This window comes from Lissotriton helveticus, chromosome 10, assembly GCF_964261635.1.
Source record: "Lissotriton helveticus chromosome 10, aLisHel1.1, whole genome shotgun sequence".
Lineage (NCBI taxonomy): Eukaryota > Metazoa > Chordata > Amphibia > Caudata > Salamandridae > Lissotriton > Lissotriton helveticus.
The window spans coordinates 214,963,558-215,035,646 of NC_136071.1; positions in this window are offsets into that span (position 1 = coordinate 214,963,558).

Here is a 72,089-nt window from a genome sequence, read left to right on the forward strand (position 1 = left end):
TCATCACTGTCTCATCCGAATCTGTTCCAAATTTGGGTGCATCTTTAATCCACAACAACATATGTATGTGAGGAGCACCTCTCGCTTGATACTCCTTTCTACAAAAGAAATCCAAAACCTCTCCAAGGGGGGGATTTTTTTTGTTGGTAATAAAAGACATCATAGCTTCAAATCTATGATTGAAATATCTGCATACATTCACTGGATCCAAAGAACACAGTTCTCCAGGTGTTTTGAATTCTATATTTTGTATATTAGCATTGGCCTCTCGTAGAAATTGAAGTAAGTCCTCCCATGCATACTCGGCACAGCTAAGAGTGAGGAACCATGTAGGAGTTCCTAAGTTTCTTAGCATACATTTCAATTCCCCATGGCGACGGTACCAATACTCATTTGTACCACGCTGACATGCCATGAGATTGATTAGATGAGATTCTAAAATATTATCTTGCAGATTCACTTTCTCCATAAAGTCTCTTGCCGAAACATTTTGTAGATGTGCTCCACTTTTCAGAATATGGTTTACTGCATAAGAAAGCCCAGACAAGTCACTTTCATACAGTAGATGAAACAAATAGGGAATGCATTGACGAAACCTTGCATCTTCAGCATATAATCTTACAGTTCGATATTCAGATGCAGGAATTTGAAGTGGTCGATCGTCATATCGTCCACCTCGACCTGTTGGAAATAGCTGTGGAAAACAACGAGCTTCCAAACTTTCTTCCCATACACTAATGGGACTTCCTTTTGCTGTTTTCATTTGAAACAATTCAATTGCATTCCCCATTACTTCTTTGGAATGCAAAGGATGAACAGTATAATGTTCATATATTTCTTCACTTCTAGACACATCAACTTTTTCAATTTGGCCACCTGAACAATCACTGTCTTCATCTGTAGCTGTTTCCTCTGCTACAACACATACATCTTTGTAGTACTCATTGTTTTTAACTAAATACAACGTTGCCTTTTTGACTTTCCTAACATCCACTAAATCTTGCCAGATTTTTTTACTTTTTGTTGGAACCCCATTAACTAGAATAACTAAAGGTTCCTCTTCTACTTTTTCTATACCAATTGTATCAATATTTATTTTCAAATCTAGGGGCAAATAAACAACTCTTCCCTTTAATCCTCTCTGCAAATCTGTAGGAGGCAATTTCCCTATCTTAGACTCCATGCGAACAATTGCCTGAAAAGGATGGACACATTGAATCAAAATAGACTCATATGTATTTAAATCCATCAATTCACGGGGAATGTCTATCAACTCCAGATTATTATGAACAGCTCTAGCAGGCATTCTGTTTTGATTTAATTTGTCATAACAATATTTACAAATACGCTGATCAGAACTCAAATCAAAATAATTCTCCACCCACAAATAAGTTGCTAAATCTTTCCACTCATAATTATCCATCTTTTCACTTTTTGCATATAAATCAACTAACCTAGTCTGAATCTTATAATGAGTCCGTCGACAACACACACAAGTAAAATTCGGCCTTTCACTTGATTTCACCTTAAACCTGGTAATTTCCTTCTCAAACTTTTCTGTATTTAAAATCTGTACATTGTCTTCCACATTACCTTGAATTGCTGTCTCAATTTCTACACTGTCCTCTTGCTCACGAAAATAACAAATCTCAATTTCTTCACAAATCTTCTTCACATCTAATTCTGTTCCATGCAAAAGAGCACTGTTTAATTGTTTAAGCTTAAGTGCTGGACTTTTTGCATAATACAACATTCTCACTAATTTCCTCATTTTGGTATGATGCACTGCTAACATCCTAAAATGATGAAAAACACTCTGACAGACTTTTCTAGAAAGACAAGCTAGTGAATGGCCTTGCAAACCTGTGATTCCTCTCACTCTGCAAGGATCTAAGTCTTGCAACAACTTCACTTTCTGCTTTATACTTTTTTTACTATATGTACGTAAGAAATTACAAAACAAATCAATTGATTCCTGTCGCACACTACAAATACTACTACACTTCCAAGTGTACACTGGACCCTTAGTACGTCTCCCTAAAACTCCATCAGATAACACCTCTTCTGGTTCTCTAGGCACAAGTTTCTCTTTTTCAATCGGACAACCGTCTTTCACTTCATACGCTCGACCACTGGTGTCAACTGCATGCACTAAATCATTCTCCTGGAAGTAACTCTCCTCATTAAAAAATGGCTCACAACTTGAACTGTGCATCCATTCTCCAGAAAAAACTTTACAAAAATTAGTCCGATTAATTACTCTTTTCCATCTACTGTTTGATTTGAAAACATCAATTGTCTTGTTAAGTGTCCTAATTCTATTGATTATTAAAATAAATAATTTTTTCTTAACTTCAAAAGCCTGATCAACAATCTTCTCTACACTTTTCTTTTTCTTATAAAAAGCAGCTCTCTGTTTACCTTTTAAAATATTTTTTAACAAATTTAAAACCACTCTATTGCGAAACATTCGTCTACGAATGTCTCTAAACTGATTCTGCCTTCTATTCCTATACATATTATTCTCTCCTGCTCCAGTTTTAGGATTCTTTGAAGTTCTCTCCTTCCTTTTCAATTTTACTATCTCATTTTCTTTTTCTACATGGTGTCCATCATTTTTTCTGGATGTACATATGTTCCGTAAAAAAGACTTAGTTGTCTTACCAGGAGCTTTGTTCCTGTTTTTTGAAGTATCTGTTGTGGAAGAATGCTGTAATTCCGTTGCTGTTTTTGATTTTTCCCGGTTACGTTGTTTCTTTGTCCTTTCCTTTGTGGGCATCTTTGCTTTTTCTTCAAATAACGATTTCAATCTGTGTTAAAGAAAAACAGTAGCACATTATAGACCACTATTACCAAACAACAAAGCAATGACAAAAAGCAAACGATCAATACAGGGTTTCAGATCAGGTGAGGATTCTCCAGTGGTGCACAAAAGGTGAGGCCTGTATTGAAAAATATAGTGGAAGACAGCTCTGTCCACAACTACAAAGAAGATCAGACCTATGTCTAGCTCCACTGCACTCTTATACACAGGCTTCACCACCTATGCTTCCCAAGAAAATATTGAGTTATATAGTTATATAGAATTGTATTTTATAAAATTGTGAAGCTCCATGAGAAAGCGTTTGCCTCAGTCTTATTCCTGTTGTGAGGCAGGTGCAAGATTTTGCCTCAGTCTTATCCCTGCTGTGAGGCAGATGATTGTAAATAGGATCTGTGCTGTGTTTCCTAAATGTGATGTCAAAAACGATTTTGGAGAAAATGAATGGTTTTTACATTTTTGATTATAATGTGGCGCGGAGGTTTAAAAAGTGACGCATCTACCTACATGCATCAATTTTTAAATATGGAGCAAAAAGGTACTTGTTTGGGTTTTCCTGGGGAGCGTAGGTGGTGAAGCTTGTGTCTAAGAGTGCAGTAGACTAGGCTTCCTGAAGCATGTCCCTGTCTGAATTCTTAGAGACAGGTGTCAATTTGACTCTTTACAATAACGTTACCTCTGTTTTAAATCAGTGTAGGAAGCATATTGAGTTTGTTTGCATGCAGGAATTGTATTTTGTAAAATTGTGACGCTCCATGACAAAGCACTTGCCTCAGTCTTATTCCTGTTGTGAGGCAGGTGCAAGATTTTGCCTCAGTCTTATCCCTGCTGTGAGGCAGATGATTGTAAATAGGATCTGTGCTGTGTTTCCTTAATGTGATATCAAAAACAAATTTAGGGAAAATAAATGTTTTTTACATTTTTGAGTATAATGTGGCGCAGAGGTTTAAAAAGTGACGCATCTACCTACATGCGTCAATTTTTAAATATGGGGCAAAAAGGTACTTGTTTGGGTTTTCCTGGGGAGCGTAGGTGGTGAGGCTTGTGTCTAAGAGTGCAGTGGACTAGACTTCATGAAGCCTATCTCTGCTGCATTCTTAGACACAGGTATCAATTAGACTCTTTACAATGATGTTACCTGTGTTTTAACTCAGTGTACGAAACATATTGAGTTTGTTTGCATAGAGTAATTATATTTTGTAAAATTGTGAAGCTCCATGTGAAAGCATTTGCCTCAGTCTTATTCCTGTTGTGAGGCAGGTGCAATATTTTGCCCCAGTCTTATCCCTGCTGTGAGGCAGATGATTGTAAATAGGATCTGTGCTGTGTTTCCTAAATGTGATGTCAAAAACGATTTTGGGGAAAATAAATTGTTTTTACATTTTTGAGTATAATGTGGCGCAAAGGTTTAAAAAATGACGCATACTTGCGTCAATTTTTAAATATGTGGCAAAAAGGTACTTGTTTGGGCTTTCCTGGGGAGCGTAGGTGGTGAGGCTTGTGTCTAAGAGTGCAGTGGACTAGGCTTCATGACGCCTATCTCTGCTGCATTCTTAGACACAGGTATCAATTTGACTCTTTACAATGATGTTACCTGTGTTTTAACTCAGTGTAGGAAACATATTGAGTTTGTTTGCATAGAGTAATTATATTTTGTAAAATTGTGAAGCTCCATGTGAAAGCTTTTGCCTCAGTCTTATTCCTGTTGTGAGACAGGTGCAATATTTTGCCTCAAAACACCTGTGTCTAAGAATGCAGCAGAGATAGGCTTCATGAAGCCTAGTCCACTGCACTCTTAGACACAAGCCTCACCACCTACGCTCCCCAGGAAAACCCAAACAAGTACCTTTTTGCTCCATATTTAAAAATTGATCCATGTAGGTAGATGCGTCACTTTTTAAACCTCTGCGCCACATTATAATCAAAAATGTAAAAACCATTCATTTTCTCCAAAATCGTTTTTGACATCACATTTTGAAAACACAGCACAGATCCTATTTACAATCATCTGCCTCACAGCAGGGATAAGACTGAGGCAAAATCTTGCACCTGCCTCACAACTGGGATAAGACTGAGGCAAACACTTTCTCAAGGAGCTTCACAATTTTACAAAATACAATTCCTCTATGCAAACAAACTCAATATGCTTCCTACACTGATTTAAAACACAGCTAACATCATTGTAACGAGTCAAATTGACAACTGTGTCTAAGAATGCAGACAGGGATATGCTTCATGAAGCCTAGTCCACTGCACACTTAGATACAAGCCTCACCACCTAGGCTCCCCAGGAAAGCCCAAACATGTACCTTTTTTCCCCATATTTAAAAAGTGACACATGTATGCGTCATTTTTTAAACCTTTGCGCCACATTATACTCAAAAATGTAAAATCCATTTATGTTCCCCAAAGCGTTTTTGACATCACATTTAGGAAACACAGCACAGATCATATTTACAACCATCTGCCTCACAGCAGGGATAAGACTGAGGCAAAATCTTGCACCTGCCTCACAACAGGAATAAGACTGAAGCAAACGCTTTCACATGAAGCTTCACAATTTTACAAAATACAATTCCTCTATGCAAACAAACTCAATATGCTTCCTACACTGAGTTAACACAGGTAACATCATTGTAAAGAGTCAAATGTATTTCTATTAAACATGCACACATTCTTTATTCCTTTTAAAAAATGTAAAAACTATTTATTTTCCCCAAAATCGTTTTTTACATCACATTTACAAAACACAGCACAGGTCCTATGTAGAAGCATTCCATGTCACGACTAAAACTTAACAATTTTACAAAGTACAATTAACGCTTTCACATGAAGCTTCACAATTTTACAAAATACAATTCCTCTATGCAAACAAACTCAATATGCTTCCTACGCTGAGTTAACACAGGTAACATAATTGTAAAGAGTCAAATGTAATTCTATTAAAAATGCACACATTCTTTACTCCATTTAAAAAATGTAAAAACTATTTATTTTCCCCAAAATCGTTTTTTACATCACATTTACAAAACACAGCACAGGTCCTATGTAGAAGCATTCCATGTCACGACTAAAACTTCACAATTTTACAAAATACAATTACTCTATTCAGTAAAAACTTTTTACCAAGCATTATCAAAAAGCATGACACAAACCAACATTAAAAAACCACAATTTGCTTCCAAATCTTCTCCATAGAGTATACAAGTCTCTATGTATATTAAATGAATCATAACTCACCTTTACAAATATTTTAGGAGATTCAGAACAGTGTCAGATACACACACCAATATTACTTTAGCAGAGCAAAAGGTATGTTCTCCAGACACTGCAAACCGTAAAGGCACAGAAAACCTCTAATTCTACAGACATATTGCTCATGGTAACCAATCAAATCTCTTCCCTCTGTATTTTCAAACCAACACCCTTCCCCCCCTCAGCCCTTTCTACCTGTTACCATAGCAACTCCCTCCCCACTGACCTGCCAGGGTTAAAAGTTTATTCTACAATGTTGCAAATCACCTCTGCAAGGATGTTTGACCTGCAAATACACCAGCTTATCTGGTGTAAGGTTTCTTTAAATAACTTTTTTTTAACCATTCAAATTACTTCTTACACAGAACACAACCATGCACCCTAACTTTCAGTTTTCACCTATCTCATTCTACCAATCATTGCTTGTGATTCAAGAGCACTGAAACTCCACAGGTTTTTTTTTGCAAACTCCTATTATTCCAACTGCCATTTCTTTTCCACACTTCATCTAACTGCACCAGAATCTCCTCTGACCATGTATTCTGTCTGGATTATTGGACATAGCTATATCCACTGGGCTCAAAGGTATGCTAGTACCAGAAATTTACACAACCTTGATTTATCAAACGTGAACATAAAATGGATTGGCCACAGAGGATTAAAATGTCACCAATTGATTCCATTGGTGAAAACCTTTTTGCATTTGCTACACCCTGACCTGTTAATTGTGCACTGTGGAGGAAATGACTTGGGCTCTTTGACTGGGGTAGGTCTGGAAATGCTTTTAAAGGACACCTTTGATCATTTGATGGCACTTTTTCCACAAACTGCCTTGGTATATTCCAATATATGCCAAAGACAGAAATGGAAGTGGTCCAATCAATGTTGTCCACAATTTGAGAAAGCACGGAAACATGTGAATAAATCTGTTTCTGCTTACATGAGAGACTATGGAATGGGTTCAATATACAATAATAACTTACATTACAACATGGCAGATATCTACAGGGGAGATGGTGTGCACTTTTCTGATGAGGGGAATAGAATATTCCTCCTGAATTTAAGACTGTGCATTGGTACCTACCTGTAGGTACCTAAATCAGCCACAGAACCCAAAAGCCATTTTCAGGGCTACCCTATCTCTGATCACTCCAAATGATTATCTTTTTTTAACTATTTTCACTATTTTTCACCATAGTACGCTCCCTGGTACGCTCCCCGGTGCGCGTACCGGGCGCACCCCGCGAAAAATTATTATTTTTTTTGTTTCTTTTTGCCTATTTGGGCCTCCTAAGACCCCCTCACAAAACATAGAGGGTCAAGGAGTGCCTACGATGCCCCCTTATACCCATTTCCAATGTTGTTTGTCCTCCATTTTCTGTCTCAAATCTACCAAAACACAAAATGGAGGACTCCCGTAGCGCTGCCGGTACGCGTACCGGAGCGCATACCGGGAAGCGCTCCCCTAAAAAATTTCGAAAGTTAATTTACCTAAAAATCACTGGAGACACTTTCACCAAATATAGCATAGCTCATACTACATACCAGTCCCTACCATTTTCCCAAATAAAGTGGAATTCCATTGAGCCATTTGGCCTGTAGCCCTGTCTAAATATCCTGAGGTAAATTACATAACAAAAACACATCTGAAGTGTTAGAATTGACAACCAATTAAAATGTTACTTTCATTTTCTATTTTTTTTCCTGACATTTGATTGGTTATGTACATGAATATAAATGAAAAATGAGAGGGAAACACGGCCATTTTGACTACAACTACCTGAGGTACATCTTGAAAGGATTTTCGCATTTTGTCTTCTTCACCTCTCTGTAAAGTAAGTTGATAATTTGTAAGGGGCACTTTAAGTTATTTTTTAAAAACATTTTCTGATAGTTATTTACTGTCCCTCTGCTATAGTTATAGATAGAGATAGGCTCCTCTGTTATATTTATAAATTGACTTAGGCTTCTCTGCTATAATTATGAATTTACTTACGCTTCTTCACAGGCACATTTTAATATTTCTACTTCCTGCCTGTTACCATACATTGCCCAAAGTTAACTTCACTATTAAAAAATCAAAACTACCTGTCTGAACTTAAACCCAACAGTGCCATATTTCTATAGATTTTTTTTAATGCAAATTTCAGCACAAAAATGGAAGGAGAACAGAACATTTCCTTTGAAATTGTCCTAGAGATGAACAATGAGGAAATCATTGAACCCATTGACTTGGAATTCATGGATGAATCACGGGACCATGAACTTCTACAATGTGTAGAATCTGTGGATTTGTTAATTCAATATGAGGACGTTTCTGACAGTCAAATGTTGGAAGTTATGTTCAGTCAAAAAGAAGACATTTCGGACGGTCAAATGTTAGACGTTCTATTAAATTTTGAAAAAGAATCAGAAAAATAAATTTATATTTAATAATCAAAAATTGTTCGAGACATTATTCATTATTATATGTAATTCATAAACTAGTACCAAATTGATTATAATATAAACTCAGACTTATAGTATACTGTGCAACGCATTTCTGTTACATAATAATTTTGCTCATAGTTACTTCCTTTCTCCCACTATATTATCTCCAATGTGTATTTGACATCTCTTTTTCATCTCCTGCCTCCATGTTGTTTCTGCTTCCCTGACAGACTATGGTATAGATTCCATATACCACAATAACTTCTGTAACAACATGCAAATTATCTACAGAGGAGACGGTGTACATTGACTTTAAGACTCAGCATTGGTACCTACATGTTGGTACTTAAAACACCCAAACAACACAACAACTCTATTCAGAGATACCCTACCTCTAAGCACTTTAAATTATTATTTTAGTGTTTCACTTAGTTTTCCCCATGTGTAGACGTGGGGGAGGTGTGTGTGGGGGATGTGCGGGGGGTGTCTGTGAGGTGTGTATGTGTGTGTGTGTGTGTGTGTCTAGGGGGATGAGGTGTATAGGTGTGTGGGGTATATGGATGTGGGTGGGGATATGGGTATGTAAGGTGTGTGTGTGGGTGTGACTGTGTGGGGTGTTTGAGTGTAGGTGGGAGTGTGGGTGTGTGAGGTGTGTGTGGGGTGTGTGGGTGTGGGAGGTATATGTGTAGGATGTGTATGTATGTGTGAGATGTGTAGATGTGTCTGTGAGTTGTCTCTGTGTGTGTGGGGGGGAGATGTGTGTGTGGGATGTGTGGGGTGTGTCTGTGAGATATTTGTGTGTATGTGCATGTGTGTGTGTGTGTGGTGGAAGGGGGGTGAGGTGTGTGTTTGAGTGTGGGTGTGTGGGATGTGGGTGTGGGTGTGGATATGTAAGGTGTCGATGTGGGGGTGTGGGGTGTTTCAGTGTGGGTGGAAGTGTGCGTGTGTGAACTGTGTGTGGGGAGAAATTATTATTTTAGTATTTCTCTTAGTTTTCCCCATGTGTAGACGTGGGGGAGGTGTGTGTGAGGGATGTGCGGGGGGTGTCTGTGAGGTGTGTATGTGTGTGTGTGTGTGTCTAGGGGGGATGAGGTGTCTAGGTGTGTGGGGTATATGGATGTGGGTGGGGATATTGGTATGTAAGGTGTGTGTGTGGTTGTGAGTGTGTGGGGTGTTTGAGTGTAGGTGGGAGTGTGGGTGTGTGAGGTGTGTGTGGGGTGTGTGTGGGTGTGGGAGGTATGTGTGTAGGATGTGTATGTATGTATGAGATGTGTGAATGTGTCTGTGAGTTGTCTCTGTGTGTGTGGGGGGAGATGTGTGTGTGGGATGTGTGGGGTGTGTCTGTGAGATATTTGTGTGTATGTGCATGTGTGTGTGTGTGGTGGAAGGGGGTGAGGTGTGTGTTTGAGTGTGGGTGTGTGGGATGTGGGTGTGGATGTGTAAGGTGTCAATGTGGGGGTGTGGGGTGTTTGACTGTGGGTGGAAGTGTGCATGTGTGAAGTGTGTGTGGGGAGTGTGTGGGTGTGTGGGTGTGGGGTTGTGTGCATGTGGGTGTGTGTGGGACACACTTGTAGGTACCTAAAACAGCCACAGAACCCAAAAGCTCTTTTCAGAGCTACCCTACCTGTAATCACTCAAAATGATTATTTTACACTATTATTTTCTCTATTTTTCACCTAGGTACGCTCCCTGGTACGCTCCCCGGTCCGCGTACCGGGCGCTCCCCCGCGAAAATCGAAAAAAAAAATGTTTTTGTCCCACGGGACCCTTTTATGGCCCCCACATCAAACCTAGGGGGTCAGGGGGGGTGTACCCTGCCCCCTTTTGCTCATTTCCCCCTTTGATTTTTGCCACCTCTTGTATCTCAATCCTACCGAGACACAAGATGGCGGCCGCTGCTGACTGTTTCGAATGTTTACAGACACCCGAGAACCAATCAGCTTGCCGTGCGCAAGTCGCGTGGCGCGCCCGGAGCGCTCCCCGGTACGTGTACCGGGGCGCGCTTACAGATATATATATTTTTTTAAACCTAAATTACTCAAAATCCACTGGAGCACATATCTTGAGACATAGCAAAGGCACATCGGGCTACCAGTCCCTACAATTTTGCCAAGTTTGGTGCAAATTCATTCAGCCGTTCGAGCTAAAACTGCGACAGACCGCCCTATGGAAATTAACATGGGGAAAACACGTTTGGGACCCCCCTTTTATCTCAGCCCCCGCTTGACGAATCCCCCCCAAACTTTCAGGAAAGGAGCGGAGAGCCGCGAGGCAAAGTTGCTGAAAAATTGCTCAACCGGCCATAAAGTTATTCCAAATAGAATGTTGCGATTTCCCTATGGAAATCGATCCTAACTATATATACCTACTGGCGACCGCCAGTTGGTAATATATATATATATATATATATCTCACCAAAAAATGAATATTGTCTGCACACGTCCAATTGCTTCTTTAAGGGGTTTTATTCAAGAGACTCAAGGAGCCCCATTCACCTACGCATTTCGACCGCAGGTCTTGATCACAGTGTTTACCACTAGTCCATTTTCTCTTTTCATTTTTATAGTGTAACTCCCAATCAACTCATAATGAAGCATCCTGGGAGATGTAGTTTTACAACCAAATTGACACAAATTAAAAGTTCTTACATTGCAGAAACATTCATATTATCTTTCTGTTAATGATACTTTCTCTTAAAACTGTAAAGGAAAAGTAGAAAAATCATAGAAGGTTTATATACAAGAGTCGGTTCTAAAAGGAAAATTGTTTTTCCTAAACAACACAATGTTGCTTGGACCGTCACATAGTGCATTATATTTCAAAAGGTTAGCTATATAATGTCACTGAGGAACGTATTGGTGGTAAATATATATATATATATATATATATATTCACGCTCCAAGGTTGTCCACCATGTGAGTAGCACGCGAGCAGCAGCTTTATTTATGTGTAGGTGAGGACGGGGATCCGCTTGTAGACGCCGCTCCGTAATGGATCTGCCCGACGTGTTTCGAAGCTCCATCTGCTTCTCTTCAGGGGCTTTCACGGAAGCGGTGTGCGCACCCGCTACACTTCTCCAATAATATAACTCGCCCATCGATGGGAGGCTCCAGTGAGACTTCTGGGAAGTGTAGTACGGAAAGCACACAATCAAGTCCTGTATGGACTCCACAAGTGGGCCCATCCTCGATTCCATGTACGGCTGCTACTTCACTGCCGTGACCCCCACGTTAACGGGGTGGTGCATACTCTGCGGCTGGACTGCCGCATATAGATTCACGCTCCAAGGTTGTCCACCATGTGAGTAGCACGCGAGCAGCAGCTTTATTTATGTGTAGGTGAGGACGGGGATCCGCTTGTAGACGCCGCTCCGTAATGGATCTGCCCGACGCGTTTCGAAGCTCCATCTGCTTCTCTTCAGGGGCTTTAACGGAAGCGGTGTGCGCACCCGCTACACTTCTCCAATAATATAACTCGCCCATCGATGGGAGGCTCCAGTGAGACTTCTGGGAAGTGTAGTACGGAAAGCACACAATCAAGTCCTGTATGGACTCCACAAGTGGGCCCATCCTCGATTCCATGTACGGCTGCTACTTCACTGCCGTGACCCCCACGTTAACGGGGTGGTGCATACTCTGCGGCTGGACTGCCGCATATAGATTCACGCTCCAAGGTTGTCCACCATGTGAGTAGCACGCGAGCAGCAGCTTTATTTATGTGTAGGTGAGGACGGGGATCCGCTTGTAGACGCCGCTCCGTAATGGATCTGCCCGACGCGTTTCGAAGCTCCATCTGCTTCTCTTCAGGGGCTTTAACGGAAGCGGTGTGCGCACCCGCTACACTTCTCCAAGCTTCGAAACGCGTCGGGCAGATCCATTACGGAGCGGCGTCTACAAGCGGATCCCCGTCCTCACCTACACATAAATAAAGCTGCTGCTCGCGTGCTACTCACATGGTGGACAACCTTGGAGCGTGAATATATATTACCTACTGGCGGTCGCCAGTAGGTATATATAGTTAGGATTTTTTCTCTATGGGTTTTTTGAAAATTCTATGTCTAATAACTTTGGCGTTTGTGGACGGAATTGGCTGAAAGTTTCAGGAAAATGGCACATTTCGTTTCTGAGCAGCCCCTGAAAATTTTGGGGGGGTTCGTCAAGGGGGGGCCGAGAAAAAAGGGGGGTCCCAAAACGCGTTTTTCCCATGTTAATTTCCATAGGGCGGTTGGCCTCACTTTTAGCCCGAACGGCTGAATGGATTTGCACGAAACTTGGCAAAATTGTAGGGACTGGTAGCCCGATGTGCCTTTTGTAGGTCTCAATATATGTGCTTTAGTGGATTTTGAGAAATTAATGTTCAAAAAAAGATATATATCTGTAACAGCGGACTGGGCAGCGCTCCGCTACGCGTACTTTTCGCGCAACGGAGCTTTGTGAAGCGAAGCTGATTGGTTCTCCGGCGTCTGTCAACATTCCAAACAGTCCGTAGCGGCCGCCATCTTGTCTCTCGGTAGGATCGAGAGACAAGAGGAGGCCAAAGCGAAGGGGCAAATGACCATAAGGGGGCATAGTACATTGTCGCTCACCCCCTAGGTTTGATGTGGAGGTTTTAAAAGGGCCCCGCGGGGCAAAAAAAAATAAAAATAATAATAATCGAACAGCTGAATGGATTTGCACGAAACTTGGCAAAATTGTAGGGACTGGTAGCCCGATGTGCCTTTGCTAGATCTCAATATATGTGCTCCAGTGGATTTTGAGAAATTAACGTTCAAAAAAAGGTATATATCTGTAACAGCGCACCGCTTCGCGTACTTTTCGCGTTACGGAGCTTTGCGAAGCGAAGCTGATTGGCTCTCCGGTGTCTGTAAACATTCCAAACAGTCCGTAGCGGCCGCCATCTTGTCTCTCGGTAGGATCGAACAGCTGAATGGATTTGCACGAAACTTGGAAAAATTGTAGGGACTGGTAGCCCGATGTGCCTTTGCTAGGTCTCAATATATGTGCTTCAGTGCATTTTGAGAAATTAACGTTCAGAAACAAGATATATATCTGTAACAGCGCTCCGCTTCGCGGAGATAAAATTATATGTGTATTACCTAGCTGTTGCTAACACCAGTTAGCGACGGCTAGTATAAGATAGCGACCATCTTGGGCCCCACTTTGCATGTGAGTGATATTTATCACTAATGACATGCAAAGTGGGCATGCCAAGATGTTAGCGACTGGAAACAGTCGCTAACATCGCTATCTCCTATTATCAACTTTTGGAAATATTCGAGATAAGGGCGAATATCTCCAAAAGCTACCACCTGCCCTGAGCAGTTCTTAGCCATGTTATCCAATGGGAGGTGGATAACATGGCTAAGAGCATTAGCTCGGTAATGCATGAATATCGCTGAGTTTTCAGCGATATTAATGCATTGCGGTCGTTTTTTATCGTATTTCCGATAAACTTTGATAATAGCAAGGTTTATCTGCGATAATTTCTGACGGTAAAAAAATCGTTGCTAAGCATCGTTAGGGATAAATATCGCTTAACTTTGGTAATATGCCCCAACGTCTGTTAACGTTCGATTCGAAGGAAATCAGGAAGTGTTGAAAAACATTGTCTGCGCCATCTTGTCTTTTTTCAAATGCCACACTTTTGTCGTGCACGGCAGCCATTTTAGATGCCTTGACCAGACCCCCTCTGTGCACGCTGTCGATCCTTAGCATGGCTCCCCACCCTCGCAAGCATCTCCCCCAGGCAGTGGTCACCCCCGCTCTCTGTCTTATGCATGGGTAATAAACCTCCCCCATCTGCGCTGCTGTTCCCTGAGAATCACACCCTGTGCCCGCCCGACACCTCCCTTTCGCCCTATTCACTACCGCACCCTCTGACACTCCTTTTCCTCTGTGTCCGATTGTCCAGGCTGGTCCTAGGGTATCAGCTAGCCCTGCAGATGTAGTTTATGGCCACAGCTGTAAAGAATCACCCCTCTTCAAAGGAGTTATAGTAGATCAAGGCCCACACTCGATGAGATCCGTCACAGCAGAAGCGTTGCTATTATCTGAAAACCATCCTGTATTGTGATTGGGGAGGGGACCGAGCCTGAAGCGGAAGATTCCAGGGATGACTGTTTGTACATCAAAGTTTTTACAATTATGTGTCACATTAAAAATATATAGCACTCCGACAAAGTAGTAAGATTATAAAACTTTAATAATTTATAAATATATACAAGAAAACAAAAATAGTAATAACATATAAACATTTTTAGGGAAAAACAACGAAGTAGCGGTCGGCTGTGCGAATAGTCCCAACGCAGCACAACGTCCAGATTTCCGGCGTGGGGCGTCGCGGGGGGTGGGTCATCAGTAGCAAACTGTTGTGCGAATAGTTCCAAGGCAGCAGAACGCGCCGAAATCTAGATGACACGAAAGTGATGTCTAGTAAGTTGCCACCCAGCAAATAACGGCATGGGGCGTCGCGGGGGGTGGGTCATCAGTAGCAAACTGTTGCGCGAATAGTTCCAAGGCAGCAGAACGATGGCACCAAGGTGATGTCCAGTAAGTTGCCGCACTGGTTTTGGTATCCTACAATGCTGCTCCGAATAACGGCGTGGAGCGCCCCAGGGGAGGCGGCGTGAACGGGCCTCTCCAGGTGGAGTGTCATCTGTTGTAGTGGGGCGCCCCTTTACCGTTTCAGTTGCCATTCCGTCCGTTTTTGGTCCACTGTGTCAAAAGCCGCAATTCAGCTGAGTTGCGCCCACTCTTGCGGTGCAGCGATAGGCGGCTGTCACAGGACTCTCAAAATGGCGGCAGGCTGTTTCCTTTTTGGGCCTGGTCCACTGAAATGGCCCTGGGACACCTTGGAAATCGGACGCTTGTCTGCTAGGTCTTGGACCCCATTCTCGAAAGCGTCCCCTCCGCCTTGAGAATTCATCAAAAGTTTTGGGGGCTCCGACTCCTGCAGGCTTCTGGTGGGGAGCGGCTGCCATGATTGCTCGCGGAATGACCACGACTGAGCTACGAGATGGTGGTGCTTTCATGCTGACGCCAGCTTCAGTCTGAAACATCCAGAAACAAGGTGGGGCTTTCATCGTTTGGGAAAAAAAAAAAGTTTTCATCCTATGAAAAGTGTTGTTTTTAGGTCACATGATCATGCCTTCCATCATTAGGAAACCAAAAGTAAAATGAACCAATGAAAAGTTTTATAAACAAGTCACATGACCTGTTATGCGGCATAGGGTGTAAAATGCGGAGAAAATACATTGGCACGTGAGGCGGCGTCAATGTGGAGGCTTTAAAAGGGCCCCGCGGGGCAAAAAAACAAAAAAAAATTTTGGTTTTTTTTGCGTGGGTAGCGCCCGGTACGCGTACCGGGAAGCGGTCGGAGGAGCGTACTATGAGGAGAAAAGAAAGACAGGGTATAAACATTTTGGCAATTTTGTTATAAATGGAAGGTAGTTCTGAAAAGAACTGTTTTTTTATTCTTTTTCTTTTTTTTCTTTTTTTTAATGAATTTTCTGAACAATTTTTTGATTTTTTTTTGGATTTTTGAAAACTATTTTGTGTTTTTTTTGTGTTTTGTAAGGGGGAAATAACAAAAAAGCAGGGTTAGAACATGTCTCAACAGGAGCAAAAAAAAATAAAAAGGATTCATTGTTTTCTCATCTTGTAGCATTTATGATTTTCTCCAGCTCGGTTAATCAAAGTAATACTCTTCTCTCCATAAGCAATAGTTCCTCCACAATATATACAAACTATTTTGTAGTGTGCAAAAGGAGATTGAATATTGGGGATTATTTCTCGGCCTTCTGGTCCGGCGAATGAGCTTTGACCCCTGTTGGTGCTGGGGATGACATCTGGGGGGTTGGCAGCAAGATCCCTTACTTGTGCTTGGGAAAGATTATTAGGATGCCATCGCTCCATGTGGCGAATCATTGTATGATTGCCAAAGCTGTATTTCTTGTTGGGGTTGCCACGAGAAAGTATATTTTTGCAAATCAAACAAGACACCTGGGGTGCATTGACCTTCTTTTGTCCAGGTGGAATTTTAAAGAATTGCCATATGTAGTGGTCTTTAATATGGCTCTGCCTTGGTGTTTCTGGCAGGAACTGCCTTACTTGCTCTTCCTCCTCCTCCTCCTCTTCGTCCTCATTATCTTCCTCTCTACCAAAGTCCAGTGTTGGTGGTGGTCCTTTTGGTGGTGGTGGTGGTGGTGGTTGCTGAGAAGCACCAGCTGCAGCTATTACAGAAGCCATTGTGAAAAATAGGTCTTGCTCTCTGGAAATAGAAAGTAAGAATGAGGTAAAAAGAAGGAGGGGTTTTCATCATTTGAGAAAAAAAAATAGTTCTAAACCAATGAAAAGTGTTATTTTTAGGTCACATGACCAAGCCTAACAACATTATGAAACCAAAAGTGAAATGAACCAATGAAAAGTGTTATTAACAAGTCACATGACCTCTCACGCTTATGTTACGCGCTGCGGAACGCGCCCCGGATAGCTTCCGGGTCGCTGCGCTTCGCGCCTTGGTCCGCGCCCCGGAGCACTTCCGGGTGCGCTAACGCGGTACGTCATAAGACGCATTACGCGGTAACGCGATACGTCGCGCTTACGCGACGCGCCGCGGATCGCTTCCGGGGAGCTGCGTTTCGCGCCTCGGTCCGCGCCCAGGAGCACTTCCGGGTGCGCTAACGCGGCGCGTCATAAGACGCATTACACGACAACGTGATACGTCACGCTTCCACGACGCGTCACGATAATGATTTCTAACGTGGCAGTTGCGCTAACGGAACGTTTACCGGTTCGCGGACCGGGTCGCGGCATCACATTGAGCTAACGGGAAGCTTCTTACATCATTAGGAAACCAAAAGTGAAATGAACCAATGAAAAGTGTTATTACCAAGTCACATGACCTGCTGTGTTTACGTTACGCGCTTTGCAGGGCCTCCCGGTTTGCTTCCAGAAACCTGTGCTTTGCGACTCGGTAAGCGTACCAGTTCGCTAACGTAGCACGTCATATGACGTATCACACGACAACGCGAAACGTCATGCGGACGGGAGGCGTGATGATGTTGTTTTCTAACGCGGCAGTTGCGGTAAAGAAACGTTTATATGCTCGCGGTCTATTTAGCGGCATCAAGGTCAGCTAACGGGAAGCTTCCCGATTCGCGAAGCGGGAACGAAGAAAAAAAAATATTTAAAAAAAAAGTTATTAATAAACATATAAAATATATTTTTGGATTTAAAGAAGAATACATTTTACAGGTATAGATATTAGCTTTTAAAAAACCAATGAAATTCACTGAAAAAACCATAGGTTATAGACCATATATAGTTAGGAATTAGCATTTACAAAACCTTGAAAATTCACTGAAAAAAACATAGGTTATACACCATATATAGTTAGGAATTAGCATTTAAAAAACCTTATTTTACTCACACAAAACCATTGAAATTCCATATATAGTTAGTTGCACTAACTATATATCGCGCACCCGCAATCCACTGCTGATGATGTCACATATTACATCATTCATGACATGGTCAGTGACATCACTGATGACATCACTGATGACATCTCAAATGACATCACTGATGACATCACTGATGACATCTCATTTGACATCAATGACCACATCACTGATGATATCATTCATGTGACAATACAATGCATCTCCTCACATTTTAATATAACCTCTGTTTCACCCAGTGTTAAAAAGAGTATAATTTTTGAAACCATTGACACACCAATACTAGTTACTACATACGCACTCACTGATTGCTACGTCTACACACACCTTCACTCATTCACCCATACAATCATTCATACATACAATCACTCATCTTTACAACACTATCATATGCACTCATACACCTATACAGACACTCACAGTCTGCCACTCATCCATGGAGTTACTCACACACCTAGTCAGTCCTGTAAAGAATCAATCACACTTCCATTTTCTTGTCTATACAGTTAAACATAGAGCACCTTACATTTTCAAACATATACTAACACATACTTACTTTCTTATACAATCATTGATACAAGTACACATTGATCTGCACAGAGTCACACACCTCCCAGCCAGCCACACACACACTCAGTCTCCCATACAAATACTTGGACAATCAATCAATAACCCATATAGTTAATCATATAGCTACTGATCAACACATGCAGCAGTTTACAGAACAACAGACATAATGATGCACAAATTAAGACAGTTTAGTCACTAACCCATGCACTCAGTGAGACACATTTAATCACTCACTCATACATTCAGTCATGCACCTACTAAATCCTTCGTCCAGACACTTATACATCTACTCATTCTTCAATATGTAAAACATATTTAAACTTTACAAAAACACACAGTCACTGGATGATGTCATCAGTGATCTCATCAGTGATGTCATTTGAGATGTCATCAGTGATGTCATCAGTGATGTCACTGACCATGTCATGAATGATGTAATATGTGACATCATCAGCAGTGGATTGCGGGTGCGCGATATATAGTTAGTGCAACTAACTATATATGGAATTTCAATGGTTTTGTGTGAGTAAAATAAGGTTTTTTAAATGCTAATTCCTAACTATATATGGTGTATAACCTATGTTTTTTTCAGTGAATATATATATATATATATATATACATATATATATATATTTGGACCAACAGGCCACACATCCCTATCATTGACACATATACTGCATACACACGGCCCACAGCCACAACAAATCTCATCCAACATACTGACACAGGAGACATTTAAAAAATCAAGTATAAATTACTTGTTTTTTTGACCAGGAAAGTTACAAAACATCCATATAATACATTAAAACATATGACTTCAATCAACATCCTTCCGTCATAAAGATGTTAAGAAACCTTAAAATTCATAAATCTTGCCTATTGCAAACTTCATGAGGCATTTCATATGTAAAAAGAAACAAAATGTAACACACACAGCTGCCCGCGCCACATTACAAAAATGCAACATGTGCACACGTAGGCACATTAAAAAATTAATTCAAAGTATGGAGAAAATCAGACATTCCAAAGCTTCCCCAGTAGATCCTAATGGAGATCGGGAATGCATGACTAAATGGAATGTCTGGATCATTGTGGGGATACAAACTGTAGCTCAATTCGACATGCATGTGTCGCAAGTTATGATTTGTATGTGTCTCCCACCAGTTCATTGGCCCTTCCAACACCAAGTCACTCTGGTTCGACAGAGGTTCAGCGGAGCACACAGAGAACCAAGGCATCATAAATCACACTTTTTGCATCCTCAAGTTGTTACAGGTGTCATTATCATATGGGGACACTGACTTTTGCACTCCCTTGAAGTAATTTGCAAGATTATTGTAGCTAGTTGCATGTCATACAACATCTCACTGCAATCGGGTTAAACAAAGACCTTCATGTTGCATTACTGCCCCTCAGGTGGCATTTTTAGAAAAGCAAATAGCTGTCAGGGCCAGTGAGTACGTGTCCAACGTATGGCATCACATTTTGACTGACTTCCATGGTTGAATGTTGCATCACAGAGGTAAGACAGGTGGACCATGCCATAGTCCACACATACCATTTTGAGGCACCATTGTTGGCCATACCGTGATGCACCACGTTTCCATACATAAAACACTGAGGACCACTCTTCACATATCTAATGTAGCACCTACAAATCACACTTTTGCATCGATTATTGTATCATCTCCATGTTAATTTAAACCTACTTGAGACTTTGCTGAGCAGGGTCTGAAGACCAATCCAGGCTGTGGCCACTGTTCTCATTCCACAGCAGATTTCTTTCATATGGTATGGTCTTGTCCAATCATAACGCGATACTGAGAGAGGGTGCTAGCTGAGATCTCTTGTGTTTTAGACCTGCCAGTAGAGCTTTCTCCAGTCATGGTTCTATTGGGGGTGAATCATGGGTTGGGTGGTTACTGGCAGACAGGGCTCTAATGGGCACCGCCAGGTTAGTCACTCAAAGAGACATTGTTTCCCTTTGGAAGGCAATTAAAGCACCGTAGCTGTTTAAATGTATTTCTGGAGTGGATTCAGGGCCGGACTGGCCATAGCGGGCACCGGGCAATGCCCCGGTGCGCCGCACAGGTGGGGGCCGGTATTGGGGCCCTGGGGGGGGGGGCAAGCACATTGCCAGGGCCGCTTGTGGTTCCCAGTCCGGCCCTGAGTGGATTAGTGCACTCAACAAGAAAAACCTGTTTATGAGGCACGAGGTTGCCCTGCTAAACATGCCAAGGTCTGGGGCAAATGGCTTGGGGACTTGGGAGGAGGAGCTGAAATGCCATGACTCTGATGTTTACATAATGCTTGTTATTTATCTCTGTACTGAGTTATATATGTTACTGTCTCCACTCCTGATTGTCTTATCTGGACGGTCTCTGTGACTTATTCTTCTGCAATAAAATGAATAAAAGTTGTTTATCAAAAACATTACACCCACTTGCCTTAGTAGTATGTTCCAGGTCAAAATGTGTTATGAGCAGGTTGAGTAAAGTAAGTAATGTCTAGGACCACAAGGGACCCCTTGTGCTCTCTGGTTAGGATTTCTATTTAGAAGTGCCAGGGCGTTTAAAGTAATGGGAGGATAAATCCCTAGGATATCATATGATGGGTCTGCTAGCAACACAGACAACATTGTTCCCCAGTTCATCCCACTGTAGAGAAGAGTCCTAATAAGGGCCTAACCAGACCTTCATGACCCGCTGGTGGCACTCAAGCAGCAACATTGCAGTAAATAGTTGTGCCTAGCATTGAAACATACACATGTGCCTATGTGATGTATTGTTATGTCGTGTCTGGTATTGGAACAAGTGCCATGTGAAAATTCACAAATATTACATATCATTCAATGAGTTAAAAACACAACACACTCTATTGTACACATGTTGAATTCAGATATAGACCTACATGTGTGTGTATATGTCATTATAATAAGGGAATTTTATTTTTATGTGGCTTAGCTAAGTAAAACCATCTCAGTTGTGTGCATATACTGCTCTTCTTAAAATATGATGTGAATGACAATGTAGAAATGGAAGCTAGCATGTGTTACCGCAATCTCTCAGTTTGTCGCAGCAAACGTGTGAAAACGACACTTTTGCGAGTAAAAGTGTAGGGATGTTGGTCTCCATAGATGTCCAGGGGCCATATGTATCAAGCTAATTAGCATTCGCAAAGGCCGAAATTCTGCGAATTTCGGCCTTTGCGAATGCTAATTAGAAAAATGGTATGTATGTAACATGTTTGATGCAAAATAAGGAATCGCAAACATTGCTATTCCTTATTTTGTGATTGCACTTAAGGAATCGCAAATTTTGCGATTCCTTAAATTCAATGTATCTAAGAAAAAATATTCAAAAAATGCCCATAAGGATTCGCAAATTACCACCAACTTCTAGTTGGTGGTAAGTTGCGAATTCTTTTAAATAAGCTTTTTTCCAAAAAAACAGAGGTGCCATATGACGCTCATACATGCCCTTAGGGCATGTATGTGCGCCATATGCCCCCAAATGTCATTTTCAGGGGTGCAGCAGGGTGTTCTTGAGACACCCCTGCACCCTTGAAAAAATTCCTAATTTGCGATTAGCAATTTGCTAATCGCAAATTGCCCCTTCATTCCTATGGGCCTCCTCGCCCATAGAAATGAATGGGTAATTTGCGATTAGCAATTTGCTAATCGCAAATTAGGAATGGTAAGGAATCGCTATAAAAAAGCAATTTTGTACATACATACCGTTTTGCGAATTCTAAATAGCGATTCCTTAAAAATCGCTATTTGGAATTCGCAAAAGGGAACTATGATACATATGGCCCTAGGTGAAGTACATCCATTGTCAATTTCGCATTTGATGCACATTGGTAATGTAAACAAATAGACTGATCATCGTTTCTCTCTCTTCCTATTTCTTTTTAGCGGGTTGCCAAGAAGTGGGTTGTGAGCAGCAGGACCTATGTCAAAAGCCACCAAGGAGTAGTTTGAGACCTCCTTCAAATTTGAGATTGTGTCTATCCCGAGATGGATAAACTCAATCTCATGCTCATCTGCAGCATGAGAGCAGCATCGGGATTTGCTGAAGGGGGTTGCCTGAGACTCCATGAGGTGACGTCACGCTGACGACATCCAAGAAGAAAGAAGAAAACACGGAGGATAGCGAAACCCGGGTCAGTACATTTAAAAACTATTTATTAATATCTTTTTGGCCCCCACTGGGTTTGACTCTCAGTCCCATTTATGCCCTTCCAGTGTTGAGGGTAACCGGCCGCCACTGAAAAAGGCTCTACGCCTTAGACAGGCACCTCAAATAACCATACCAGTGTTAAAAAACAAACCATCAACGGTGCCTCTTTTTCAGTCCAAAACCATATTATGGCTCTAACTCTCAGCAAAGATTAGAACCTCAAGAATCACCTGGAATTCAGGAGGACGGTGAAGGGTTTTTCTCTTCTGAATCCACTGAAGATCATAGATCATCATCATTTCTGCAACTCACCAGCAGACAACAGAATCCTGCTGGGTGTCCTTTAAAGGAATTTGAGGGGCAAGGCAAGACATATTTAGGGGCTCCTGTATGGAGCAAATACTAAATTATATGTTAAGCTTTACCAGAGTCACACAAAAACAGTTGAAATATGACCCAAAAATGCTTAAAATCACACAACGTAGAAAGACAGAGTCACAGCTAAATGTAGGCACAGAGGGACAGAGGTTTAAATAGACAAATATGATTTTCCAGGGGGCCCATCGGAAGGTGGGGGGCCCTGGGTAATTGCCCACGCCTAAAAATGACTCTGATCCTGCTCAGATAAAGAGAGCCGACCACTAATAAATGAGCTTACATGCTAACCCATCAGCATCCATTAAAAAAAGGAAAGGAACCAAAAGCCATACATCTCTCTTCAACAATGTTACATATAGCAGAAGGAATTGGAATACGTGCAATCCCACTACAATAGATACAAATAATTGATTCCAATATGTGTAGCAAATCCTAAGCAGGACCATACTACTACTTAAATCAAATAAATAAGATACAATCAACTGAATTACAAATGTATTATTACACCATTGTATAACATATACCTTGCATGATATACATTATTTCTTATCACATTAGATTAGGCATAAACTTTGAACCTAACCCAGCAGTTCTAGCTGCCAATTTGAATACAAATCTCCACCACATAATTAATATCCACGCTTACCATATTAAACGGCAGTATTATTACGTTGCCTATATATCCAATCTGTGACAATAAAGTAACAAAAGAATCTGTACTAAAGTTATAAGGCAACTTGGTTACAAACAGCATGATCATTGCGTGCATGAAGGGCATGACAATCAGAGAACAAAGAGCATGACAACTGTTTTATCCATATTCATGACTATATTGCTGAGAGTGTAAAGAACGCTGTGAACTTGAATTCGTGGAAACTAGCATCTACATTGGGAAATTACCCACTCCATAATGCATAAATTGCATGTGATGTGAATTAAAATATATATCTCTGATATCTCTGTATGCAAACAGCACAACTAACTTTTTCTCTGTGACTAAATCAATAACACTGGGCTCTCACAAAGTTGCATGATAGACGTTCACAAATGGCTCATCGCTTTATTAGGGGTAGGACACGGTATGTAAATGCTCCTGCCACACTATACCAATATGAATGGCCAGACAAGCAGTAACATATACTTATTCAATTTAAAGTAGACTTATCAAAATGTATCATTGGTCTGGTCAGAGTGGCCAGTCTGCATGGAAACAAAGGCTGGGCAAGAGCAGTGGAGGTGTTGGCAAGAGGCAAATAGGCTGTGTTAAGACCTGAGCTCCAGTGGACTTGTCCTACCATAAAACCCTCCGCTCCATTGCAAGCATCGCATACCTGCTCAGCACAGAGCCTGGTCAGAGGGGAGGAGTTGGTATTGAAGAATGCAGCAGCAGTGAAGAGCTCAATGGAAGCTGTAACAATTGTGGGGGTGGCAGTCTGCACAGCTAGGTGTTCCCAGGAAACACTACCACAATGCAAGGTGCAGAAAGCCCCTGGTAAGCATTCTCTGCCTTTGTAGTGCAAGTTCTTCTGGTGTGGCCTCACCTTCTCTCTACACACAAGGCCAGAGCAAGTCACCAATTAGTAATTAGAGAGAGCTACAGAAGGTCAGTGTCTCAACATCTTCCTCAATATGAGATACAGCCAACTAAAACCACTCCTCTTGGCCAGACTTGCTCCTGCTTTTAGGTATTTAGATTTCGCACTTACCTTTTGCCAGGTCCTGTCTTAATCTCTTTAATTTATAAGGAGAATTCCACTGCTTCTTGCTCTCCCTCTCGCAAATTTTGAGCCATTCCACTCCATATTCAGTGAATGTGTCTTTGGGAAGAATGGGGTTCTCTCAGACTGACTCCACTCACTTGTACTTGTGTCACCCTCCTATCATTATCCAGAGGTATTTATTACTATTCCTCTGGAGTTGTTGCAGGGAGTATAAATTATCATTAGCAGTGCATTTTGGATTAAGTCGTTCACTTGGGACATTTAGCAGTGGGCCAGGAAGGGGAGTTATCTTGAACATAGACTCTAATTATACCGTTTGAAGCTTGCAATCAGTGGTGGAGTAGCAGACGGGCAGACTTAGCCTCTTGGCTGCCAGGCCCCTTGAGTCCATGAACCTTGCACATGGTGGTGTTGTACAGGTGGGCAGCACGAGCCTCTCGGCAGCCCAGCCGCTTGAGTGAGTGAAGCTTGCATCCGTTGGTGGTGTTGTATGAGAAGGTCTGCAACTGTGTACTTATAATTAAGACTATGTTTCCATAGGAAAAGCATTTTTTGGGTTTGCTTATAACCTTGGCACTTTGTGAAAATTCATCATAAAACTTTACATAAAACATTCTCATCACTTCAGTTCATTCCTGGAAAATTTCAGGGTGATCCGTCAAGCGAAGGGCGAGAAATAGGGGGAATCCCAAAAGCATTTTGCTCATTAATTTTTCCATGAAAAATTTAAATTGAACAACAATCAGCAAAACTGCTGAACAGAATTGCAACAAATTTGGCAGACAGCTAGATCTCGACCAGACAGCATGCTTTTTGAGATTTGGTGTAAAAACTCGGGTTTCAAAAACTTTGTATATTTTAAAGTGCAGAGGATTTGCCATGCCAACAGATATTGGATAAGATCTGATTGCTGCCACCAGATCAACAAAGATGTGGCAGCAGCCGTTTTAAGACTCCAGAACTCAGTCTCTTGTCCAATAAAACAGTTAAAAAAATAAAGAGGGGCAGGGTAGGGATGCGCCTGCCCCCTTGGCCTGCTGTCTCCCTTCCCCCGTCTGGGGGCCAAATACTGCTTCTTATGTTTTTAAACAGCCCGCGGGTCCACAAAGTAGGTGGAAACATTCAAGGATACTAATGAAAAGTCACTACAAAATCTAAAGTAAAGCTTTATATTATACTTAAATATCAAGATTCTAGTTTGTGTTAAAAAAAATCCTAGAAATTCACAGAAAAATCGAAGGTTAATTTGACATTATATTATTAATAACTTCTTAGTTTATGTCAAAAGCACCTTAGAAATTGACTTTAAAAAACCAAAGTTAAATGTGACTTTATAGTTAGATATAATAAGATCTAACTTCACTTTAAAAAAACACAGAAATTCCCTGAAACACAGGTCAAAGTGTTGTTACAGTTAGATACAGATAAAACCACTCCACTTACGAAAAGATTCCAAGGTGTTTTTTTAACACATTTCAGATGTGAAAGTGGGTAGTAAGTGGCACAGAATCGTGTAAAGCACAAATTACCTGAATGAGTGTGCATGTATTAGTATTAGTGTTGGTCTGAAGACAAGTGTTATTCAATGTGATACAAGTTAATTTGTGCACATTGTAACTACCAGATAGTTTTTAGACCAAACAAAACTTCAGAAAATCAAGGAAACACTTGCACATATGCAAAGAGTTGCAGAGATACATTTCAGACCTGTTTGTATATTAAATCAAGGGATCGCTCTAAAAAAGTTAAGAGAAAAAGTAAATTTTCTCTTCTCAAAAAAATGGTTACCTATACATTTCAGTGAACGAAGTGACGTTCTGTGAAAAGTATGGAGCATTAGACTTTTTGAAGAATATATACTGAGGGTCTAATTCACTTACAAACACAAGTCACAGTGTGATTGTGAGCATTATTTAATGTCATAGCAATCTCATTATCTCAGCATCACTCCCTGAAGACATCTAAGACTCATTAGAATGCCAAGCTCCTACTACATCAACAATGATGTAATTTCACATGCCATCTGGGATGTCATCAATGATGTAATTGAACATGCATGAGTGATTTAATATGTGAGGTCCTAAGCAGTGCATCGCAGGGCACAAGGTATTGTTAGCCTCTGAACTATTATTGTTGAATTTCAATGTAATTACAGGATGAAAAGTGACCTCATGAGTAACATTATCACCTTAAACTTTGTTTTTTTCAATAAGTATATACATTCTCCACTCTGCAGTTATAGTTAAGTCACATCTTTCCATCAGAAGAGCACTTTTTGTTTTACTAGTATCTTTGGTGCCATTTAACAAATTTTCACAAAACTTCCAAACGAAAATGTATCTGTCTCAGTTCGTTCCTGGAAAGTTTCCGAATGATCTGTTAGGTGAAGGCCGAGAAATAGGAGGGATCCCAAATAGGGGGGATCTCAAACCAGTCAAGAGGGGACTAAGAAAAGGGGTGAGAGTGTGGCGATAGGGAAGCAATTTCCCCAAGCACTTCCCTTAGGGACTTTTGAACAACGTTACAGAGAAAATGTCTGAACATAATTACAGCAAATTTCAGTCGTTTTCTAGAACTGAAGATTAAAAAAGTAGAGGTATATTGATAGTTGCTCGCATGGGACACCGTGGAAATCCCATGGGACAGTGAGTTAAAGAAATAAATTATTTCAATTGGTTGGCCTGTTGACCATCTTGCTCCCACAGGAGTGAAATGGTCCCATAGGAGCAAATGCTCTGGATGGGCACAACCTGAAGAAAAATGATACACCCCACGGTTACAAGACTCAGGAATTCAGTCCCCGTGTCCTGAAACTCTTTAAGACATTAAAGTATTAGGGGACAGGATAGGGGAAGTATGACCACCTAAAACTTCTGAGGGGGTCACATTTAAAATATATTTATTTTTGTTGGTGCAGCTATCCTGCAGGAGTCCCAGGGCAGTCAGCACGGACTTTGGACTCCTGTGAGTGCTCTTTGTGAACCAGCTTGAGCCCTGGATTTCCCACAGGAGTTTCAGAGGATCAGAAAAGCTATAAAAAAAAGTGGGTTGTAGATCCCAGTCAGACATCTCACGTTGGGTGGTGCATGGCCACATCAAGTAACACCTTCCTCTGCCATAAACCATAAGTATCTTCCATACAAACTACGAAAACAGTCCTGGCACTATTCCAGGGGGTGCAGAAAACTATTATTTTCACAATAACATGGCCTAATGCATTTCAGCTTTTAGCACAGCCTTGGTCAAGATTCCACAATTTATTAACAAAAACTTCAATGTAATCTCTCTTTTTGTTCAGTGAATATATATATATATATGCACACCGCTTCCGTTAAAGCCCCTGAAGAGAAGCATATGGAGCTTCGAAACGCGTCGGGCAGATCCCGTACGGAGCGGCGTCTACGAGTGGATCCCCGTCCTCACCTATACATAAACCAAGCTGCTGTTCGCGTGCTACTCAAAGGTGGACACCTTCGAGCATTGATATATATATATATATATATATATATATATTCGTATCACTAGTTCCGGTTGTAGAACCTTCGAGCTGTCACAGGCGGTCCGAGTTGGGAGACCGGATCTCCTCCATAAATTCTGCAAGTATCTTGGGTGTCCGAGTATTTTACTAAAGACTGTTGGAAAGTTGCTGTGAATAATATATATATATATATATATATATATATATATATATATATATATATATATATATATATATATATATATATATATAATCGCTTTGCTGCTGAGTTTGCCTTATTAAAAAACGTATTTGCCTTATACCGGATTCGTTTGGTCATCTGTTTCGTCCTGGGGACCTGGGGCTGCAGTCTGGCTATCGTCGTGTATATATATATATGTATATATATATATATATATATATATATATATATATATATATGCCCGGAGGAAGCCCATGGATAGAAGTGACTTCAAGGACACAGCGGGGGTGGAAAATGGAGCTCTTTATTCTTTAAAAGTTGCGCAGCGTGATGCATTTCGGCTTAACTGCCTTCCTCGGACGCTTGCTCACAAAAAAATGGTGCCTTTTCCCTCCGTGAAAATACTCCAGTGCTCCTAGTGGTAGGAGATCAGCTGACCCCGTCTGATTGGGAGCAACTGCAGTCAAGTCCGAGACTGCAGTTCCCAAAATGCAACATCATAGTAAGTCTCAGAGCGGGGTTGATGGCTGGTGTACCGAGTCAAAGGGGGCCCGTGTAGTGGCAGGCAGCATTCCCAATTGCAAAGTCAGAAGTCCCTTGGGTCCCCAACGCCCCAGCCACGTTTGCAGGGAGAACAGAAGCAGAGCTGTGGAGAGCGCTGGGTTAACCCTCTCCTCTGTGTAATTCACAGACTGCAGCCTGGCAGCAGCCCCATCTCTGACCTGTTCCCGTGGCGGTCCTGGGTGATTCAAAACCTCGAACAGAAGGAGCAGAGCAGGTTGCCAGTGACTCCCAGGACTCTTCATAGGGCGGGTCCTTGTACCGCGTTTCTGGCGTTACGCGGAGAATATGCCCGGAGGAAGCCCATGGAAAGAAGTGACTTCAAGGTCACAGCGGGGGTGGAAAAGGGAGCTCTTTATTCTTTAAAAGTTGCGCAGCATGATGCATTTCGGCTTAACTGCCTTCCTCGGACGCTTGCTCACAACAAAATGGTGCCTTTTCCCTCCGTGAAAAAACTCCGGTGCTCCAAGTGGTAGGAGATCAGCTTACCCCGCCTGATTGGGCGATACAAAAGGGGATGATGGACGGAGCGTTTGAGCAAATCAAACACTCACCCCCAGTCAACTGATCTGGGTTTAATCCATCATCATTCTTTAGCCCACTCAGCCACCCCATTTCAGACATGGCTATAGGCAAATCAGTCTGACCCTGTGCCTCCTGGGAACAGTCCAGCCCGAACTGCCAAGCCATGTCTTCCATGGACCGGAAACAAGCATCCTGGGACCGGTTTTGGATTCATAATCCTCATCAGCCAGGATATCTTGAATCCAGTGGCCAAGTGAGCAAGGGACTCACGTCTGAGCATACCCTGGCACACTTAGGGCGAACAAAGCGATACAAAAGGGGATGATGGACGGAGCGTTTGAGCAAATCAAACACTCACCCCCAGTCAACTGATCTGGGTTTAATCCATCACCATTCTTTAGCCCACTCAGCCACCCCATTTCAGACATGGCTATATGCAAATCAGTCTGACCCTGTGCCTCCTGGGAACAGTCCAGCCCGAACTGCCAAGCCATGTCTTCCATGGACCGGGAAACAAGCATCCTGGGACCGGTTTCGGATTCATAATCCTCATCAGCCAGGCTATCTTGAATCCAGTGGCCAAGTGAGCAAGGGACTCACGTCTGAGCATACCCTGCCACATTTAGGGCGAACAAAGCGATACAAAAGAGGATGATGGACGGAGCGTTTGAGCAAATCAAACACTCACCCCCAGTCAACTGATCTGGGTTTAATCCATCACCATTCTTTAGCCCACTCAGCCACCCCATTTCAGACATGGCTATATGCAAATCAGTCTGACCCTGTGCCTCCTGGGAACAGTCCAGCCCGAACTGCCAAGCCATGTCTTCCATGGACCGGAAACAAGCATCCTGGGACCGGTTTCGGATTTCATAATCCTCATCAGCCAGGGTATCTTGAATCCAGTGGCCAAGTGAGCAAGGGACTCACGTCTGAGCATACCCTGCCACACTTAGGGCGAACAAAGCAATACAAAAGGGAATGATGGACGGAGCGTTTGAGCAAATCAAACACTCACCCCCAGTCAACTGATCTGGGTTTAATCCATCACCATTCTTTAGCCCACTCAGCCACCCCATTTCAGACATGGCTATATGCAAATCAGTCAGACCCTGTGCCTCCTGGGAACAGTCCAGCCCGAACTGCCAAGCCATGTCTTCCATGGACCGTAAACAAGCATCCTGGGACCGGTTTCGGATTCATAATCCTCATCAGCCAGGCTATCTTGAATCCAGTGGCCAAGTGAGCAAGGGACTCACGTCTGAGCATACCCTGCCACACTTAGGGCGAAGAAAGCGATACAAAAGGGGATGATGGACGGAGCGTTTGAGCAAATCAAACACTCACCCCCAGTCAACTGATCTGGGTTTAATCCATCACCATTCTTTAGCCCACTCAGCCACCCCATTTCAGACATGGCTATATGCAAATCAGTCTGACCCTGTGCCTCCTGGGAACAGTCCAGCCCGAACTGCCAAGCCATGTCTTCCATGGACCGGAAACAAGCATCCTGGGACCGGTTTCGGATTCATAATCCTCATCAGCCAGGCTATCTTGAATCCAGTGGCCAAGTGAGCAAGGGACTCACGTCTGAGCATACCCTGCCACACTTAGAGCGAACAAAGCGATACAAAAGGGGATGATGGGCGGAGCGTTTGAGCAAATCAAACACTCACCCCCAGTCAACTGATCTGGGTTTAATCCATCACCATTCTTTAGCCCATTCAGCCACCCCATTTCAGACATGGCTATATGCAAATCAGTCTGACCCTGTGCCTCCTGGGAACAGTCCAGCCCGAACTGCCAAGCCATGTCTTCCATGGATCGTAAACAAGCATCCTGGGACCGGTTTCGGATTTCATAATCCTCATCAGCCAGGGTATCTTGAATCCAGTGGCCAAGTGAGCAAGGGACTCACGTCTGAGCATACCCTGCCACACTTAGGGCGAACAAAGCGATACAAAAGGGGATGATGGACGGAGCGTTTGAGCAAATCAAACACTCACCCCCAGTCAACTGATCTGGGTTTAATCCATCACCATTCTGTAGCCCACTCAGCCACCCCATTTCAGACATGGCTATATGCAAATCAGTCTGACCCTGTGCCTCCTGGGAACAGTCCAGCCCGAACTGCCAAGCCATGTCTGCCATGGACCGGAAACAAGCATCCTGGGACCGGTTTCGGATTCATAATCCTCATCAGCCAGGCTATCTTGAATCCAGTGGCCAAGTGAGCAAGGGACTCACGTCTGAGCATACCCTGCCACACTTAGGGCGAACAAAGCGATACAAAAGGGGATGATGGACGGAGCGTTTGAGCAAATCAAACACTCACCCCCAGTCAACTGATCTGGGTTTAATCCATCACCATTCTTTAGCCCACTCAGCCACCCCATTTCAGACTTGGCTATATGCAAATCAGTCTGACCCTGTGCCTCCTGGGAAACTTCCAGCCCGAACTGCCGAGCCATGTCTTCCATGGACCGGAAACAAGCATCCTGGGACCAGTTTCGGATTCATAATCCTCATCAGCCAGGCTATCTTGAATCCAGTGGCCAAGTGAGCAAGGGACTCACGTCTGAGCATACCCTGCCACACTTAGGGCGAACAAAGCGATACAAAAGGGGATGATGGACGGAGCGTTTGAGCAAATCAAACACTCACCCCAGTCAACTGATCTGGGTTTAATCCATCACCATTCTTTAGCCCACTCAGCCACCCCATTTCAGACATGGCTATATGCAAATCAGTCTGACCCTGTGCCTCCTGGGAACAGTCCAGCCCGAACTGCCAAGCCATGTCTTCCATGGACCGGAAACAAGCATCCTGGGACCGGTTTCGGATTCATAATCCTCATCAGCCAGGACATCTTGAATCCAGTGGCCAAGTGAGCAAGGGACTCACGTCTGAGCATACCCTGCCACACTTAGGGCGAACAAAGCGATACAAAAGGGGATGATGGACGGAGCGTTTGAGCAAATCAAACACTCACCCCCAGTCAACTGATCTGGGTTTAATCCATCACCATTCTTTAGCCCACTCAGCCACCCCATTTCAGACATGGCTATATGCAAATCAGTCTGACCCTGTGCCTCCTGGGAACAGTCCAGCCCGAACTGCCAAGCCATGTCTTCCATGGACCAGAAACAAGCATCCTGGGACCGGTTTCGGATTCATAATCCTCATCAGCCAGGCTATCTTGAATCCAGTGGCCAAGTGAGCAAGGGACTCACGTCTGAGCATACCCTGCCACACTTAGGGCGAACAAAGCGATACAAAAGGGGATGATGGACGGAGCGTTTGAGCAAATCAAACACTCACCCCCAGTCAACTGATCTGGGTTTAATCCATCACCATTCTTTAGCCCACCCAGTCACCCCATTTCAGACATGGCTATATGCAAATCAGTCTGACCCTGTGCCTCCTGGGAACAGTCCAGCCCGAACTGCCAAGCCATGTCTTCCATGGACCGGAAACAAGCATCCTGGGACCGGTTTCGGATTCATAATCCTCATCAGCCAGGCTATCTTGAATCCAGTGGCCAAGTGAGCAAGGGACTCACGTCTGAGCATACCCTGCCACACTTAGGGCGAACAAAGCGATACAAAAGGGGATGATGGACGGAGCGTTTGAGCAAATCAAACACTCACCCCCAGTCAACTGATCTGGGTTTAATCCATCACCATTCTTTAGCCCACTCAGCCACCCCATTTCAGACATGGTTATATGCAAATCAGTCTGACCCTGTGCCTCCTGGGAACAGTCCAGCCCGAACTGCCAAGCCATGTCTTCCATGGACCGGAAACAAGCATCCTGGGACCGGTTTCGGATTTCATAATCCTCATCAGCCAGGGTATCTTGAATCCAGTGGCCAAGTGAGCAAGGGACTCACGTCTGAGCATACCCTGCCACACTTAGGGCGAACAAAGCAATACAAAAGGGGATGATGGACGGAGCGTTTGAGCAAATCAAACACTCACCCCCAGTCAACTGATCTGGGTTTAATCCATCACCATTCTTTAGCCCACTCAGCCACCCCATTTCAGACATGGCTATATGCAAATCAGTCAGACCCTGTGCCTCCTGGGAACAGTCCAGCCCGAACTGCCAAGCCATGTCTTCCATGGACCGTAAACAAGCATCCTGGGACCGGTTTCGGATTCATAATCCTCATCAGCCATTCTATCTTGAATCCAGTGGCCAAGTGAGCAAGGGACTCACGTCTGAGCATACCCTGCCACACTTAGGGCGAAGAAAGCGATACAAAAGGGGATGATGGACGGAGCGTTTGAGCAAATCAAACACTCACCCCCAGTCAACTGATCTGGGTTTAATCCATCACCATTCTTTAGCCCACTCAGCCACCCCATTTCAGACATGGCTATATGCAAATCAGTCTGACCCTGTGCCTCCTGGGAACAGTCCAGCCCGAACTGCCAAGCCATGTCTTCCATGGACCAGAAACAAGCATCCTGGGACCGGTTTCGGATTCATAATCCTCATCAGCCAGGCTATCTTGAATCCAGTGGCCAAGTGAGCAAGGGACTCACGTCTGAGCATACCCTGCCACACTTAGGGCGAACAAAGCGATACAAAAGGGGATGATGGACGGAGCGTTTGAGCAAATCAAACACTCACCCCCAGTCAACTGATCTGGGTTTAATCCATCACCATTCTTTAGCCCACCCAGTCACCCCATTTCAGACATGGCTATATGCAAATCAGTCTGACCCTGTGCCTCCTGGGAACAGTCCAGCCCGAACTGCCAAGCCATGTCATCCATGGACCGGAAACAAGCATCCTGGGACCGGTTTCGGATTCATAATCCTCATCAGCCAGGCTATCTTGAATCCAGTGGCCAAGTGAGCAAGGGACTCACGTCTGAGCATACCCTGCCACACTTAGGGCGAACAAAGCGATACAAAAGGGGATGATGGACGGAGCGTTTGAGCAAATCAAACACTCACCCCCAGTCAACTGATCTGGGTTTAATCCATCACCATTCTTTAGCCCACTCAGCCACCCCATTTCAGACATGGTTATATGCAAATCAGTCTGACCCTGTGCCTCCTGGGAACAGTCCAGCCCGAACTGCCAAGCCATGTCTTCCATGGACCGGAAACAAGCATCCTGGGACCGGTTTCGGATTTCATAATCCTCATCAGCCAGGGTATCTTGAATCCAGTGGCCAAGTGAGCAAGGGACTCACGTCTGAGCATACCCTGCCACACTTAGGGCGAACAAAGCAATACAAAAGGGGATGATGGACGGAGCGTTTGAGCAAATCAAACACTCACCCCCAGTCAACTGATCTGGGTTTAATCCATCACCATTCTTTAGCCCACTCAGCCACCCCATTTCAGACATGGCTATATGCAAATCAGTCAGACCCTGTGCCTCCTGGGAACAGTCCAGCCCGAACTGCCAAGCCATGTCTTCCATGGACCGTAAACAAGCATCCTGGGACCGGTTTCGGATTCATAATCCTCATCAGCCATTCTATCTTGAATCCAGTGGCCAAGTGAGCAAGGGACTCACGTCTGAGCATACCCTGCCACACTTAGGGCGAAGAAAGCGATACAAAAGGGGATGATGGACGGAGCGTTTGAGCAAATCAAACACTCACCCCCAGTCAACTGATCTGGGTTTAATCCATCACCATTCTTTAGCCCACTCAGCCACCCCATTTCAGACATGGCTATATGCAAATCAGTCTGACCCTGTGCCTCCTGGGAACAGTCCAGCCCGAACTGCCAAGCCATGTCTTCCATGGACCGGAAACAAGCATCCTGGGACCGGTTTCGGATTCATAATCCTCATCAGCCAGGCTATCTTGAATCCAGTGGCCAAGTGAGCAAGGGACTCACGTCTGAGCATACCCTGCCACACTTAGGGCGAACAAAGCGATACAAAAGGGGATGATGGACGGAGCGTTTGAGCAAATCAAACACTCACCCCCAGTCAACTGATCTGGGTTTAATCCATCACCATTCTTTAGCCCATTCAGCCACCCCATTTCAGACATGGCTATATGCAAATCAGTCTGACCCTGTGCCTCCTGGGAACAGTCCAGCCCGAACTGCCAAGCCATGTCTTCCATGGACCGTAAACAAGCATCCTGGGACCGGTTTCGGATTTCATAATCCTCATCAGCCAGGGTATCTTGAATCCAGTGGCCAAGTGAGCAAGGGACTCACGTCTGAGCATACCCTGCCACACTTAGGGCGAACAAAGCGATACAAAAGGGGATGATGGACGGAGCGTTTGAGCAAATCAAACACTCACCCCCATGTCAACTGATCTGGGTTTAATCCATCACCATTCTTTAGCCCACTCAGCCACCCCATTTCAGACATGGCTATATGCAAATCAGTCTGACCCTGTGCCTCCTGGGAACAGTCCAGCCCGAACTGCCAAGCCATGTCTTCCATGGACCGTAAACAAGCATCCTGGGACCGGTTTCAGATTCATAATCCTCATCAGCCAGGCTATCTTGAATCCAGTGTCCAAGTGAGCAAGGGACTCACGTCTGAGCATACCCTGCCACACTTAGGGCGAAAAAAGCGATACAAAAGGGGATGATGGACAGATAGTTTGAGCAAATCAAATACTCACCCCCAGTCAACTGATCTGGGTTTAATCCATCACCAATCTTTAGCCCACTCAGCCACCCCATTTCAGACATGGCTATATGCAAATCAGTCTGACCCTGTGCCTCCTGGGAACAGTCCAGCCCGAACTGCCAAGCCATGTCTTCCATGGACCGGAAACAAGCATCCTGGGACCGGTTTCGGATTCATAATCCTCATCAGCCAGGCTATCTTGAATCCAGTGGGCAAGTGAGCAAGGGACTCACGTCTGAGCATACCCTGCCACACTTAGGGCGAACAAAGCGATACAAAGGGGGATGATGGACGGAGCGTTTGAGCAAATCAAACACTCACCCCCAGTCAACTGATCTGGGTTTAATCCATCACCATTCTTTAGCCCACTCAGCCACCCCATTTCAGACTTGGCTATATGCAAATCAGTCTGACCCTGTGCCTCCTGGGAAAAGTCCAGCCCGAACTGCCGAGCCATGTCTTCCATGGACCGGAAACAAGCATCCTGGGACCAGTTTCGGATTCATAATCCTCATCAGCCAGGCTATCTTGAATCCAGTGGCCAAGTGAGCAAGGGACTCACGTCTGAGCATACCCTGCCACACTTAGGGCGAACAAAGCGATACAAAAGGGGATGATGGACGGAGCGTTTGAGCAAATCAAACACTCACCCCCAGTCAACTGATCTGGGTTTAATCCATCACCATTCTTTAGCCCACTCAGCCACCCCATTTCAGACATGGCTATATGCAAATCAGTCTGACCCTGTGCCTCCTGGGAACAGTCCAGCCCGAACTGCCAAGCCATGTCTTCCATGGACCGGAAACAAGCATCCTGGGACCGGTTTCGGATTCATAATCCTCATCAGCCAGGACATCTTGAATCCAGTGGCCAAGTGAGCAAGGGACTCACGTCTGAGCATACCCTGCCACACTTAGGGCGAACAATGCGATACAAAAGGGGATGATGGACGGAGCGTTTGAGCAAATCAAACACTCACCCCCAGTCAACTGATCTGGGTTTAATCCATCACCATTCTTTAGCCCACTCAGCCACCCCATTTCAGACATGGCTATATGCAAATCAGTCTGACCCTGTGCCTCCTGGGAACAGTCCAGCCCGAACTGCCAAGCCATGTCTTCCATGGACCAGAAACAAGCATCCTGGGACCGGTTTCGGATTCATAATCCTCATCAGCCAGGCTATCTTGAATCCAGTGGCCAAGTGAGCAAGGGACTCACGTCTGAGCATACCCTGCCACACTTAGGGCGAACAAAGCGATACAAAAGGGGATGATGGACGGAGCGTTTGAGCAAATCAAACACTCACCCCCAGTCAACTGATCTGGGTTTAATCCATCACCATTCTTTAGCCCACCCAGCCACCCCATTTCAGACATGGCTATATGCAAATCAGTCTGACCCTGTGCCTCCTGGGAACAGTCCAGACCAAACTGCCAAGCCATGTCTTCCATGGACCGGAAACAAGCATCCTGGGACCGGTTTCGGATTCATAATCCTCATCAGCCAGGCTATCTTGAATCCAGTGGCCAAGTGAGCAAGGGACTCACGTCTGAGCATACCCTGCCACACTTAGGGCAAACAAAGCGATTCAAAAGGGGATGATGGACGGAGCGTTTGAGCAAATCAAACACTCACCCCCAGTCAACTGATCTGGGTTTAATCCATCACCATTCTTTAGCCCACTCAGCCACCCCATTTCAGACATGGCTATATGCAAATCAGTCTGACCCTGTGCCTCCTGGGAACAGTCCAGCCCGAACTGCCAAGCCATGTCTTCCATGGACCGGAAACAAACATCCTGGGACCGGTTTCGGATTCATAATCCTCATCAGCCAGGCTATCTTGAATCCAGTGGCCAAGTGAGCAAGGGACTCACGTCTGAGCATACCCTGCCACACTTAGGGCGAACAAAGCGATACAAAAGGGGATGATGGACGGAGCGTTTGAGCAAATCAAACACTCACCCCCAGTCAACTGATCTGGGTTTAATCCATCACCATTCTTTAGCCCACTCAGCCACCCCATTTCAGACATGGCTATATGCAAATCAGTCTGACCCTGTGCCTCCTGGGAACAGTCCAGCCCGAACTGCCAAGCCATGTCTTCCATGGACCAGAAACAAGCATCCTGGGACCGGTTTCGGATTCATAATCCTCATCAGCCAGGCTATCTTGAATCCAGTGGCCAAGTGAGCAAGGGACTCACGTCTGAGCATACCCTGCCACACCTGATTGGGAGCAGCTGCAGTCAAGTCCGAGACTGCAGTTCCCAGAATGCAACATCATAGTAAGTCTCAGAGCGGGGTTGATGGCTGGTGTACCGAGTCAAGGGGGGGCCGTGTAGTGGCAGGCAGCATTCCCAATTGCAAAGTCAGAAGTCCCTTGGGTCCCCAACGCCCCAGCCACGTTTGCAGGGAGAACAGAAGCAGAGCGTTGGAGAGCGCTGGGTTAACCCTCTCCTCCGTGTAATTCACAGACTGCAGCCTGGCAGCAGCCCCATCTCTGACCTGTTCCCGTGGCGGTACTGGGTGATTCGATACCTCTATATATATATATGTGTGTGTGTGTGTGTGTGTGTATATGTGAGTGTGTAGTGCACTGATTCCTCAGAAAACAAAAGAAGAGCACACTCCGGTATCAGCTTGCATGTGTACAATTCACTCCATAAATACAATGGAAATTAAGGAATTTCAACTTGGGAGGCCACACCGCCTTTCTCCACAACTCTGTAAACACAGCTCCTGACGTACCTCTGCTTTGAGGATGAAGTCCACTTTAGTCCGGAGGCCCTCAGGAAGCAAGGGGACCTCATCCCTCCCACCAGCAGTGTACAGAGAGGTGTGTTTCCAGAGTTAAGGAGAAAGGGGACAAGGAGAAAGGGGGCATTGGCCTCTGACCGCCTCTCAGGAATACCACTGTCTGGGGCATTCTGGAGGTAACAGGAGATCTTGTTGACCCCTAAGGACCCACAGCAGTAAAGGGAACTTCATCCCTCAACCAGGAGCGTGCCAGGTGGTGCATTTGCAGAGTAGTGGAGAAAGGTAGAGGGGCCTCCAATGAGTTGCGAGCTTTTTCTTTTTTTCTTTTTTAGGAAGAGTACCACATGACCCCCCTTCCCTGGACAATTTTGGGTCCCGGGGACACCATCCCTGTGGCCTGATATTTTAAAAATATATATATATATTATAAAACACATCTCTGGAGCCTGGCCTTTATTTTATTTTTTTAATACTTGAAAGGGAGGGGCTGAGTGGGCCCCTTCCCAGACCATTTTTGACCCCGAGGACTCAATCCCCCGGGGCATGCCCATTTAAAAATAAAATGATTTTCTCTAAAGACGGACCCCCGGGGACCCCATCCCTCGGGGCCAGGCCCTTATATTTGCCTTTTTTAAAGGAGAGGGGGCACACAGCCCCCTCCCTAAGCCTATTTAGGGCTCGAGGACCCTAGGCAGGCTTTTAAACAAAAAATGGTTGGGAGGGGGCCTGCACGGCCTCCTTCCCTGGGCCAATTTCGATCCTGGGACCCCATCCCCCGTGACCTGGCCTCTCTGTTGGGGACTGTGGGGGAGCCTCAAGGCCCCACGATTCCTGATGGCTCCCCACCTCCTGCAGGAGCCGCAACTGCTTTTGGACAGAGGGAGTGGTGATCCAGCGGCCTATAGAAAATATATCATAAACAACGCTACCCAACTTCATAACCTATAAACAAAATTCTATGCTAAATTATGGACCCATTTATAAACCTGACATATTTTGGGCCTACTGAATCAGGTGGTCAGATTAAATCTATATACACATTATCTACAAACTATATACAATTTTATACATCTGCGGAAAGAATATTGTCATTAGAATAAAACCTAACCATTTAAACGACCACCATTGGCGACGTGATCTAGCTAATAGTAACCTACTCTTCTGAATAATCAAGACCAGCTTGTTTGTCAAAAGTAAGATTTTATTTACTAAATTATGGTATATAAGTTGATAGTTTTATAAATGAATTTTATTAGCATTGAAGCAAGCATGATTGTAAAGAAACGTGAGAAAAATACAATTTAAGCAAGTGAATTATAATTAAAGTGAATATTTAAAGTTTAGCATTTCTAAAACCTAAGTCCCTAACTAAGCTAAATAGATAGAAATTAAAGTAAAGTTCTTTGAGGATTCTTACGTGCTCCACGCAATGTCCGACAGCACTTCACCCTCATCGGAAAGTCAGAAAGCAGCAGCCAGCCCATCCCTAGGGGCATGACTTTTGTATACCTTTCTACGCTAACTAAACTACGCAAAGGAAAGTTTTCAGAAATCTTCGACGTCCCATTGGCTGAGAGTGACAAGTGACATGTCACCCATATTTCAAAAGTTCCATTAGGTCACTTTTCTTAAGGACCATTGTCTTTTCTGTATGCAACCAGGAGCTTCCTAGGTTTGCAACAAATGTCTCATTGCTTCCAATTGACTTCCGCGGATGCCAAGTTAAGAGCTGACAAAAATGTTCTTTTTCGACCTTGGCCATGTCCGACAGAATGATGATAGCACGTCAGTTTTTGCTTTGTGAACGCAGCTTTTGACGAACATTTTATTTCAGAATGGGCGTCTCATGACTTTTGCAGAAGTAAAATTCAACTTTTTGTAGCTCGAGCAGACTAGGCCCAAAAGCAGGCAACTTATGCTTTCTAGTATAAAACAAACACAAGAAAAGTATTAATGTAAGAAATAATGTAGATTCTGTATCCACCCCAAGATTTACTAATTAATTAACCCACCCGATTAATCAAATGTTACCTAGCCAATGCAAACAAATAAAGCAGCGTTTATATCTACCAGTCTTCGTTAATCCATGAGACTTATATGCACCTAGAATAGTAGAAATGACATCACACAGACAAGGAAAAGCAAAACAAGCACATGCTTCTTTTATGTTTGCAGCAGTTAGTAATGACAAAAACGAAAACAATAAATTATTTTATTATTTTGCACGAACAAAAAGATGCAACAATTATGCACGTTTATGAGCACACATGTTAGTCCCCCCATGTGTAAAGTTTAATCTAAGTTGTATTAGCACGACATATCACAAATCATTAATATTATTAATCATGTTATGGAAATGTGACTTCACGAGTTTAAATAAAATTTTGTTTTCTATCTCGCTCCATCAACTCCCTCATCTGGTGATTAACAAATCACCACACCAGCACTCAAAATGTTGGTAATTTAAATTTCTAAGAAATCGATTCAAATTCATTTGTATCAGTAAACCTAAAAGTCTGTTTCTGCATAATCTTTGGAATTAGCATAACGCTCTCTATGTAACTCCTGTAATTCGATCTCCCTTTCTTCTTCTTTTCTAAGTTTATAGATTCTTTTCTTTTCTTTCAACTGTTTCTTTCTTTTATGTAACAAACAACCTATTTTGGTCAAAATAAAAATGAATACTATTATAATCAAAGGTGCCAAAATCTTGCCAAGAATTGAACTTCCGATATCATGAAACCAGTTTTTAATTGCTTGAAACCTTTTTGAAAGTTTCCCTGTAAAATCATCTTCTTCTAAAGGAATTATTTCTGAATGCATTTGTGTAATATTCTTGATATACATTTCAATATTCTTACTTTCGTCAGGTATATATGTACAACAATGTTGTACATGCAAAATGCCACAGACTCCTCCCTCTTTTGCTAGGAGTATGTCTAAAGCAAGGCGATCTTGAATTACCATGGATCTAATTGCAATAACTTCAACATTTACTAATTGAAACCCATCAGCTGTGTCAGTTGATAATCTATCAACTATAGTGGATAATTTTCTAATTCTCCCTGCATTTAAGGTTATACCAACAAAAGGTATTATTGCTTGAAAAATATCTCCCAGAACTTCAGTAAAAGTTTCTCTTTTAACTCTATTTACATAATTATGAATTTTAAACAATCCTTCTGAATCTCTGTCAACATGAAACACTTTAGGAAAAACAATTCCCACATAACAAGTTCCATACCAGTGGTCTGGAAGGTTGTAGTAGGCTTTGTCACCACAAACAAAATAAATCCCAGGAAAGATTGGATCTTTTCCACCTTTGAATCCCCAACCTCCCAAAATCTGATAAGTATCTTCACAGTTACTTGCACCTACAAAGTAATTATCAAAAAGTGTATTATCTCTTCTAATGCAAAGCTTTCCACTAACTGGTTTGTCTATGTGAATTGCAATATTTTCAAGCATTTTGCCATTTAACTTCTCATCCTCTTTCTGCCAGAAACTTGACTTAGTCTGCTTGACTAATTCATTCCTCTTATAAATTGCTCTTCTCTCCTCAACCATATTCAAAATGTTCTTTCCTTCAGCACTTAATTTGCAAGTTAGATTATTTTTATAAGCATACTCATAAGTAAGTTCGTTAGTAACAAGGAAAAATTCTCTCATTTGCTTTGCTTTCTTATGCTTATTTAAAGCATTTTCAATCTTAATATTTGCAAAAATTTCATCATAATTTGAATAATAATATTCTAAACGTCCAGTTTGATAAAATAAACTAGTTAACACACTACATGTTACAGCATAAGTGAGAGGAAGCATATTATATGTTACTCCCTCAGAAACAGAAGCAGGTAACTTAACGCAGACGTAGCAGTCTTTTGCATCCATTACCTTAACATATTCACTCAATAGTTTTGTGAAAGTATTACTTGAAAAATCACTAATTGATTTATCTTGATGAATGTTAGGCTGATGATCAATAACTTTTGCAGACGCACTATGTTTAGTTTGGCTAACCAGAGCTTTGCTTGTTATGTTAACTTTGTGTAATTCTCTATTCATCTCTAAAGGGATAATCACAGCTAAAATCAACCAGAGCAGAATTAAAATGAGCAGACACACCAGAGTCATCTTACAGCATCTTTTAAAAACAGAACACTTTGAAGTGCTCTCCTTAACATAAGGCATTTTTGGTTAATTTTAGCCTCAAAATAAAATAAAATAAATTTAAAAATTCTTTACACCCCCCTTTTTAAAATATTTTTTTTTTTTTTTTTTTTTTAAAACCCTAAACAAGATTTCTTCGACCTTATGTCATACATAAGTTTTCTTCAACTAAACAGTTTTTCTTCGACCTTGTGTCAACTAACAAATTTTCTTCAGCCTTTTGCCAATTTAATATATCTGTACTTCAATCATTGTCACTAATTTCTTGGATTTCGTTTTCTTCTTCACTACTATCATATATGTCAATAACAGGTGGAATTACTAAGTAAGTCCACTCAGGAGACTTGTATTTTTGGTTTGGTCTTACTATTCTCTTCCCTTTTCTCGATATCACTTCAATTTTTCTTCCAACTCCAACTTCTTTTCCAGGACTCTTTTGACTACTGATTTCCTCAACTTGTTCTTTTGGTTTCTTGATCAATCTGACTCTCAATCTTCCACCAGGCCAGTAGTCTGCTTTTCTCACGTACTTCTTCTTTGGTTCAGAATTATTTGATTCTGACTTCCAAGTCCTTTTCTTTCTGTTTTCACTTTCACCATCCACGTCACTTTCTTCAGTTTCGTAGTCTGAAATTTCAATTGACTCAGGAACTTCTCTATTCGGCAATTTCACTCCTTCAGGAACTTCACTTTGTCTTCCATCACTGGTACTCGGTAATTCGTCTTCCTCCTCTTCCTCAATTACCCCCAACTTCCCAGATTTCGGATTTCTGTTCCTTACTCCAGAGTTTGTTCTCTGCCTTTCGATACTCTCCTGGTCTGAAACTTCTTTTTGTTCTGCTTCTTTGTCTTCAATAGAGACAACCGAATCCTCAGTTATCTTTCCTTTTAACAGATTCTCTTCACCTTCAGAATCTATTTCAATGATTTCTAAGTCTTTTCTTGTCAAATTTCCATTCACTGGCACAGTTTCCAGATGTCGACTTCCTTGTCGATCTTCAGAATCTGGAATTATTTCACCTTCTGTTTCGCCTTCTGCTTCAGAATCAGAATCATCTGTGGTATCACTTTCAACATCAGAACTTTCAGGAGTTGGTACTGGAATAGTATGACTAGGATGAATCCAGCGTTTCAATCCTCTGCACTTTACAGCATTAGTAGTGATCAAAATTATCTGCCTAGGTTTCTGCCATCTAGGAGCTAGACAATTCCTTCTCCGATGTACTTTCGTTCTGACCCAATCGCCAGGTCTCAGATCATGTGTCAAAACCTTTTCATCTGATTGTGCTTCAGTTCCCACCTGATTAGACACAGAAGTTACCATATCAGATAACCTTTTACAGTAATCCAAAATAGCACTGTCATTTATGCTCAACAGTTTACCTACAGGTACAAAAGCTTGCCTCATAACTCTTCCCATTAAAATTTCATGAGGACTCAAACCTGTCTTTTTATCTGGTGTACTTCTTAATGACATCAAAACAAGTGGAAGAGCATCAGTCCACTTTACACCTGTTTCAAGACACATTTTTCCAATTCTGTTTTTAATTGTTCCATTAATTTGTTCAACCACTCCTGATGCCTCTGGTCTGTATGCACAGTGTATTTTCTGCTCAATGCTCAAAGCTTCGCAAATTAACTTCATCAGTTTGTTATCAAAATGGCTTTCTCCATCACTCTCAATAGTGACTGGAAAACCGTACCTTGGGATGATTTCTCTGAGCATTAGTTTTGCTACTGTAATTGAATCACAATGTCGTGTAGGGAAAGCCTCTACCCATCTTGAAAATAAGCAAACAATTACAAGCACATATTTCAAACAATTGTGTAAGGGCATTTCAATGAAATCCATTTGTAACCTGGTAAAGGGACCACCCTCTCGACCAATTATTCCTGTCCCCACCACTGATTTTCTGTTTGGATTCATTTGTTGGCATGACAAACACCTTTGACAAAAAGATTCTGCAATAGTTCTAAACTTAGTATTGAACCATGTTTCTCTGAAAAGTCTAACCATAGAATCTCTTCCCAGATGTGCTGGACCATGATATAATCTGGCCATGTCAGCAATCAAGCAATTTGGTAAGACTACTCTGCCATCTTTGTAAACCCACACTCCATCTTCTTCACGTGGTCTACAATCTGATCTTAACCACAAGTCTTTTTCTTCATCATCTGTTTCATTTTGTAAATCTCTAATCTCATGCCATGTTTCTACAACTGTTGTTAGCATTAATGAATTTGAATCAGTTTCTTTACTCCTCTCCCGATTGTAAGAATAATTTTTCCTTGCGCAGTATTTAGCTGTTTCATCTGCGAAGGCATTTCCCTTGGAAATATAATCAATTCCTCTAGTGTGCGCTGCACACTTAACAATGGCGATTTCTTTTGGCAATTGTATTGCTTCAATTAATCTCCTAATGAAAACTGCATTTTTAATTGGTGATCCTGCTGATGTCATGTATCCTCTCTGTGACCAGAGTTGTCCATAATCATGCACAACTCCGTACCCATACTGACTATCAGTAATGATGGTAACTCTTATATCCTTTGATATTTCACATGCACGAATTAAAGCAATTAATTCAGCCACTTGTGCTGAACGAACTCCTTCAAGACATGATGCTTCTTCGACATCTGTGACTGTACAAACTGAATATGAAGCTTTTAAGACACCTCCTTCGGATCTTAAGCATGAGCCATCTACAAAGTAGACAAAATCCGATTCAGACAGAGGTCTGTCTTTGATGTCTTTTCTTGGTTTAGTGCAGAATTCCATGACATCTAAACATTCATGTTCTGTTTCAATGTCATCAACAATTTCAGAATCAGGCAGTAATGTAGAAGGATTCAGATTTAAACATCTTGAAATCGAAACATTATCTGCTCCTAGTATGATTTTCTCATACTTTGTCAATCTGCTACTTGTTAAATGCTGAGTCTTACCTCTTGTCAGTAATATTTCTACTGAATGAGGCACAAAAACTTTCACAGGAAATCCCATAATGATCCCCTCACTTTGTTCGAGGCTGATACTTGTAGCTGCAACTGCTTTCAAGCAACCTGGTAATGCTTTTGCAATTGGATCAAGAACTGCAGAGAAGTATGCAATAGGTTTCTTTAGATTTCCATGTCTCTGAATCAACACAGATAGTGCACATCCTTCTCTCTCACTGCAATACAGTTCGAAATCTTTCTCATAATTTGGCATACCTAAAGCAGGAGCTTGGCATAAGCTCTTTTTCAGGTTCTCAAAAGAATCCATCTCAGCATCATTGAGAATAATTGGATCTTTTACATCTGACTTTGTCAGTCTTTGTAGTGGTTTTGCAATTACTGAAAATCCACTTATCCATTGTCGACAGTAACCAACCATTCCCAAGAACATTCTGACCTGTCTTTGTGTTCTTGGTGGTAACATTGCTTGAATCATTTTTATTCTCTCAATTGTTACTTGTCTTTTTCCCTTTGCAATTCTGTGACCAAGATATTTTACTTCTTGTTTACAAAACTGTAGTTTTGTTGGGGACACTTTATGTCCTTCTTCTGCAAGGCGATTTAACAGAATTATTGTGTCTGTCACACAATTTTCTTTTGTCTTTGCAGCTATTAACAAATCATCAATATACTGCACTAGCGTAGACCTACCAGGTAAGTCTAGGTCTTCTAATGATCTTTTTAACAGTTCATTAAAGATTGAAGGACTTTCTGTATAGCCCTGAGGGATTCTTGACCATCCGAGGGTCTTACCTTGGAATCTGAAAGCAAAGATTTCATAACTGTCTGGATGTAAGGGAACAGTAAAGAATGCATTGCAAAGGTCAATGACTGTATACCATTCAGCATCATGTGGAATCTGGAATAGAATTACTGCTGGATTTGGAACCACAGGACAACATGGAACGACAATTTGATTAACCTTTCTCAAATCTTGTACGATTCTAAATGTTCCGTTAGACTTTTTAACTCCCATAATTGGTGAATTACAAGGACTACTCTCCATTTCTTTTAATACACCTTGCTTGATTAATTTTTCAATTATTGGTGTAATACCTTCAATTGTTTCTGTTTTCATTTTATATTGTGGAATGTTTGGAAATTCTATTCCCTGTTTCAATGTAATTTTTACTGGATCTACGTTTTTCATCAGACCCATCTCATTTCCAGTAAAATCCCATATTTCAGATTTCACTGTTTCTTTGAGTTCTTCAGGTAAATCCTTTTCTTCAAATGCAGGAAACAATTTTGTTTCTTCTGCTTCCATCATCATCATTGTCATTCTGTATAAACCATCTTCCTCCATTGTTTGTAACTCAACTCCATCAGGAGAACAATATATTCTACAATTCATTTTACATAGGATGTCTCTGCCCAATAGATTCACTGGACTACTATTACAAACCACAAATCTGTGTTTGTCTCTGTAATTTCCAATTTCAACTGGTACTGGATCAGTTAAGTCAGTTTTAATTTGCTGATTACTTACTCCGACAACTTGGATGGTATCCCCAGAGAGAGGTAGGTTTTCAATTTCCACTGATCTAACAGTAGAACGAGTAGCACCAGTGTCCACTAGAAAAGTGATGTCTACATCATTAACTTTCCCGTTTACAAAAGGACCAGACTGGTCAACCTCAAGAGTGGCTCCAACAACACACTCTTCCTCCTCTCTCGGGCACCGTCAGCAATAATCATCAGAATCGCTGTCTTGACTTTCTGTTAATAAAAACTGTTGTGAAGCATTTTGCATTTGAACTCTTTGCTGCTTTTGCTGTTTTTGTGGTTTTATTACCTGTTCACTTCCCTGAAATCCCACATTTGGATTATATTTTTGGACTCCCCCACAATTCGGAAAAGGTGGTTGTGGCAATTGGTCTTGACGATTATTCACCTGTTGCTGTTGCTGCAACTGTCGCTGAATATTTAATTCGTTTAACCCCTGTTGCATCTGTAGCTGTCGCTGCAGGTCAACACCATTCTGCATCTGTGTATTCAATAAGGGATTCTTTAAGTTTTTAGGAGGATGAGGACACTCGTCTCTCCAATGTCCAATTTCGCCACAATTAAAACAAGGTAATCTTTGTTTCAACTCCTCAATCTTTGGGCTAAATTTCTTTGGGAAATTATTACTTTTAAACTTTCCTTGTATCTGGTTTGTATTTCCAGTTTGAACAAAATTAGTGTTCTTATTACCCATGCTGGCAATCTGTTGCTCAGCCACTTTTACCTGAGCCCACATGGCTTTCTCCTTCAGCTTCTTCTGTTTTACTTCTATTTCATCACTGCAATATTTAGCCTTTCTTAGAATATCATCTACAGATAGTGATTGCCATCCGACAATGCTATTTCTGATCATTTCTCCAATTTCAGGTTTTAGTCCATAAACAAATCTATAGACAAAATGGCTCATGTCTTTTTCGTCTAGTTTTTCATAACCACTGTATTGTTTAAAGATTAACAGTAGTCTTTCATAAAAAAAATGAACTGATTCTTTTGTTTCCTGTTCTGTCCTTTCTATTTTAACCCAATCGACTTCTTTGGGTGGAATTTTGTTTTTCATCCAAACAATCACTTTTTCATAAAAATCCATTACAAGTGGATTTGGAGCACCTGTTTCTTTGATTCGCTCAGGTTCTGTTTTTGGCCAACTAATCGATATTTTACATTCTGTCCAAAGATCCGATGGAACGACAATATCAAAAAATCCATCTAAATCAATCCACAGAACTTTTGACACTTTGATAAATCTATCGACTTGCCTGTACCACTCAACTGGTTTTTCCCTCAATTTCGGAAAGTCATTTGTAAATAACAGAATGTCCTGTCTCGACCAAGGGACATGAACATATCCTCCACCTGCAATTTCTCTCATTGGAAATTGTTTTGACAATTTTTCCAATCTTTCATCTTCCTTCTTTTTCGTCCATTTTACTCTCCATTTATTCAGTTCTCCTAGCTTTTTGATATAGACAATCAAATCTTTTATATGTACTATTCTTCCCATTGAGTTCAAACTCTCAATGTCACTTTCTGAAAAGTCTAATCTGTAATGTTTCGCAAAATTCTTTTGTTTGCTCACATCGATTTCAAGTTCTGCTGCTAGATCCTCTAGTTGATCATATTTATTTTTTGTTTTCCATTGTATGCTTTTGCAAATGAACAGTAGTTCATCATCTCGATAGTAATTTAAACTATCTGGACCGATTGTTCCAATTATTAATTCTTCAATATTCGCTTTTAATTTGGCCACATCAAGTTTTGGTGTGGTTACCCTGACTTCAGGACTCCCTATATCTGATATAGCACCCATTGGTGTTTTTGGAGATAAATCCTCATTAAAGGTTAAATCAGGCATTCTCGATTTAGAAGAGTTTATTTCAGATAAGTCTGAATAAAATTTTTCAGTAGCCTTTTGAATTTCTGCATTTAAAGGAATAGTTAATCCTGTTTTGTTTGTTTCCTTTTGGTCAAATACAGGCTGAACAGGACCAATCGTTACTGGAACTGTCACAGCTTCCATGCCTTTTGTCATTCTTTTTATTAATTCTTCTTTAGATCTTAAATATTCATTATAATCAACATCTTCAAAATTTCTTGCCTCTCTTGTATAATCTTTTGGAGCTTCTCTTGCCCTTGGAGCCATTGTAAAATGTCTACCTTCATTTCGAGCATTATCAAATTCTGGTCTTCTAGGAGTTTCAATGATTTCACAATTATTTGGATAAAGTTTAGGAGCTTCATTAATTGGAGGTGCACTCGGTGTAGTTTCAGTAGAAACCACCGGAGTAGACCATGATCTAGGAGGTCTCAAAGGCTGATTCTTTCTAGCAGTTGTATATATTTCTTCCATAACTGCATCCTCAGATTCACTTTCCATAGATTTCCCTGTAGGAGTACCCATTACCATTTCCTGAATTAAATACAATCCTTCACTCATGTTTCCCTGTCTCCACATTCGCAATCTATCTTCATGAGTTTCTCTTCTCCAAGGTGGATTTTTAGAAGGTCTTTTAATTCCACTAGCTTCTCTTTGTAATTGATACATCTCGTCTTCCCACTCAACTAAAGCTTCAAATTGAGTTGGTCTCGGTTTCGGAACAAGAGCATTCATTTTCTCTCGTAAATTTCTCAAGACTTTTACATTAAATGAACCATCATCAGGCCAAGTTAAAACACCGTCGTTCTTAGTATAGCGTTTCCAACTATCGAACCATAAGACAGTATGATATCCATATTCACCTTCCATATATGCTGCAGGTGTTTTATACTTATGAAGTAATTTACCACCTCGCTTTTCAATTTTCTTGTCAGGTGAAAATAAATTCTTAAACTTCTGAAATAATGTTGGCTTTTTCTCAACATGTTTAAAATGATAACTCATTTTTAAGAGTTAAATCTAATTCACAAAATCGTTCGTAAAATATTTCCGGGATGTTCCGCAAAACAACCAATCCGTGCGCGAAACACACCAACAAGCCAATGACAGTTGAGCTACGTCACTTTTCTGCTCAACCAATAAAATTTGAGTTTTTCTGAAGGACCAATCAGCTCACAGGTCGTCAGAGACTCAAGAGCCAATCAGAATATAATTTGTGACGTAGGTCACCCAATCCCAGCGCGGCTCTGTGACGTACACAGCAGCTGCGGTTTCTCGTTTCTCACTCCTGGCGCTTACCCCTCCTTCACAAAATCTTTTCACAGCGCCATTTTAAGAACACTTTTCAGTGTAAATTAATTCTTAACAATGACTATAAAGACAACATCTGTTCGTTTCACTATTTAGGATAGTTTACATACATTCAAGTATCCACACTTCGGAATAGACGGCGCTATTCACACTAAGGATAATATCCAATTGTCAGTAGAGTAACCCTTACCCCACCCTTCTAACACGTATAATTATGAACTCGCTTTGCTCTGAACGCACCGCGAAGTGACAGTTCTAAGAGTTCCACTTGAACATAAAATACAAATCAAACTCGCACTTTCACACTGAAAATTCCCTAATTTCAAACACACATGAAATCCGTACAGGACTCTCACCTGTTTATAGAGATCATGCACCGTTAGCAAAAATAACGACGTTATCCGTACAGGGCTCTCACCTGTTTATAGATATGAAACATGTACCCGTACAGGGCTCTAACCTGTTTATAGATAATCATGCACCGACGCTAATTTACCCTTCACTCAAGCTCGGATATAACTAATACTTTTATCACAGTGAGTTTTATGGAAGGCGCTTTGTCCCTATTCTCATGCTGCTTTAATTTCTTAGAAAACCCTCACTATACAAGATTCACACCTAGCCCTAAAACTGTGCTGCTCGGCGACAACACTATGGTACACGGCGATACCTCTTGTGATACTCGGCGATATCACTACAAACAGAACAGATGGCTTGCGTGACTAATTTCTCGCCACACAATCTATACCGGTATAGCTTACAGATAGCACGAAAAACTAACTTAACATGTGTTAAAACATCAATCCTATTTCCATACCATAACGCTTTAGTAACCCTTGGCAACCAACATATTACCTTGGTTACCCTTAGCAACCATCAATTTCTGCTACCAGAGAATTGATCCAGCGGCCTATAGAAAATATATCATAAACAACGCTACCCAACTTCATAACCTATAAACAAAATTCTATGCTAAATTATGGACCCATTTATAAACCTGACATATTTTGGGCCTACTGAATCAGGTGGTCAGATTAAATCTATATACACATTATCTACAAACTATATACAATTTTATACATCTGCGGAAAGAATATTGTCATTAGAATAAAACCTAACCATTTAAACGACCACCATTGGCGACGTGATCTAGCTAATAGTAACCTACTCTTCTGAATAATCAAGACCAGCTTGTTTGTCAAAAGTAAGATTTTATTTACTAAATTATGGTATATAAGTTGATAGTTTTATAAATGAATTTTATTAGCATTGAAGCAAGCATGATTGTAAAGAAACGTGAGAAAAATACAATTTAAGCAAGTGAATTATAATTAAAGTGAATATTTAAAGTTTAGCATTTCTAAAACCTAAGTCCCTAACTAAGCTAAATAGATAGAAATTAAAGTAAAGTTCTTTGAGGATTCTTACGTGCTCCACGCAATGTCCGACAGCACTTCACCCTCATCGGAAAGTCAGAAAGCAGCAGCCAGCCCATCCCTAGGGGCATGACTTTTTATACCTTTCTACGCTAACTAAACTACGCAAAGGAAAGTTTTCAGAAATCTTCGACGTCCCATTGGCTGAGAGTGACAAGTGACATGTCACCCATATTTCAAAAGTTCCATTAGGTCACTTTTCTTAAGGACCATTGTCTTTTCTGTATGCAACCAGGAGCTTCCTAGGTTTGCAACAAATGTCTCATTGCTTCCAATTGACTTCCGCGGATGCCAAGTTAAGAGCTGACAAAAATGTTCTTTTTCGACCTTGGCCATGTCCGACAGAATGATGATAGCACGTCAGTTTTTGCTTTGTGAACGCAGCTTTTGACGAACATTTTATTTCAGAATGGGCGTCTCGTGACTTTTGCAGAAGTAAAATTCAACTTTTTGTAGCTCGAGCAGACTAGGCCCAAAAGCAGGCAACTTATGCTTTCTAGTATAAAACAAACACAAGAAAAGTATTAATGTAAGAAATAATGTAGATTCTGTATCCACCCCAAGATTTACTAATTAATTAACCCACCCGATTAATCAAATGTTACCTAGCCAATGCAAACAAATAAAGCAGCGTTTATATCTACCAGTCTTCGTTAATCCATGAGACTTATATGCACCTAGAATAGTAGAAATGACATCACACAGACAAGGAAAAGCAAAACAAGCACATGCTTCTTTTATGTTTGCAGCAGTTAGTAATGACAAAAACGAAAACAATAAATTATTTTATTATTTTGCACGAACAAAAAGATGCAACAATTATGCACGTTTATGAGCACACATGTTAGTCCCCCCATGTGTAAAGTTTAATCTAAGTTGTATTAGCACGACATATCACAAATCATTAATATTATTATTCATGTTATGGAAATGTGACTTCACGAGTTTAAACAAAATTTTGTTTTCTATCTCGCTCCATCAGTGGCTAACATGCAGCTCCCTCTGTCCAAAAGCAATTCTGCTCCGCTTCGTGGAAGCAAGAGCATTTTTGTTGCTCTCCCTTCCACGAAGCAGAACAGTGTTTGCAATGTCTTGGCGGGAGCAAGACATAGCAAACTGTAATTTCCCGGGGGTGGTCACCCCAGGAAACTGCTGGAGCCGGCCCTGGGAAGTGGCTGTCCCCAGGACTATGTAGGGCTCCTGGAGGGGGGCAGCGCAGCCCTCTCCTTTATTCAGATTTGCCCTCGGGAGGTGGTGGTCCCTGGGGCTGGGAGTCCGCAATGGACCCCCTTATTGTATGTGTGCCCTGTGCAGATGGCGGTTCCCAGGGCTGTGTGGGGGACCCAGAGCCGCCCACGCTTTATTATTTATTTTAGCCCCAGGGAGGTGGTGGTCTACATGGCAGGGGGTCCATAAGGTGCCCCATATTATATAAATTCGCCCTAGGGAGGTGGCGGTCCCCGGGGCATAAGATCTGCGAGGTCCCCCAATATTGTTTATAGGGGGTCTGCGAGGGGCACCACCACATAATTGGAAAAAAACAGGGCGAAGGCAGTCTCTGGGGCTGTTGTCGGGCTCAGTGGGCCCACCTGCATTCATAACAAAAACTGCGCTTGAGAGCTGGTGGTCCCCGGGACTTTGAATAGCCCTGTGTGCCCCCTCCTATATTTATTATATGCCCCTGGGACCTGACCCACCTAGGGGTTATTTAAAAGCAAGTGCAGGAGCCAATATCATGATTTCAAAGCAATTTTTAAACAAAAAGTGTTATTCTGTGGCGGGGTACCAGGGGCACCCAGAGACCATGGCTTGGTGGTCGGGGTATTCCTACCCTACCCCCTTTTCTTTAATTTCACTTTTTTAAGCTGGGTCCCACGATCACTGCCAACACTTCCTTGTTAAAGTACTGGCAGCCAACCAGAGCAGTGAATTTCCGCGCACAAGCTCATCTTTTTTCACAAAGGCTTCGCGACCAGATATATTTTTATCTTTTTCTTCTTACATTTCTGAAATACTACTGAACAGATTTACACCAAATACTTTGACCCTTTTTCTGGAAAATGTCATGAAAATTGGTCACACAATGCCAAAGTTATTGGCAAGTGAATAACTCACTTCACCACCCCAGTTCAGACCCAGCCATATGTAAATCAGACTTGACCCTGTGCCTCATGGGAACAGTCAGCCCGACCTGCTAATCCAGGTCTTTCCTGGACCAGAAATAAGCATCCTGGGACAGGTTCCATGGTAACACCCCTCATCAGCCAGGCTAGCTTGAATTTAGTTGCAAAGTGAGCCAGGCACCCACAACTGGGCATACTCTGCCAACTTACGGCGAGCAAAGCAAACACAAGGAAATGATGGTCGGAGCGCAGACACTTTACAGACACTCAACCCCAGTCAGAGATCTGGGTTGACTCCTCCGCGGCTCTTTAGCTCACTTTGCCACTCCAGTTCATAAGCAGCTATATGCAAATCAGTCTTGACCCTGTACGTCTTGGGAACAGTCCAGCCCAAACTTCCAAGCCAGGTCTTCCCTGGACCGGAAACAAGAATCCTGGGACCGGTTCCGAGGTAACACCCCTCATGAGCCAGGCTAGCTTGAATCCAGTGGCAAAGGGTGCCAGGGACCCACGTCTGGGCATACTCTGCCAACTTAGGGCGCACAAGCAAACACAAGGAGATGAAGGACAGAGCACTGATACCTTTCAAACACTCAACCCCAGTCACAGATCTAGGTTAAATCCATCATCGTTCTTTAGCTCACATCGCCACCCCAGTTCAGACCCAGCCATATGCAAATCAGACTTGACCCTGTGCCTCATGGGAACAGTCCAGCCCGGACTGCCAACCCAGGTCTTCCCTGGACCAGAAACAAGCATCCCGGGACCGGTTTTAAGGATAACACCCATCATCAGCCAGGCTAGGTTGAATCCAGTGGCAAAGTGAGGAAGGGACCCACGTCTGCGCATACCCTGCCAAGTTAGGGCAAACAAAGAAAACACAAGGAGATGATGGATGGGGCGCTGAAACTTTTCAGACACTCAACCCCAGACACAGATCTGGGTTGAATCCCTAATAATACTTTAGCTCACTTCACCACCCCAGTTTGGACCCAGCCATATGCAAATCAGTCTTGCCCCTGTGCCTCATGGGAACAGTCCAGCCCGAACTGCCAAGCCAGGTTCTGCCTGGACCAGAAACAAGCATCCTGGGACAGGTTTCAGGGTAACACCCCTCATCAGCCAGGCTAGCTTGAATCCAGTGGCATAGTGAGCAAGGGACCAAAACCAGGCAGAAAATCAACAGACTGGGGGACAACAGACAATCACTCCTATTCAGGAAAATATTATTGCAGCACAAATACACTGTCAACCATAAATTCCAGTTATAGTTTCACTGATTGCACACACAATTTCAATATCTGCCACTGATCGGTTTGAACGTTTGTTGGCTTATAAAGGGCACGCCGAAAATACTAACAGAAATTACGTAGTGGATGGGGATTGTCTGTGCATTATGGAGATTGCTAAAGTCTAATCCCATTTACCTAATAATGCTGGTGAATGATCTCAAAGAGGGAATTGTGGGACTTAATGCATTGATTAGGGATTTAGTTGCAAAGGTAAGTGCACAACCAGCAAACTTGCAAGGAACAATCAGAAGGAATCATTTTGCAGCAAAGTCCTCATAAACCAAAGCTGCTAACATTACTAACACTGATATACTGCCAAAGAACACCTCAGCAGGATATATTTTATCGTCCCCAGAATACACAAATAGCTCAATTTAATATGCAGGGATCAGTGCCAAGGCATTCTGTGGGTAGTAATAGCACCAGCAGAAACAAGGTAAGGGTAACCGCAGCACAGCTATGTTCAATAAAGAAGTGCGGTCATGGATCAGTTCTGTCATTAATTATTCAATATCATATTTATTCCACTAGAGAGTTAACTTCTTCTCTAACAAAGCCACAAACATCTCTGCTAATCAGAGTGAACCAAGTGTTTCTAAACAATCTAGGCTCGATTACCAATCTGGTAGTCCTCGGACTGCTGGACTTGCGGGGTGTGGCGGTCTTCAGACTGCCCTATTACAATTAGGGAAAGTCAGACTTCCATTGCCCTGCCTCAGCCAACAGCTAACCACCATTCCCTGGCGGCATTACGTACGTCTTGAGGCCGCAATATGCTTTGTGGGCTAACCGCGGTCCCGCCAAGTATATTATGAGTTTCCTCTCCGCCAGGACTTTCATTGCGGTTCCTACTCAATGAAAAACATGGAGGAGAGGAGACAAAGGGAGCCCTACAAGTTTCCCTTATGCCTCAGGGCCAGGGGTGCATGCAGGATGGCACAACCTATGCCCCCCTGTGTGCATGCACCCCTGTTCCTGCACAGCATGAACTTTACAGGAACTGTTGTTGACTTTATTACTGCGGTTCCCATTTTCTGAGGTACTGCCGTAAAAAAAACGTAAAAAAAGCCAGCCAGAGACGAGAAAGGCCCATCCATGGGTTTATTTGTGGGGCAGACTCAACACTACACCGCCAAACTTCAAATCAGGCCCTTTGTATTCTTGCATTATGTTCCCAAATTACCTCAAGGATGTTGCCAGCACAATACATCCCTAGCCAACAACATGACTCATTGTGCAAATCAGGGGACGTTGATCTTTGATACATTTATATTTTAAAAGGCTGTGGGCCTAATGTGGATCTTGGTGTACGGGTTACTCCATCACAACGGTGACTGATATCCCATCCACCAAAATATAAATCCCATAGTATATAAGGGGATTTATATTTCAGCGGACACAATATCCATCACTGTTGTGATGTAGGAACCCTTCCTCCAAGATCTAAACCAGGCCTTATGTGTCACATTTCTCCAGACTTCATATTTTTAATTTGTCCTAGGATCTTGTAAAGTTGTTGATGATCTAATGGCTGTGTTTGTTCACTCAACTCTTCCTCCAAATACTGAGATTCTTCTGAAATATAATCCAGGAAGCCAGAAGATGAGTCAGTCAGCTTTCTGTGAAAGAATACAGCTTCCTCTTCTGACATCTTGGGATACAATCAGCATAGATTGATTCTCACAAAATTCAACACATCAAGCTCTATTTTATTACTCTTAACCTTAGAATCATGGTAATGCATACAGCCTTTCCAGATATTTTAGGTTTGGAGTTCCACACCACAAATGGGGTCACCTTGCTTTTTATAAAACTATATAATAAGGACAGTAGTAGAAACATCAAGTCTGCAACCATTGGCCATTCAGAGGCAATAATAGAGGGAAACTCAGGTAGCAGACCTGTTATACTTGCACGCAATTTTCATATCATATATGAACTCCATGACAGGACTGCTAATACATTTACTGAGGAAGATGACAAAAAACAGAGAATTCCTAGGTTAGACCTTCCTCCTGTCAAAAACAATGGATTAAACTGGCTATTCAAGTTATGGGTATGATCATTAGCCAGGGTCTTAGATCATGAAATGGGTGAACTACATAGGATGCAGAAGGAACCCTCAGTTTTAATGGAACCAACGAATCAAACAGAATAGATTATATAATGCTAGATATGTGATTGTGGGTTTTTATTGGGGACATGGCTGTTCTCCAGAGGACGGATAGCGACCATAATGTGCTTCACTTAATGATAAAGGGCCTATTAACTGGGCGTTATAGGACCCTGAGCTCCATCAACTGCAGGGGCCTATCCCTGCTGAACAATACGTGAATACTGACGTAGACACAGGTTGCTAATAGTTAGCTAATAGTTAGCTGATATTGTCTAAAATGTATTGTGGAGTGGTCATAGTATTAAAACAAATAGGGTGCATTATACATTTTTGTTTCAACCCCAACAATATGCTGAGTATCCCTGAAAAACTTTTTGAGGCTATAACAATGATAATTGCCAATGAAGAAAGAGCACTGAAGACTGGACAAGTAAACAAGGGCCCTTGGTACAATAAGACATGCAGAGATTCAAAAAATGCACTTATACAGATAATCAGAAGTAAGGATCAGAGTACTATAGCATTGGCAAGGAAACATTACAAAGGTGCAATGAAACAGAGGGATGTAGAATGATCTGTTAGCCGCCATGAAAAGTGGGGACTCCACAACGTTTTGTCATATTGTTGCAAATGGGGGCAGTCAGACTACTACCAAGGTTTCTTTCTATATACAGCCCCAGGTTTGGGTAGACCACTTCCGGGTTATACATGATGAGCCTGTAAGCGATACCCATGTGTTCCAACCAAAGCAAGATACAATAATATATGTTTGTAAGAAAATAGAAAACCCATTAATGATTTCACTAAAAGCAACCTATGAAGCGATACGTAAGACTGTTAGAGGTAAAGCACCTGGACCAGCTAAGATTCCAGGAGATTTGTTTGTTTAAGAGCCATACATCTTGGGCCTTTATAAAAATACCTTAACTAATTGCATTTGAGAAAATATTGAAATTCTTTATTCCTAGCTCAGAGCCAACATCGTATCAATTTATAAAAAAAAGAGGCTTGAAAGTCTTCCGAGCAACTAAAGACCAATCAGCTTATTTGATAGTTTCCCCAACAAACTGTTGCCATAGATGGAAGATAATGAGACACTTTAAGATTTTTAAGCTGGTTTCAGAAAAAAACCCTCACTAGATAAGGTTTTTAGATTCTGCACAATATGTTGGAAGACTGTACAATTAGAAAAGTCTCATCTATATATTACATTTGTTGAATTGAGGTCCGCTTTCAACCTCATCCCTCGCACCAAGCTGTGGGATGGCTTAGCACATATGAGAGTTCCCAAAAATACATTATCTATTCTAATACATTTATTGAATAATAACTCTGTTTGGTGAGGTGGGACAGTATGAGGAAATTAACAGATCCTAGATCAGTGGTTAAGGGAGTAAGGCAGGGTTGTACTCTTGACCCTGTACTCCTCTCTTTATATATAGCTTTACATATTAATGGTGCAGTCACCTACATGGATATTCCAAGTAGCGACACCACAACAAATGGATCCTCGAAAGCCCCAGCTCTGCTATATGCAGATGACAGGATTACAGGTGTTATTTAATGCTTTTATAAAATTCTTTAAGCAACACAGGTTGGAGTTGAATGCTTACAGAACTAAATAATTATCACTCAACCCATAATATTATTGTAAGATTAACCTACAGGCCAAGGGAGAAAGATTAAAATAGGTCAGATCCACTTTTTTAAAAAGGTACAAGAGAGATGAAACTGGATTCCACTTACATTAATCAGAAGGGTGGCACTGCCAAAAATGAAAATATTACCACTTTTTTGATCAGTTTGCAACACTGCCATGTGTCTTCTGTGATGTTACGTTTTACAAATTGGAAAGAGCCATAACCCTTTTTGTGGTGGCATAAAAATCTGAGGATTAAAATAAAGATATAGTGCCTGAGTACAATTTCGGAACATCATTGCAGAAAAGGAACCACCTGACTTTCACTTGGTTGTTCCAAACCCTCCCGGAACTCAGGGAGTGTAGAAAACTCCTCTCTGCGTAGTGCAGCAGAGGTATTTGGTGAGCGCGACCTGCCACTTGGGTAGAGTTTCTACTCGAGCGTCAGGATGATCTCCGCGAACAGCAGCTGACATGTGCGGAATGCTGCAGAGTTTTTTTGTGACTTCGAAGAGCATGTGCCCTATGTAATGGCAATTGGCTTCTCAATGTCTGGCATATTTGATTTACCAATAAGTCCCTAGTACAGTGCACTGCATGTCCAAGACCTGTAAATGAAATTCTACACTGATTGTGCCACCCACATGAGTAGCCCTCAAGCATGTCTCAGGCCTGCCAATGGCAGAGCCTGTGTGTGCAGTTTTAAACTGCCATTTCGACCTGGCAAGTTCACCTACTTGCTTGGCTCAAATCTTCCTGTTTAATACATATAAGTCACCTTTAAGGTAGGCCCTAGGTATCCCCAGGGTCAGATTGCAAAGTATTTAAAAAGTGGGACGTGTGCATTTGAGTTTTATATGCCCTGGTACTGAAAAACTGCTTAATTGGTTTTTCACTACAGCAAGGCCTATCTCTCCCATGGGTTAGCATAGGTGCTGCCTTTGAACAAGAGTAAGTTCCAATTAGGAAAAGATCAGGAAAGTAAGTTTGGTGTCTCTGGATAAGCAATTTAAAAACACATCTTTTAGTGAAGTTGGTTTTTAAATTGCAGGTCTGAAAATACCACTTTTTTTAAAGTTGGCTTTTTCTTACTTTAACCATTTTGGACCTTTGCCTGTCTCTGGAATGCAAGTCTGGGCTGGGTGACAGCTGGGCTTTGTGCATTCCCTCTAGATAGTCACACACAAAGGTAGTTGAGGTGAGCCCTGCATATCTTAACGGCCCATCACTAAGCTGATGGGTCTTCCTGGCCTAGAGTGAGAGGAAGGAGTTTGCAATTGCATCTTAATGGGGCTGTGACTGTCCTCGAACAAATCAATCAGTCAGGCGATTATAAAGTGCGCTACTCACCCGTGAGGGACTCAAGGTGCAGGGGGGTGTGCAGCTCAGCGCCAGCTCGGTCAGCCAAAAAGCCAGGTCTTGAGGTTCTTTCTGAAGGTGTGCAGGGTGGGGGAGCATCTGATGTCAACAGGGAGCTCGTTCCAGGCTTTGGCTGTGACGTAGAAGAAAGTTCTTCCACCTCCTCTGCTTCTGCGGATGTGGGGAGGGTGTCTCTGCCAGGGCAAGGTCGGCAGAGAGGAGGTTTCTTCTGGGTACGTGGAAGGAAACTCTTTCGTTGAGGTATTTGGTCCGATGTTGTGGAGGGATTTGTAGGTGTGGGTGAATAGTTTGATGGTTACTCTCTTCTCGACAAAGAGCCAGTGGAGATCTTGCAGGTGTTGTGCCATGTGTTTGTGCCGTGGTGTCCCGAGGATGAGTCTGGCTGCGGCATTCTGGATGGTTTGGAGCTTGCGGAGGAGAGTTATGTTGATTCCGGCGTAGAGGGTGTTTCCGTAGTCTTGTTTGCAGGTTATGAGTGCGTGTGTGATGGTCTTCCTGCATTCCGGTGGGATCCATTTGAAGGTCTTACGGAGGATGCGAAGACAGTTGAAGCTGGTGGAGGCGACGGAGTTGATCTGATGGGTCATGGTGAGGGAGAAGTTGAGGATTATACCGAGGTTCCATGCGTGGTCTGTGAGGGTGGATGGACTCCCAGGCGGAGATGGAGCGCTCGAGTACGAGGACCTCAGTCTTCCCCGAGTTGAGCTGCAGGCAGCTGCTTTTCATCCAGGCTGCAAAGTCCTTTAATCCTTCCTGGTAGCAGAGTCTGGTGTCTTTGGGGCTCTTCATGAGGGAGAGGATGAGTTGGGGTATGATACTATGTCGAGCCCGTGCTGTCTGACGATGGTAGCGAGGGGGCAATGTAGATGTTAAAAAGCGTGGTGCTGAGTGATGATTCTTGGGGTACTCCGGAGCTGATCTCTATGGATTCGGAGAGGAAGGGGGGGGGAGTCTGATCCTCTGGGTTCTGCCAGAGAGAAAGGAATGGATCCATGTGAGGGCGGTTCCTCGGATCCCGGCACCATGGTGCCTGGCTGCGAGAGTGTGGTGAGAGACGGTGTTGAAAGCTGCGGAGAGGTCTAGCAGGATGAGGGCTGCAGTGTGGCCCTGGTCGAGTAGCATCCAGATGTTGTCGGTGGCGGCAAGGAGGGCGGTCTCGGCGCTGTGGTTGCTGCTGAATCCGGACTGGGAGGAGTCTAGGATGGAGTTCTCATTGACAAAGGCAGTCAGCTGAGCATTTAAGATTCTCTCAGTGACTTTGGTGGCGACAAGGGAGGAGGGAGATGGGTGTGTAGTTTTTCAGGTCCATCTAGTCGACCGTGGGCTTCTTGAGGAGGGGTTTGACCTCAGCCCACTTCCAGTGATCTGGGAAGATGCCAAATTCGAAGGAGGTGTTGATGGTCCGTCCTAATTTGGGTGCGATGGCTGCAGAAGCTCTGACGTGGATGTGTTGTGGGCAGGGGTCCGTGGGGGCTCCTGAGTGGGTGTTCTTCATGGCAGCAGTGGTTTGTTCTTTGGTGGCAGGGTTCCATGTTGTTATTGTCGTCTCCCTGTCGGCAGTGGGGGGGGGGGTGATATTCATCTCCTGTTCGCTGAAGTTGTCATATAGGCCTTGATTTTCAGATGGAAGTAGGAGCTGAGCTTGTTGCAGAGTTCCTGGGATGGTGTGATGTCCGTGACTTCGCTGGGGGGTTTGGTGAATTGCGGTATGACGTTGAAAAGCTCCTTAGCGTTGGCTGCATTGGTGTGGTTTTTGTCCTTGATGAATGTCCACTTAGTGTCTCTTATGCACTGGTGGTAACCCTTCAGGGCATTCCTGTGGTTGTTCAGGTCTTTCGTGGTTTTCTGGTTTTGCCAGATTTTCTCGAGGCGTCTGCAGGAGCGCCTGGCTTCTTTGAGTTTAGTGGTGAACAAAGTGGATTTCAAGGGGTGTTGTTTTGAGGTGTGGCGTCGGGATGGGAGCTTGTCGGCGCAGCTGGAGATCCAGCGCTGGAGTTCATTGGCTGCGGAGTTGGCACCGGTCATGGTACAGGGTGGGTCTAGGAGGAAGTTGGCGTTCCAAGAGTTGCATACCCGCATAGTGTGCGTGGAGCCAGGGCAGGATCTCAAGCTAGAAAGTCAGTTCTTTTATATCTTCCTACTTTAAAGGCTGAAATGGGCATAAGAATTGGACCTCGGACACTATATACTAAGAACACTTATGGAACTGAGGAAATTCTACGAGGAAGAAGAGCTTTTGTGCTTCCAGGATGTACCGCAACTTTGCTGTTTGCTTTGCTGTTTTGGCCTGCAACTCTTGCCTGGGAGTAAGAGAACTAGACTTGACTCTCTGCATCCTGCATCTCTAAAGGTTTTCCAAGGGCTTTTTGGGCTTGCCTCCTCTTTTTGAAGTCTCAGGGATGCTTCACATGTATCTTTCCAGATTCCTGGTACGATGACCGAATGAATAGAAAGAAGGTAGCGAGAAAGGAAAATACGACCAGAGGAAGGCTTACTGTCTGTGTGGCATGAAGTCATAAATTCAAGTTCATCTAGAGTTATGTGGATCAAACGAGGTTTGACGTGTATTTGAACCATGCATCTAAGAAGAAGGAATTATGATTGTGTCTTGTTAAACAAAGTATTGTTTGATGGTGATCTTTAATTGGGTCCATGACAATAGTTTAGTAGGATCTTCAAGAGTATAGCTGGATAATGCTATTGACTGCACACTAAGCTGAGGCTTCTTAGGAGAGAAGAGGAGAGGAGAGGTTTAGACCTCTGCCCTACATTTCTAAACTTTATTCTAGTTGTATGGCTTTATGCTATGCAATACTTTACTTTGAAACTTCTACTGAAGTTTTGTGCTGACACCTTTCTCTTTATTATATGGATCTAATAAACGCCTAGTTTAGCATCTGGTAGAGCAGCTTACCTCAAGATGTAGAAATCTTTATGCATCATAGACAGGATGATCAGGCTTTTCAGTTCTCTTATTCTGTTGTGTTTTTATTTTGTACCATTTTTACTGAGGTTCTCATTGGTTACTTACTATTGAGAATTAACTTTTTTTCGTAGAGCTGGAAGTCCATTGATAATTCTGTATTGTTATGCAATGTTTTTGAGATTGATTTATATAACACAGACTATAAATTTGTAATAAATACATACTTAATCTGATTATCTGATTTTGAGCTTTACTGTGTGGCCAAATGGGTTGCATTGTATTTTGAAGTAAATTGAAAACAAACTCCTTTATTCTTCAAGCTCCCTAAAAAGATGAGACTCAAATGGGAAAAAAGGAACCAAATCCCCTCCAATAGAGCATTCCAAATCCTGCACTGGGCCTTTGGAAGTGAGTGGTTGGGCCTGCAACCCCAGAAACCAATACTACGACACAAGAAGTGTAATTCGGAACTGGCGCATTTCTCTGCAAAAGCCGTAGACACGCTCGCAAGACACAATGACCTCGAATTGCAATGCAGCCCCGACTTTGCCGATGCAGTACCTCCAAATCACCACTGCTGTGTGAGTCTCGGACACTGCATCCCCGACTTCTCTGATGCACTGACTTATTCCTGGCCCTGAGAAGCTTCACTCTAACACATTGCCTACAACTCAACGGTTAGACATTGACACGTCAGCCCAAAGCACAGTGCTCTTAACATCGACATCTCTACGGCGTTGCCAACCTCGCACATGACGCATCGCCTTTGACAGCAACGCGTTCCCTCCTTTGTTCAACATATCGTCCTCGAACCTTAATGCTGCCAGGGTACTGTTAGCGTGTCTAGGTGACTCCTGTATCTGACCTGCGCTCCATCACGGTCAGACTGAACTTTTGGATTTGCCCCGGGGAAGCGCAACCAGATGCCCCAGTTGAAGCTTTTGTTTTCTAAGCACTGTATTTGGATTTAGCCTTGCAAAAGTCACATCTTGACTTGTGTATGTTGGATTTTTATCATTTTGTCTTGTTTTCCTCAGACATATACAGGCTATTTTCCTAACCTGGTGTGGAGTAGTTTTGTGGTCTTTCACTGTTACTGTGTGTGTATGTGTGTGTGGGGGGTGTTTGCATGTGTGTGTGTGTGTGTGTGTGTGTGTGTGTGTGTGTGTGTGTGTGTGCAAATACTTTACACATTGTCTCTTTAGTTTAGCCTGGCTGCTCTGTGCCAAGCTAACAAGAGGCGAGCACAGGTCTACCTTTAGTGTGTACTACGCTTATCCTGTCTAGAATTGTGGTTCCTGCTTTGACAGGGTGCATACCTGTGCCAACCAGAAACCCAATTTCTAGCAGCTTGCTACACACAATTTGCTAAATTATGCCATTACACTGTGGGAGCTGAACCCCAATAATCTACCCAACCTCAATAATCCAAAGACCCCAGATTTTATTTCCAGTAGTTCGGCTCCACTGTTATTGGAGATCTTGCGGCAAGAGACACAACCCTCCAAACATCAAATCCACCAAATTAGCAGAGTAAAAATCCAATAGTAAAATAGTAACTGGGTCCACTCAATAATTGAGCTGTAGATCAAGGGAAATACGTTTAACATTTATTACAGAAACCCTAATAAACAATAAAAACAATTGCAATAAATGTCATGAAGTCCCAGATATAGAATACAAAATCATAAATCAGAATAATTAATCTCTACAGATTCTAGGTGTTAAACTCATAAAGAGTACTGACAGAATCCTAAAGGGGAAAAGTCTCAAGTAAATCAGACAGAGTCTCAGGAGGAAAATGAGAAGTCACACTAAAACCTCTCCTAAAGCAGTGGTTTATATACACCTTTCATGTGTAAACAATTAGCAAAACCACAGATTCGGCATCAGATGGTTACGGTTGGGTCAAATTGGCCAAATCAAAAATAAAGTCATAAAAAGTAAAACCCTTTAGCACTAACCCATTTCTTAAAGTAAAACAATTCTTCAATTTGCTTCCTCAACAACTGCAGTCCAAAGATGTAAAATACAACATGAAACATTCTCAAACATAGTCTCATACAATAATGTTTTTCTACAGACCTACATCAGAACTTCCAGCGGAGTCCTTCAAAATCATACATAGAGAACACGATGGAAAACTTAATTCACAGTACATTGTTTCTAAAGAAAGTTACTGTCTGTGTCATAGCATACTGTGCTCCACAGAAACTGTGAGGAGAGAAGGTTTGCAGTGCGTCACAGAGGGGGATTGAGCAGGAACAAGATGAGCAGAACACCAGAAAAGTACATCCATTTTAATAAAATGGCATCTCACACGGAAATGTGGTATGCCCATACTACGTTATTAATCATACTGCCAAATAATGAATTAAAGTTGTTTCAAATGCATCAACATCATCAGTTACAACTATGTGCAACATAAAAATTAAATAGATCACACTAATAACGTGTGACTTGAAATTGCACATCATAAAAAACTCCTACAACACCACTTTGCTTAATTACCCGTCTTTCGGAGAAAAAAGAAATGCACATGAATTCGAACAACAGAATGCAAATGGCTGTTCCTCGCAATGCTTTCTTTAAATGCATCCTCACTCAAAATATTGACTCAAGGACACTTTTTGCTCAAATACATAATGCAAAATAACGGATTTGAATTTCACAAAATAGTGTGTAACTTTGCATAAATTTGCACACATGTTGTACTGAGTGATCTCAGACCTTAAAGAACAAGTGGCACAATAGCAGTTAATATACAGGGATCAAACATGGAATCATACACAGAAAAGGAACGGCGTGGGACTCACTGGGTAATTCAGAGGAGATGGCAGTATCGAGCACTGAAGGCTCCTGGAAACACACAAAGGCCCAGAAGCACAAAGAGGATATATAGTCAAGTGAGGCAGCTTTACAAATGGGGCAAAACCAACCATGCATCATAAAGCCTAGGGTTCTAGTTGGAAAGGAGGTAAGATAACAAGTCCAAAAAGGGAAAAAGGTGGATATAAGCTGTGGAAGCAAACAACTCAACAAGCAGGAGCCATAAAACAAGCAGAACGTTGCCAGGCACCATCTTGTTAATTTGAAGACTTGTTATGGTGATCAGTAGGCTCCGCACTCCCTCTGCTGGCCTTGATCTGGAAGTGTCTGTTCTTGACCATCTGGGTATGAGCCAGCAACCAACAGATGATAGTCCACACCCTTCCATTCTTCCCTATCTTTTGTGACTTTCTTGGACAGGAAGAAACAGACTTGCACTCTTGTCTCTTTCCGAGTATGTCTCCAGAGGAAATTCTGACAAGGATGATTGAAGTGAGAGCAAAAAAAGGGCTAATTAATCTGAGGATGTGGGCTAGTGGGATTCCGGGTCTACTGTCTGACACTCTGTTGAGCTGCAGTAAAGAGTTCAAAGACAATGTATATTATCTACGGGGAGATGCCAGGACTTTCTCTGTATAGGAGCTAGGAGAAGAGTAGGTGAAAATCTGTGACCTCTGAATCTGTGAGTGTACCATTTAATATTGATCATAGTTTGATAAAAGACATTACTATAATTCAACTTGGAATTATTGGATGGAAAGTTCACCCAATTATGGGAGTCTTGCGGCTGGAAAAGTACTATTCTGTACAGCTGATGGTTAAAACAGCAATTTTTCACGATTGTTCAAACGTGTGTTCAGAGGAAGCCCAGAATTAATGGGGTCCAAAATTTAGGCAAGGATCCTAAACAAAAGAGGGGTTTAAGAATGGCTAATTAGGTTAAAAGCAAATGTCGTAGTCCCATCAAAACTGACTTTTTGTTATTGCTTGACTGATTTGTCAGACATATAAGGAAGCCTATAAAGATAGTGACAACACATTTTAGTGGCAAGGTGAATCAATGTTGTGGTTCCACCGTAGTTTTCAAAATTGTGGTGAATTCTAAGGTGATTTTAGCATGTTAATAATGCTTATCCCCTGCTTGAATCTGATGATCCTTCTTTGAGAAAAAACTGTTATAACTCACAAGCTTCTCAAGGAAATTAAGGTCAGTGCTCCTGAAATCTAAAATGACATCAGATTTTGTTTACATTTACAAATATATTTTCTTCCATGTGAGAAAAACATCCGGCATGCTTTACTGACATGTATATTTCCAATAGCAGAGGCAGTCTGTTTGTTAATGTCCTACTGTTTGACGAGGGCTTCGCTGCTGAGGTCTATTGAACAAAGTAGATATATTCATATCAATAATAATTTGCATGCTGATGTTAAATCTAAAATGTGCTATGTAAGAGGGTTTTAATTATAACAATTATTATTTAAACAAACATGAAACCAGCTCTTAAAGAATGCAAGTCAAGATATGGGCTTTAGTTATTTATGTCATGATATATTTTTAAAAGGCTATAATTTTTAAAGGAGAGAAATCCTTTCCTATGTTTAGCATAACTTTCCCAAGTCAGTTTCCCCAAATTATCCAACTTCTCTATTGCTTAATAACTTTTAAAACGGCAGCATTTTGGTGACAAAGAATATTTGTTGGCTTTACATTTAAATAATAGCAGTTGATTTTTAAGACTCAAGTGTTTGTAGTCAGGCCGTAAAAAGAGTTGGTGTTCAAACAATTCATTTTCCTTTTTTGCACCAATCATTTCCCTTTTCCTTACCTTTGTTTTGAGTATCCCTGCATGAAAATGAAGAGGTTTCAAAATTTTTCCCACTTAGTGAATTTTAGAAAAAGAGAAAATACTTTTAAAAATGCTATAAAATAGTTTATTTATGACTACTATATAAAAAACTGTATTTGAACTGCAATCAGTAATTATGACACATCTATACTACTATAATAAAGCAAGAACTTTGAAGCTTTGAGGCGGGTAAACTCGGGAACCACAGCGCCAATCCACACACCCGATACATCGTTGGAATTGTCAATGTGTGCAGATGGACATAGGCTATATAAAGTAAAAATTAAACGTTATTTAAAAAATTTAACATAAAAAAAATAGTCCCTTGGAAATAGCGCCGCCGCGACGTAGCGCTGGCCGCGACGTGCGTGCTGACGAGGAGGAGCGGCGGACATGAGCGCGGGGTGGGGCAGCGGACAGGCGGGGAGGAGAGGAGGACAGGCGGGGAGAAGCGGTGACGAGCGGCGAGGAGTGGCGGTGAAGTCAGGAGCACGGGGAGGAGCGGCGGCTCAGGTAAGGCTCCGGGACACGGACAATGTCGGGGCGCAAGGGGGCCGGGGCCGGGGCGAGCGGTTGGCCCTGAAGAACGGCGGCTGAGGTAAGGCTCCGGCTAAGGGACACGGACAATGTCGGGGCGGGCGGGGGCCGGGGCGGGCGGTTGGTCCTAAAGCCTCATTGCCCCCGGACGACGTCGGGGCGGGCTGCTAGTTTTAAATAAATACCATTATTTGACAATTCGCTTATTTGAGCATGAAGCAGAACACATTGATGTAAGGCTGGATCTCAGAAAAAATAGGAAACATAAACAATAGGCACCAATCCTTTCTTTTACTATTTCCATAGGAGTCACTTGCAATTGACATGCCCTATGGTACACATTTAATTGTATTTAACTCATGCTGCTAGAATGTTTTGCAATTCATAACATAGTATCCATGTTACCTCTAATTATGTTTCTTGGTGTGCAGGAATGCATTGTTTGTGGGCACACTTTCTGAGCCATTTGGGCAACTGAGACATACCATTGTTCACAATGCGAGCGAGTGTCCTACCTCTTCACCATTAATAGGCAACATACCTGTAGCATTTTCTTTAAAGACATTTTGTACAGGTATACTTTTAAAATTCAGTATTCCAATTATATTTGCTACAAAGTAGCCCCCAGTGTAATTTTAATTAGTCCGGAGTATATTGTGTTATCTCTAGAATTTGAGTTGCAGATTTTATGCGTGATTCCACTAATAATCCACATTTTATTAACTTGATGCCTGCTTGGGAAAAAATCCTATTGCAGGACACAGGAACAATGCAATCAATGCATTTAAACAACGAGATGGACCTGAACAAGAACACCAGTTCTTTAACGTAGGCACTGATAAAGGTTTCTTGAAATCTAAGATTAACTTTTCACTCAGTGTGAATGTTCAAGTAATTATTGAGCAGGAAATGCATCTTTTTTTTAGCTTACAGGGAAGGTGTCACAGAGAGTGAGTCTACTGTACATAGAGTATCAACTTGCTGTTAATGTACTTCTTGAATATAGATTTTGGAGGGTACATTTCACTCTTCCTTTGCCAGTAATCTCTGCTGCCTCATCCCCCTTAGAACCTTTATTGTTTTGGGGATATCAAGTAAGTTCAAAGCAGTAGTTTGCAAAATGTTTGCTGTTGGCAAGCATTGATATTTTTGTTTATTGCTGAATGGCTGGATGTATGTGTGGGGCTAGGCCGGGGGGCAGGCCCATGTGGGATTTAGGGTTAACGTACATTTTTGAGAGGTGTTTGGGAATATATATAGTTTCTCCTTTTCTTTGTGTTTTTATGAATTTTTTTCTGATTTGTAATTATACATTGCTATTTTACAGTTTGATGTCTTCTCCTGAGACAGTTCTTCCATTGGTTGACCTTGCACAAAATGGCACCCTACCCAAAATAAATAAAACAGTGTGTAAAAAGGAATAATTTAGATCACTCAATAACTGAGTTCTAGATCAAGGGCAAATTAAAGGACTTTAATACAAACATCTCAGAAAAGAAGCAGTACAGAATAAATGCCATGAAGGCTCAAATGGAGAATATTCAAAATCAAAAATCAATCTGCATCTCAATAGATCAGCAAAATTATAAAGAAATCAAGCAGCCTTACTAGTAGAAAATGAAAGTTCTTTGGATCACCCCAATTAAGGGGTTCTTATAAACATTTCTTGCTTATAAAATGAGAGAAAACTCAGAATTTTTGTGGCATGATCGGAAGTGACAATGTCTTTGGCAAATATGAAAAAGACACATAAGCACTTTCCCATTTTTAGAAAGCATCCAGTGACTCCCTTGTTATTTCCATCTAAAGATGTTCAAAAATGTCCACAATTATGCTTGACACAAATGAATAAAACGAGGCCCAGCAATGGAACTACAGAAGGGCCTTGAACATTGCAACAGCTATGAACACTAGAAAGTTCATTCAGAGTACAACAGTAGAAATCCATTATATCATCTTATTTTCATTTTTGCTGCACTTGTGAGGAGAGAAAATACGCAGTGGAATCAGATGGAAGAGGGTGAATACAGGATTGAATGAACAGCATCAGAACATCATCCAAGATGGAGTTTTCATATAAATGTGGCCTAATTAAAATCTGCTAATTAACAAAATGATATACATCATATTAAACTTGCCTTTCCTCCTCCTCCGAAAATGCCGGACACAGCGTGGCGGTGCAAGACAGGGTCCAAGGTTTCCCTGATTATAACCAGTTCCACAGTACGAGTGTACTTGTTGCACTCCTTCCAAAAAGACGATGTTGCACTTCTCAGTAGCTTAATTAGAGTTTATTTTAATTCCAAGTCATAAAATAAACTCTCACTAAGCTACTGAGAAGTGCAATATCGTCTTTTTGGAAGGAGTGCAACAAGTATGCTCGTAAGGTGGAACTGATCATATTAAACTTGTTTGATTTGTAATCATATTAGATTTTTATATTGGGCCCTATATAAAAATAATTATTCACCATTAGCATTTGTTTACAAAATATAAACTCAGAAAAAAGCAACTACACTCCTAACATTGGATTTATCTACTTGAGGTGTTTTAAGGATCCAGCTTTCTTGTAGAATATCTTTTGCTACCAGAAACTGTTGAAATTAGAAGGATTGTTTTGAACTACTCTGTGAATCAATAAAGTGTTGGCTGCGTGTTAGCACCAAGCCTATTTAATTTGTTCCTCTCAGATCTTAGCAAATACATGGAAGCAGCTGATTGCCATCCGCCGATAATGGCCAATAAGCAGATCTACGTTTTACAGTATGCGGATGATATTGTATTGTTAAGCCAAACTCCTATCAGCCTACAAAGAGCGATAAATAATTTAGCATCCTATCTGGACCAGGAAAATCTGGAACTTAACAAAGGAAAAACAAAGGTTGTCCGTCTGGTGGATCCACACAAAATTAAGTTCAATGGACAGTAAAAGGGACGAAGGTTGAAGAGCAAGGATCATATAAATACCTCGGTATTATAACAGGGCAGGGTACAATCCAAAGGAGCACAAACTTGTCACTAAAGCAAAAGCCCAATCATTAATCTTTGCTTACCGACAACTAAAAACTAAATTGGACTGCCCAAATTATAACCACCTTTTAAAAGTGATGTCACACAAAGTATGCCTACTCTGTCATATGACTTAGTCACTTGGTGTAGC